Genomic DNA, 72089 nt, shown 5'->3' with positions numbered 1-72089 from the left:
GTGTTTATGCATTTTTCTCTGCTAAAATGCATGTATGTAGACATGAATCGGATTTACCATCTTATCATAGTCCACCGCCTTGTAATACAAATATTTAAAATTAATAATAACATACATGTGTTTTTTTTTATACTATAAGGGCGATAAACAAGCATACAGCCCGTCTGATGCTAAATGGTCACTTTAGTCTGTATTTGTATTGATCAGGGCATGTATTTAGAAGTTTAATTGTTCAGCATCCATAGTGCAAGCTTAGTTTCATTTGGCACTAGATGTCGTTTTATTGTTTTCCAGGGCTATTTATTTCTTAAATATATATAGGTGATAATTACCTCTTCTATTAGACAGGTCGTCATATTATTTGTCACATTCATGTATAGAAATATTTTTTTTTCACAAACTAGGCTAAAATGTTGCCGACTTACATATTTAAATTGCGTACGGGCCGTAAAAAGGCGCCTCTACTCCACAATAACAACGTTCTTACGAAATTGTATCAACAGAGAAATTGTTAGAGAGGGAAAATTGATTCGCCTGAAATTGCGCCATTGTGACACATCCACTCGGTATATACTTAATAAAGGTGCCAACGCATTCGACTGTAATAGAACATTTTTATTAATAATAAAATTTTAAATACGGTTTCATCTACAAAAGAAAAAGACAACAGATTTAAGATAAATTCACATTTGCCGTTAGGCTATTCGTAGTACCGTGAGTTACATCTTAAACCATATCATCATTTGCCATCAGGCGAGATCGTCTTTCGAATTCAAAGTACTGACTGTATCACACTCCAAGTTTTCTTTCTGGTTAATGTTTAGTTTGAGCATTAGAGTTGGTTTCCAAGAGCAGGGCACCATCCAGCCGTTGTCTTTATTAAAATTTGGTGGAGGGCAGAACTCGATGGCCTCACTTATTTTTTAAAGTCAATACAATATGCCTACTTACCCTAATTTCAACCGATGAATCGACCCAGGTATCAAATCCATTACCCGGCGATGATGTGAAAACAAATCTGCATAGTGCTGTTCAACTCCATTACCATTACCACCGCCACCAACTGTACACGCGCAGCGACAAATAGCGCACTAGTCACGTAGTGCTGCTCGCGATACAGTCGGAAACCGTTCTCATGATTAAAGGCTTCTATTGAGTTCGAAACTATTTAGGCATCTCTGAATTTAAAACGTAAGTAAAGCCAATATAAATATTTACAATATAGTACGGATTCCCTATAGTTATTACTCAGCGAAAATAAACAAATTTATAATATTAATACCTAAAGATATAATTAAAAGAAAAAGTCTTCTATAGCTTAAATAGTTTTGCAGAATATTTGACATTATTTTGAATGAAGTGTTAGTCATTTACTTTTGTTAATTGTAGATTTTTTCTTTTATTGTTTATTTTACTCAAATAAAAAGGTTACATTAAACTGTGTTACACTTAAAAAAGTGAGAACCCTAAAAACTTTAAAACTCTACTATAATAAAAAAGATAAAGCTTCCACTAACACCGTAACAGTTATTAGGTCTGTATAGTGAATGGCAATCTTTAAAATGTTTAGAGTGCATTTGAACATTTTAACCAACAGTATGCTCATTTGATATATACTATACTTGTTTATTTATACTACATTTGTTACTTGATGTGTCATCCTTTAATCCCATCAACCGTTAACTGTTCACTGCTGAATATAGACTTCCCTCAGAAGAGGGGGTTTGCCAGTAGCTGCCTTGCTTGGTAAGCAAGTTGGCAACCGCAGTTAGGCTTTGGTGTTTTTTTAAGAGGGACGCTGTTACCCATCCCTTGATGGGTAACAGCGCCAATAAGTTTACTTATGCCCTCTTACGACACCTATGGAAAAGAAAGGATAAGACCAATCTATGCCGGAACCACATTTGCATGGCTGTGTTTCAGTTTGAAGGGTGGGATATGGTGTGAATTTACTGGGTACAGAGGAATAACACCTGAGTCCTTAGGAATGGCAACGCATGGGGGATATCATGGGCGAAACAGTATACTCTGTTATGTCCATGGTACTGCTCATGTCTTAAGGCGACGGTTACCACTTTACATCAGGTGGGCCGTCAGCTTGTTTGTCATTCTAAGTTGTATAAAAAAAACATGGTATTGTTGTGACATAATGCAGCGAAATTTCACGGTAATCACATAATAAAACTGTAATTAGTCGATGTCTGTATACGGGAGATATTTAGAAAAAAATTAAATAGACGGGTTTGAAAATAGTCTAGAAAAAAATAAATGAGACCAATAGTTGCCAAAATAATAGTTTTCAGTAATTTTGTTTGTCTATCTGCCTATATGTATGTGTATGTATGTATGCGGTTTTTCACACTATTTATTTCTGGAGATCAAATTTAACTGGAAGTGGCCTATTTTATTGGTTTTACTACTTCTGAAATCTATGCGTACAAAACATGGTAATATGGCCCATGCGGGCAATAACGTAGTATTAAAAAAATATGAAACCTAACCAATAGAAAACTGATTACGAAATTAATTATCAATTTTGTAACCAGTTTGCTATTGTAATCAGTTAAGAAATGGCGAAGGTATCAAAGTATAAATTAGCTGGTATATATACTTTTTAATTTTGTTATGCTGTAAACTGATCCTGTAGGTTTGACCACGTAAAATAGAGTAAAAATATACTTTAGGTCTGTGTATAAATTTTCATTTGAATATGTATAAAGATAGAACTATATACTCCTAAATTAACATAATTTATATCACGGAAAAGAATTGGCTATTTCTTTCTTTCCCGTGGGTATCGTAAGAGGCGAAATGAACTTAATGTTCGAGGAATGGGCAGCAATATTACCCTTAAGACATCACCGAAGCCTAACTGCGGTTGTCAACCAGCCTGCCAAATGTGTTTACTTCTGACAAAACCCCTCAAGGGGGACTTTGTTCAGCAATGGACAGTTAACAACTGTATCATCATCATCATTATTTTATGAACACAAATCAGGAATTTATGTGTTTATATATATATATATATATATATATATATATATATATATATATATATATATAAATATTATAAATATATCAATATATTGATATATTTATAATAGTGTCAAATACATAAAAATCAATTTAGTAATTTAAGTATTAGTAAGTAAGTAGTAGTAGTAGTATTAATAAGTAAGTATTAGTAAGTCGTAGTAAGTAATTTTAGGTAGTAAATACGTATTAAATTTGAATTGAATTTTCAATTATTAAAACAATCTATGTGGTTGTTATGCAGTTGTGGAGTTATATTATTTTTATGCAAATAACTAATAACCTGCGGCCACTGTCTGGCTGGAGTGCTGTTACATTATTCATTTTTATATCTATATTAATATATATAAAGAAGAAAGATTTGATTGTTTGTTTGTTGTATCAGCCATTTACTGTCCACTGCTGAACATAGCCTCCCCATAAAGGAGGTTTTGCTAGTAATTTTCACTTTTGGCAAACGGGTTTGGTTTTTGGTGATATTTTAAGAGAAATGCTGCTGCCTATCTCTCCATCATAAGCTCCTTTAGTCGTCTTTTACGACACCCACGGGAAAGGAAGAGATAGCCTATTCTATGCCGGGATCTAAAGGTATTGTATAACATAAAAAATGACTTGACTGGTTTTAAAAATTCTTTTAACTATAGAATGTTACATTATCAGCGAGTTATTAATGAGTAATTTGGCAAAATGCGGTTGCCAATCCACTTGCCAAGCGTGGCAACTACTGGCGATACTTCGCGACATTGTTCCCATATTCAATATAATATAATATATAGCCTACATCCTTTTTTTATCCAACGTAGTACGTGTATACCAAATTTCATAATGATTAATTCAGTTAAGAAGTAACAAACAAACCAACAAATACACATTCATATTTATAATACTAGAAAGAATATCCGCAAGTTTACAAACAATATCACAACTTTTCATTTAAATTGTATTTCTGCATGAAAGCTTCCATATTGCATGTCGGATACACTAATAATAAAAGATTTCATTCTTTCGAAGTATTACTCGTGGGTATATCCATCCGTCCAGATTTACGATTCAAAACCTTCGCGTCTGTGCGACGGCATAGGAATTGAGGTAAAGGTTTTATTTCCTCTTTCTCAAACTAGTTTTATCCACTCCGGAGCTCGAGACGCGATAAAATAAAACTTAAGCCCCCTCTGATTAAGTCCAAGTCTTGTAAGTTGTATTTGGGGAAATATGTATATTTTTGACATCTATTATTGATTTTAAGGATTAATTTTAAAGATTTTATACATACGTATGTACCTTTTTTCTCCTAGATACTGAGCATTTTATTCTTTTAAAAGTTAATTAAAAATGCATACACAGTTCACGAGTTGTCCAATTCTTTGACCCAAATAAATGATTAGCAAACCAAGTGTAACAGCCGCTTAGTCATCCCCTTGTTTATACTGGACGAGTAACTCTGAAGGGCAAAAAAATAAAAAAGGATTTCTTGCAGAAGGACGTTTCCATCGAGCCGTGCTTAATCTTTGTTATTTGTTTGTTAAAACAAGATATTGTTGTATAAAAACTAGATTAATATTAAAAAAGTGGATGTGACGACGTTGTATTAAATTTAAATTAACATTTTTAAATAACTCCTTACGTTGATCTTTATAATCAACACATTTAATTGAAAGTTTCCGCACCAAGAGTTTTATTGATGAAAAAAATTCTAGAATCATACTGTGAGTACAGTACCATTTAGATTTATACAGCATCATCATATCGGCTGTTTACTGTCCCAATTATGTAAAATGATGACAAAATCCAGGAGAAGACTACAAAAGTCATCTACCTGCGTGGATATCTTCACCTACATATGTCTCTGTTATGAAGGCTCTGTGTTTCAGTTTAAAGAATGGTATATCAGTGAAATTATAGGATATGAAGGGATAACATCATGGTCTTCAGGAATGGCGGCATATGAGGGATACCGTGGTGAAGTTCATGTCTACGCTTTCTCAAGCTACGGTTTCTTTGTTCCTTCAGATGGGCCATCAGCTTGTTTGCTATTCTAAATCTTATAAAGAAAAATTGAAGATTATATTATTGTCGTGCCATTTCTTAGAATACAATTGTGAGTCAGTGTGAGGCATTAGTCGACTTAATAATTAAATTCTCCTTTATTAAATCGAAAATTATGGTCGCGTACGTAAATTGTTATTCCTCTCGTGCAAAAGTAACACTTTTCAATTTTCTCCGGGACGTATATAAAACCTTTCTATTGTTCAAGTTAACAAAGGCCATAACCGTTCGTCTCGGTACGACAAATGAGTCCAACTTGGGATTCTAACTTTGTCGATACAGTCGTCAAGAGAGGCATTCGTATCAAGGGCAAATGTCTTTAAGGGAGTATTTGATTCCAGATATTATTATTGTCAATTATAAATATGAAGTATTTATTTTTAAAGGTTGATAGTAAAGAATTGATAAAATTGAATCAAAACGTTTGCACAAATCAACTGCATTTGTTGTTTAAATAAATTGAATCAATATTGGATCAACCAATAACAAAATTAAGTTTTTGGAAATCGATAAATTTTAATACATTTTTATTTATTATTTTTTATTCATTTATATTCTTATTTTTTTATTTGTATCTTAAAATTTACTTAAAATTAGTTTCAATAACTTCAACGTATTTGATGGTTGATGATAATGAGGGAGACTTTGTACAAAAGTCGTTTGTTTGGGCACCTCTGTTCCATTGATGTTTCTACCATGAAGCAGTTGTGTTTTCATGGCTGTGTTTCAGTTTGAAGGATGGGATATGGCAATGAATTTATAGGGTACAGAGAAATAACACCTGAGTCCTCAGGAATGGCAACGTATGGGGATACCCTTAACGAAACAGTATACTCTGTTATGTCCATGGTACTGCTCGTGTCTATAGGCGACAATTACAACTTTTCATCAGGTGGGTCGTCAGCTTGTTTGCCGTTCTAAATTGTATAAAAAATGAACATTATTAAAACTGAATATTTACGTGGACCAATCATTGTTGTTGGGGGGAAAGGGATTGTTAGTAATGGAGACTGAGAATCCCATTGCTAGCAATATACCCAACCAGGTCGACCTCCTCGCGGTTCCCCCTGGAAACTATCATGGTTAATTCCTGATGAATTCATCATGATGGGCTAACTGGCCTGTTTTCATTCTCATCTATCACCCTTCACTGGTGCTCCGCCGGCGTATTCCGTTAGCGCGGGCGGGGTTACCACACCATTTTCACCCATAAAAAAAAAATCATTGTTGTTCACGTAAGTATTCAGTCATATTGGTCAAGTTGTTTAAAATCAATAATGGATCAACTAAACTGAATTAACCAGAGACAACATTTTAACTTCTGTTAGTAATAAAGCAAAGTAATAACCCCTTGTTTGGGTGAGTATTTGTCTATCAGCGTTTTGAGTTTTGAATTGATTGATTTAATTGTGCAACCCTCGGAATTAATTCTCACAGCATTGTTTTACGTAAATTAACAATTGATTCACAATTTAGCAAATAATTTATCGAATTAAAATTTTATGTTAAAAGAACAAGGAAAACATTATATTATCTCAACTTGTTCGCCACTGAAAAAATGTGGAAGGCAAAGAAAATAAGCGTCATGTAAGTGAGTCTCGTGGCCTCATTCACTTGAATTATGTACAAAAATTACAACGTTTTGTCTGTGCCCGATGCGAGCATCGGGTAACTTTGTCAGCAAAAATTGTCTACGTGTGTTGACTTGCAATGACACATGACTAAAGTAAAGCCTCCCTCAGAACACACACGTATACGAGTTGGGTTGCCATTTTTTCAGAGAGTTAAAATTACTACGTCATAATTGGTCAGTTAAGAATAATTTTTATATTTTTTTTTTACTGGTATAAAGGTAAATGAGCTGATAATTTTTTTTATGCAACTTAGAATGACAAACAAGCTGATGGCTCACCTGATGGAAAGTGGTAACCGTCGTCTATAGATATGAGTAGTACTATGAACACAAGAGAGTAACACTGTTTCGCCAATGATACCTCCAAAGCGTTGATATTCCTGAGGACTCAGGTGTTATACTTCTGTACCCTGTACTTTCATCGCCATATCCCATTCTTCAAACTGAAACACAGCCATGCAATCACAACTACTTTATGATAGAAACACGAATGGGACAGAGGTGCCCAAGCAAACGACTTTTGTATAAAGTCTCCCTCTGGTCTGAATTTGAACACTATGCATCTTGTAACAAAAGGGAGATACCTAATACTTTGCCGGCCTTTAAAATTATGCAGGCTCGTTTAAAATATATTCTGATCAAGTGGACGAAGTTGCAGCTAAAAATTTATCCTAAACTAATATTTTAAAGACAGAAGATTTGTTTTGTTTGCAATGGATATACTCAAAAAATATTTAATCGATTTTGAAAAATCTTTCACTTATCGAAAACTACATTAAGCTAAATTATTAATAAGTAACATGGGTAGTATTTAATTTAAAAAAAACTAAATCGTAGCCGGAGTAGGTCACTAGTATGGCGTAAAGATAAAAACACATGTTTTATTTCTTTTAAAATGAGAATTATGAGATTACTAATCTATATAAGTCAATATCAGTTTTATTATACGGAGTAACTTTTACATTTTTTTTGTAAAAAATCTCGAAATAAAATAAAACCATAAGAATTCTTATCATTCTTATGGGAAGAAGTCTGTTAATGTAGCGTATAAGCGCTTATAGGGGAAACGGTTCATTAGAGTCGTGACATTGCATGACATGCAAATGACATCAGAGTGTAAGTGACGGTTGTCGTGAATTAAAGGAACTCAACCACTTTTGTGTGATGTAGTAGATATATTTTTATGTTTATTATAACAATATGGTGTGAAATCTGAATCAACAGCATGTTTAGACACTTTTTTACTAATATAAATGATTATTAAAAAAATACGAATTGAAACATAACAAGAATTTTTGAGTCTCCCATATTAATATTTGTAGGTTTATACCTGTTATGATGATGATTATATATTATGATGATGATTATATGTTATGATGATGATGATGACGATGATTACTCATCATCATTATATCAGCTTTTAACTGTTCACTACTGAACATAAGCCTTCCCCTAAGAGGATCTTGCTAGTAGTTGCCACGCTTGACAGGTGGACTTACAGCCACAGTTAAGCTTTGGACATATTTTAAGAGAGACGCTGCTGTCCATCGCTCTCTCTCCTATTAGTCGCCTCTTACGACATCCACGGAAAACGAAAGGATGGCCTGTTCTATACCGGGACCACACGGGCATGCTGTAGTATGCTTTGGTAGTAGTAAGCAATTAAAGGTATGCTGACGAATAAATATTAACAAAACAAAAAAGAAATATATATATATATATATATATATATATATATATATATATATATATATATATATATATATATATATATATATATATATATATATATATATATATATATATATATAAATCGAAATATAAAACGAATTTTTAGTTTCCCCTATTAACACAGTGCATTTTGCTCTTATGTTAGTATGTAATCTTTAATTTTTTTTGCAGACTCTAAGTCTTATGAGTTTCGTGGTATTAGTTTTTAAAATGTTGTTAGACTTTTATTTATTTATTATAATGTAAGATTTAAGGACAAAAAACGAAAGATACACTTATATTAATTTAAAATACATGATATGGTTACATTTTATAGTGCTACATTAATTAAATGTTTCTTAGATATATCTATACTAATATTATAAAGAGAAGAGAGTTAATTTTTGTTATTTCTTTGTAATGGATAAATGCGAAATTAAACGATTATTATCGTTTAAGTACTTTAAATAGATTTTATAAATTCTTTCAATTATAGAAAATTTCCCGTGTTATCTCGGTATAGAATAGGCTATCCCTTCCATTCCTTTAGATGCCGTAAGAGGCAACTAAAGTAACTTGATGGTCGAGGAACGGACAGCAGTGTCTTTCTAAAACATCACCAAAGCCTAACTGCGGTTGCTACCCGCTTCCCAATCGTGGTGACTATTAGCAAACCCCTCCTTTTGGGGGAGGCCTATGTTTAACAGTGGACAGTTTACGGCTGATGATGACGATTATAGAAAAGCACGTTAACAGCGAATAACATAGGCTGTATTTTGTATTCAAACAAAACCATGCGAAGCCGGAGCAGTCCGCTAGTTATTCATAAATTTTATTCTTATAAACGTGTATTAATTGTACAAAATACATATAATGGTACGAAACAAAAATTAAAAGAGAAACCGCCTTGGGTATAATGGTAACGATTGTACGAAAATTTTCACAATAGCTTAACAATTAGTAAAGATATCGCGTCACAAAAAAAATAGAGATACATATGAGATGTATTCATTTCGGAATCACTTAAAAGTAAATGACAATAGAAGCAATATAATATATTTTTGGGCCAAACAGACTCATTTATTAAGATAGAAAAAGATATATATTAGAGACGGCAACTCTAAATGACTTCTCAAATATTGAATTTGTCTCTGTGCTACAATCGTTTATCATCAGGCGAGCTTGATGCTTAATTGCAAAAAAAAAAATATTTTTACATACACACACGCACACAAACGCGCGTTTGCGCGCTCATACGCACGCACACACACACACACACACACACACACACACACACACACACACACACACACACACACACACACACACACACACACACACACACACACACAAAGCAGGAATTGCTGTTAAATCCAAGTATGCAAAATGAATAAATGAATGAAAGAAATAAAAAAAAAAATATATTTAAGTAAACTTAGATTAAAGATTTTTTTTTTATTAATTAATAAATAATAGCTACCTATATACAAAAAAAAAAACACCAGATGAAAGTAAAAACTTACTGTATAGTGTACAGTACGTTTATGTGCTGCTATTCCTGACGACTAAGAATAAAAGACGGTAATATCCGATATCTATATATTGATTTCTTCTAAACAACTCTTTGCCATATCGCCGATACCAGTCGGATGTCGAGCGGGTTTTTTTTTCCCATATTATATATTTGATAACCGATATGTAATATATTTATTGTTGACCTAATATTGTAACTAAAATTGTATGGGCGAAAAACTAAAAGTCCAAGGGTCGGCAGAGAGGGCGGTTAACAATGACTTTCCTAGACCGGAATGCCATTCGCAACAACTTAAATTAATCGTACCTCTTTGATGTGCTTGTTCACCTGCCTCCTGGGTTTGCTGTCTTTCTCCACGGCGCAGCACACACACACACACACACACAAATGTTGTATTTGAATAGGGTGGCGTGATGTCGGGTACTTCACATGTCCATGACACACATATCAGTTTTTCCATTAATAGAAACTTAGTCTTATTATGAAATATAACAAGTTACACACAAAACCACGTCGTAGCAAACTATAAACTTCATATAAGTGAATATGTCCTTTATTATAAAATAAATACGCAAAACAGAGTGTATGCTGCTAACAACCCATCATTACTTTTCGCGCCAACGCACAGTGGGAACTTTGACTCCTTTTCATCTCATAAATCTATAACTTCCGTATTAATAAAGATATGTACATGATTTTTTTCCTGATAATCTTAAATATATATGCTTTTAAATTATGTATGCTTTGTGAGTAAAAATTTATTTCTAATAGTTATAAATAATATAGGAATACAAGAAATATAAAATTTGTAGACTTACATTTATGTCCTAAGAAATTTATACAGGAATAAGTAAAAGTATCTGTAAAAAACAAAAACTCTTATAAAGATAACTTAGAAGTCACTCAAGAGCTCCTTTACTTCATCAAAAAGTTCTAAATATTTTTTATTGGAAGGTTTTCTTAAACTTGTTATGTATGGGTCAATATATAAAAGTGCGTGTAGAATATCTTCGTTAGTGGCTACCCTCGAACATTGTATATGATTGAACTGTTTATAGTCTTTGTTCCGTGACTCTTGAGCATTTTCTGAAAGTTGCCCAAGAGGCAAGACAGAAAAGTAACGTATCACACTTTCACAATGAATCAACACCTTGTGATTTTGGCGTATAGCAAGATTCTGTAACTTCACGAATCAACTTGTATGATGGAAACAATAAGCAATTCTTTGCTATCAAACAACTCATCATATTTTCATACTGTGCCTTGTTCAGATCCAATTCTACAAAAATGCTAAGATCTTCATCTTTTGAATATGCTGTTTATTATATGTGTCGGTTCATTAAGAAAATTACTGCGTATTTCACTCTTTTTTTCTGACGGCCATGCTCGTAAAATATCAACGATGAATGCTTCATCTACTTCACCACGTGACCTTAAACCCTGTACATATGAGTTCAGTATGAAATTAAGTCCACAGGTATCAGAGTCCCATGTTTTTCCGTTTCTTTGTACTCTCTGAACTGTCATCGTATCTTTTAGAAGGTCTTCCTTTTTCTCTGTCGAAGTAGAAAGTTCAGGTTCGCATGTAGTTTTTTCTAGATTTACAGTGAAAATGACATTAAACCAATTGCTATTTTGATTTAAAAACTGTTCTTTCTTTCGACCACATTTCGTATAGCGTTGACGAAACTGAGTTATGAAGGACTTCTAAATACTTGCGATAATTTTTGCTATATTCGCATCTGAAGATTCGGTAATATTATTTTGTACATAGTTTGAGATAGAATCAATATTATTTGTATCACTTTCAACAATAAGAGACTTAAATCGCGTCCGATACACGAGACTTCACTCATTGCGGAGAGATAAGTAATTAACAATTGTTCAGAAATGACAAATGCTTATAAAGAACTGTAATTTTTCATATGTAAATGCACTATTTTATACTTAATAATGATCATAGACGTGTGCAAAATTACTTGATTTAAAAAAATCATCATTATGCGGTTATGCGGTAAAGAATAGGTCTGTATGGAAATGGGAACTAAATACTGTGTGAAATACTTGATAAAAGTAACGCAAAAAATAAAATATAAAGTATTAATTGAGACAAAAGTATTTTTTTGAGTGTCCAGACAGAGAATCTCAAATAAAGAAAAAAATCTTAATATACGTACTTAGAAAAAAACATTCTCACTATGATATTATACTAGATTTAAATATATTACGCAGTAAAACTGCAAAAAAAAATCTTTTGCAAATGACATTATATTTCCTAATAAATTAAACCAAAATCAGAACTTCGGCAAGCTTCGGCAACTGTCAAATCTCCAACTGAAAGTTTGAGAAAAGAAAATAATACATATAACGATATATGGATCTTTGGTTAAGTAATATTGTATTAAACTAAATATATTTTTATTTTATAGTAAAGTACACATTCTAAGCATTCTAAAATGGTATCACACTATATGACTTGTATTGTTTTGATACTATAAAATTATACCAAACGAAATTTAAGTTACATAATTATTTTTGTATTTTCTTCATTTCTTGACTTTAGATGCTCTGTTCTATGAAGTATGAATAGTGACAGATTTGAATCATATTTATAATGATAGAGTAACTCTTTAGCTACAATTTGAGGTATTATACATGCATATCCACGGAGTTTTGGAAAAAGTATTTATGAGATGGCTTTCTTAGGCGAGTTCCCACTGTGCAACGCCATATTACTTTTTTTTTTATCAACATGATCATAGTTGCGCTCAGGTGCGATGCAACAGCACTCTCTTGTGTGGTAAAACGACCTTCAAGCCGTGCGATGCAACCGGTATCGGATTATCACCATTAAATTAGCCCAAACAATAATATATTGATATTGCTATATATTAACCATCTTTAACTAAGATGTTAAAAAGACTACATATACTGTAAGTTTATTGTCATATTCAATACGAATTGTAGCGGAATTAAATCTATAGGTCTTTGGACGAAAAAAGAAATAATTTCTACTCGTCAAACCTTATCACAAACAATGCAGTGAACCCGTGATCCGCAGCAGATGTTGAAACAGTTATCATATCCCAAGGGACCACAATATAAGCGTCTATAAAACGCAATGTCCTAACACGTGAGCTCGTTACTACCGTCCATCGTACGTGATAATGTTTAACACAGTTCCTCCTTACGTGAGTGTTTTTATGAAAGAAAACATACCTATTATCTTGTTCGTAACGTAGTATTAAGTATATTTATATATGTATGTACATATAGTGTGCGAGTGCGTCTTGTTTTCTGGACGTGTTCAAATACTTATCCACATGTAGACACATGTTTTAACAGGCTGAACGTTTTATTGTTTGAGGATTGGGCGCACTTCACTTTTGACGGACTTCTTTACACTAGTACTGGCTTTTAACTGGGACTTCGTTCGCGTGACTACGGTTAAAAGTAGCCTACATCCTTCTTCATCTCATATTTATCAGTATATAAATAAGTAAATAATATAAATAAATAAGGAGATTTTGAAAGAAACTTAAATTATCTCACATGTACCAGAAGGAGACTGTACAAAAGTCGTTTTGCTTGGGTAACTCTGTCCCATTCGTGTTTCAACCGTGAAGCAGTTGTGTTTGCATGGCTGTGTTTCGGTTTGAGGGGTGGAATATGGCGTGAATTTACTGGGTACAGAGGAATAACACTTGACTCTTCAGGAATGGCAATGCATGGGGGGTTTCATGGGCGAAACAGTATAATCTGTTATGCCCATGGTACTGCTCATGTCTATAGGCAACGGTTATCACTTTCCATCAGATGGGCCGTCAGCTCGTTTGCCATTCTAAGTTGTATAAAAAAAAAAGTAGTTATTGAGAATAATTTACAATTTTATGTTTTCCCTCTTAATAAAAAACTACTTACTACATAATTGTGTACTGAACTATGTTGTTTCATTTGAGATTTCAAGAAATATGTAATTAGTAGATATATGTACTCACTAGTACATATATGTGTACATGGTGGACTTAATGCTAAAAGCATTCTCTCCCAGTCATAGGGAAGTGTCAGAATACTCGAATGCGGTACTAGTAATTATTGATATACATACATACTAAAATTACATATATAAATATATATAAATAACAAATATACTTACACATATATAAAATATACTATATTATACACGAAATTGATAATACTATAAAGTACTCACTGCTTGGATAAAGTAAAAAAGGAGAGCATGAGCGTTTTTTTTAAAGACGGTTTAGATTTTGAGGCTAGTGAAGTCGGCCATCCCCGCCGTATATGCCCTACCACCCGTGCAAAGCCGGGGTGGGTCGCTAGTTACGTATAAATTCATGCTTTATGAACGAGGTCGTGAGGTACTTTACACTTGAAAAGAGCCGCCGTTCTGAATATGTATAAAAGATGTTGAATAAAGATTCCATTTTCAATTCAGAGCTGTTCGTAAATTGAAATTAAGCATCACAAGTACGAGGTAAGTTTATTTTACATGACTGCTTGAAATTGATCGTAGTGGTGTAGGGGTTTAACACAGTGCCATTATGACATTAAGTCGATAAGATATAACAAACAAGCAAACAAACACATTTGGGGGAAAGGGATTGTTAGTAATGGAGACTGAGAATCCCATTGTTAGCAATATACCCAACCAGGTCGACCTCCTCGCGGTTCTCCCTGGAAACTATCATGGTTAATTCCTGATGAATTCATCATGATGGGCTAACTGGCCTGTTTTCATTATCATCTATCACCCTTCACTGGTGCTCCGCCAGTGTATCCCGTTAGCGCAGGCGGGGTTACCATACCATTTTCACCCATAAAAAAAAACACAGTGCCATGCTTACCTATAGTTGCGGGTTCGATGTAGTATAACACCGACATTTGTATTCATAAACTAGTTGTATGCAACTGTTCTGCCCGCGTGAATCAATACATAAAGTATTCTATGTGCTAAGTTGGTATTAACAATATATTAAAAATAAAAAAAAAAAAATCAGTCATCGTCATGTAATACTTTACTTGATGGTCGAGACATAGGCATCAGCATCGCACTGAAAATGTTACCAAAAGTCTAACTACGGTTGCCAATTCTCCTGCCAAACGTGGCAACTACTGGAAAAACCTCTTTATGGAGGAGGCCTATGTTCAGCAGTGGACAGTTAACGATGGATATGAAGATGATGACCATGATGATGTAATAATTTAAACTAATATTAAAATATTTTTAAATATATTCACTAGTTTATGACAATAATACTGGTACGTATAACGTACGTATAATAACCGTACTGGTTACGCTTCAAACTCTTTTCTCCTACATTCTTCACGACTCTGGGACGCGCTTCCTGATGCCATTAAGAGACTACCGACTAAACCGTCTTTAAAAAAAGCGTTCACGCTCACTTTTTATTTTTATCCGAGCAGTAAGTACTTTATATTATTCTCAATTTCGTGTATAATATAGTATATGTCATATATGTGTAAGTATATTTGTTATTCATATATATTTATTCGTTTATATATGTAATTTTAGTATGTATGTATATCAATAATTAGTAGTACCGCATTCGAGTATTCTGACACTTCCCTATGGTTGACTGTGAGAGAATGCTTTTAGCATTAAGTCCGCCATGTACACATATTTGTACTAATGAATAAATAAATAAATAAATAAATAATAGGCCAATTTATATTTTGTGGAAATATAATTTTTTCGTCTACTAAAAGAGGACAGTGAGATATCCAGTCCATTAAGAATTCTCGAAGTTCGTACGTGACCGTCTAGATAGTTGGAAGCAAGCGAGTTTCACTAATTTATTTTGTGTGTGTACATCAGTAATTTCATCAGTCCGTTTAAATTAAGTAAATACTCGTACATAACGTTAACAATATCTGTATTGCCGATGAATAAGGGCGGAAAATAAGAAGCATTATATTTTGAACAATATAAAGGACTGTGTTATATCATTGCTTTATATAATTAGATTTTTAAAAAGTAAGATTTCGATTAAATTTTGAGTTAGAGTCTACGTTTATTCTTTTAGTTACTTTACCAGAGGGAGACTTTGTACAAAAGTCGATTGCTTGGGTACCTCTGTCTTATTCGTGTTTCGACCGTGAAGCAGTTGTGTTTGCATGGCTGTGTTTCGGTTTGATGGGTGGGATATGGCGTGAATTTACTGGGTACAGAGGAATAATACTTGAGTCCTCAGGAATGGCAACGCATGGGGGGTATCATGGGCGAAACAGTATACTCTGTTATGTCCATGGTACTGCTCATGTCTATAGGCGACGATTACCACTTTCCATCAGGTGGGCCGTCAGCTTGTTTGCCATTCTAAGTTGTATATAAAAAAAATTCTCCTAAATTTAGAAATTATTTAGTTTTACTCTTACGGCATTAATCAAATCAGGTCTTTTTTTATTGATGGGTGAAAATGGTATGGTAACCCCGCCTGCGCTAACGGGATACGCTGGCGGAGCAACAGTGAAGGGTAATCGATGAAAATGAAAACAGGCCAGTTAGCCCATCATGATGAATTCATAAGGAATTAACCATGATAGTTTCCAGGGAGAACCGCCAGGAGGTCGACCTGGCTGGGTATATTGCTAGCAATAGGATTCTTAGTCTCCATTTCTAACAATCCCTTTTCCAAAAAAAAAATCAGGTTATCTCTGATAGCTAAGATGTTGTTACCTACATACTCTGTAAATTCTAAGGGCGTTTAAAGGAACTTAATAGCCGAGGGACGGGTAGAGTCCATTTTAAAACAAAACAAAAAGCCTAACTGCGGTTGCCAATCCGCTTGCCAAGTGTGGCGACTATTGGCAGAAAGGGAAGGCCTATATTCAGCAGTTAAAGGATGATATAATGATAATGAAAAATCTATATATCCATTATTATAATTTAAAAGATTCAAACCATAATAAAATCATACAAGCATTTTTGCACAGACTTGGTCATTAGTGTAAACTTTATTTCTTTATTAGTGTAAACATTGGTTTACTCTTAAAGTAAAGTAGAATAAACATTATATATTTAAAAGCGAATCTCGCTCATAAATCCTTGAATAATTGTTCACGCGGTTAATAATTCAAATGGCAAAATATACTAATTTATCAAATTTGATAAAGGATCATTTCAATTATGTAGGTTAAGCCACAAACCGAGATTCATGACAATATTTCTTGGAATCTAAAGCAATTTGTACATTGGGTGAAATACTTTAAAACATAATCAGCAAGTCTGGTGGATCTGTAAAGCTTTATAAATTTTCCTTAGACTTTATAGTTTCGATACCAAACGAGATTATGAAAGCTGTATACAATTGGACTTTGATTGCTTTGGAAATTCATAGGATACCTGGAGAATTGCCTTATAAATATACTATCAAAGTTTAAATATCTCTAAATTTCAAAGAAAATTAAGTTGTATATAGCTGGTAAAGACATAAATATTTATAAAGATAAGAGAAAAAAAAACACTATTTACAATACGCATGTCTTTTTTTTTCATTTTCTTTTCTTTAATTCACTTCTATTTTTGGTTATTTAATTAGAATGATTTGTTTAGTTCTGCTACTATTAGTACACGTCTGATTGGCAGCACTCAAAAAATGACCACCAATTGTTGGCAATAACACACGTAGTAGTAGAGTTAATGCAAAATAATTAAAATCAAATAACCAGTAATATGGCCCTTCGCAACACCTATTTCAGTAAAATATTTTAATTGTTGTTTCCGTGTCTTTTTTGAACTGTCAAAGCTTAAAATCATTTAACTAAATTTCTATTGTAGGTAGTATATTCATTTATTTTAACATTCATTGTATAAGTACGTGGGTATTATATTTATTTATAGTATATGTATTTATGTAATATTTTATATGTATCTTAATATTTTATTTAACTGTTTATTTGTTTATGTACTCTAAATATTAATAGTTGCAGCACTTCGCTTCCCGCTAACAAAATGTTTTCTAACTGCATTGGGTTGGCTGGAAGAGATCTCTGTCAGAGATAAGTCCACCCTTGCTCACAATATTTATAAATGCATTAACAATGTAATTTACAAGTGCAATAAAGAATATAATTGAAAAAAAAAAATGTGATATCCTACTGATATAAATTAGTCAGAAAAATTTATATAAACAATATGCTGGGCTCAAAATATAATTAATGATTTAGGTTATTAAAAACAAATTGTTAATAATTTTTAAATTGTTAAGATATAATTTCAACCATGCATTCTCTAATATAGGTGTCATGATATAAATCGTTAACTGTCCACTGAATTTGTCCTTTCAGGTGTTTTATTAGTAGTTGCCATACTTGGCAGGTAGATTGGCAACCGCAGTTAGGCTTTGGTGAAGTTTAAAGAGGGACGCTGCTGCCCATTCCTCGACCATTAACTCCCTTATTCACCTCTTATGAAACCTACGGGAAAAGAAGTGGTGGCCCATTTTACGCCGAGACCACCCAGCTATTATATTTGGATTCTCTATACATACTTATGAAGTATTTTTGATGAATAACGGTTTTTAAATAAAGGTATTGTTATTGTTAAATAATATTTATTTATTATTTAAAAAATGCTTTTATTAATTTACCAAATTTATGAACTTGAACACTCCGCTTTAATCCTTATAAAGGGTTCCCAATCCAAGTGATTTTGCCTAAGCACGGATTTGCTTAAACAAAAGATTTTTATTCAGTTTGTTCTCTCTCTGATATAATGTTAATAAATATTAATTAAGACTGTCTTATTAATGTTACTAATGTAGTAAAATTGTAAATACATGATCTCTGTACATCATATTACACATCACATTATATGAATCTTTAGATCGGAGATATTTAAAAAAATTAAAATAAAAAATTGAAATAAATAAAACTGAATATAGGTCTCCTGATGATGATGATTACTTTTGGATTTAAACATTGCAAATAAAAAACTAGTTCTGATAAAAGGACATTAAAAAGTATTATACTATAAAGTAGGGCATTCTGTTTTTCAACCGACTTTAAAAAGGAGGTTTGCTCTTGCGTCATATTTTTTTTATGTTTGTGACCTCATCACTCCGTCAGTTGTAAACAGATTTGGATTTTTCTTTTACCTAAAAGGATATACTTACAGATTAATCTGATCGAAATTTTAACAAAATTAGTCCAGTAGTTTAGTTTCGAAATAAAACTAATTAAAGTAGTTTTTTTATAGAACATAATTATAAAATTGTTAAAAAAATTAATTCAGATTTTTTTTAAACAGCTTAGTAACTGGAAAACATCGTCATGACACTGTCTTCCACTAGATTTATTATCTGTGAAATTGCTTGTAACAAAGAACAAACTAATTGGGGTAATAAATAAAAAAAAGTAGAGATCCGGCGTGAAAGGAAGTTAATTTAAAAGAGTATCCAATAAAAATGTGATTAATTTAACGACTTTTGCTTAGTTATTATGACATTTTATATATTTTATGCTGACACTGAATATAATTTAATATATTAATTATTACCCAGTTAAAGTTGATAATTAATATATATATTGTACAAATGTCGTTTGCTTGTGTATCTCTGTCCCATTCGTGTTTCTATCGTGAAGCAGTTGTGTTTGTATGGCTGTGTTTCGGTTTACAGGGTAGGATATGACAGTGAATTCACAGGGTACAGAGGACACCTGAGTCCTCAGGAATGGCAACGCATGGGGGGCACCACTTTCTATCAGGTGAGCCGTCAGCTTGCTTGCCATTCTAAGTTGCTTAAAAAAAATCGATAACGGAGAATAGCGCCCTATTTCGTTCCCTAGCCTTAGTTCGGTAGATCTTCTGGTGAATCTGGTTAATGACTGATGACATACGAAACCGAAATGTGGGTCTACACGGTTGCTCGCATGCAAAAGCTTTAAATTGCTTCACGAGCTATGGAGAGGGCTATGTTTGGTGTATCTTGTATGTTGCGGATATTCTCACTTCAGAGGGCCTACCATGAAATGTTTTCCGAAATTTCGGAGCCAAACGAAACAGAAATTTGATGTTAAAATTACATAATACATGCCGTTTGGAAATATTAAAAATGTTAAATTATTGTTCCTTTGGACTTTTATGATAGGATGTATGACGAACGAAATGTTAAACTCCATTTATTGGTCCGATTTTGGTATAAACAAAAACACGAAATTGAGTCCGAAATTTTGGAATTTCATTTCATGGTAGACCCGCAGAATCTATCTTGCGGGATATCTATATTCAGGAGTGGACAAATAACGGCCGAGATGATGATGATGATGATTAAAATAAGAGTACAATATAATGTTTATAATACATTTTGTAACAACTTTCTTGATAACCACACTGAGGGTAGAGTAACATAGTTTCATTATTAAAAATTCTATCTACGTGTACGAAGCCAGGGTGTATCGTTAGTTTTGCCATAAATTGCACCCGTGTAAGGTGGGAGTGGGTCATTAAGATTAATTTTCAATCCTATTTCATATATAAGGTTTACGTATAGTATATTACCATATGTACACATATTTAACGAAGAGAACGTGTTAATAGTGCGGCTAACAGAGCAAACACGGGGTTTTCGGTCACAAAATTTGCGGTGAGGGCTTGGTTTAATTAAAACCCAGTACGCTCTCTACATACTCATAATTTACGTGTAGGTGCTGAATACTAAATAGGTACCGTATTCTTGGACAACGATTGGATTGGTTTCTTGAAAATTCATTTTATGTTATCTATAAATAAAATAGATGACTAATATTCTTTATTTATTTATTTTACAGTTTATTGCACTATTTATAAAAATAATATATATACGAGTATATAGTAAATTTTAATTTTAATTGATACAAAGGGATATATAGATATTTAGGTTGTGTTGTGTAGTCCCGGCATAGAATAGGTCATCTCTTCCTTTCCCGTGGGTATTGTAAGAGTCCACCAATCCGCCTGCCAAGCGTGGCACATACTGGCAACCTCCCCCCCAAGGGGGAGGCTTATTTATTTATTTATAGCAAGGGAACAGATTACAAATTAATACATTAATAAAATAAATATTATATAAAACAGCATTAAATTTGCACTCCAATAACTGCTCTGCATAATATTCGATATTAGAAACATTAAAAGAATGACGGCTGTAAATTTAAAGTAACAAATTGGCAGCCTTAATGTAACATTGCAAGGATTGTTGAAAAATATCAATGTCCTCGCATACATTGTTATATTTTCTGCACATACGGATAATTGGATTGTGATACGATACATTATTATTACAAATCGGTATATAAAATATTTTTTTGTATTCTTTTATTACCTGTACGAAATGAAACAAGGCTCAACAATGTGCTACTGTCTCATTTATAATTTATTTTTTTATAGTGAGTAATGAAATCAGACATAGATCTTCTATTTATCTTCTATTATTTATGCTCAGCAGTAGACAGTTAAGGAATGATATGATGGTACGATATTTAGGTAAGTTTATAAGAAAACTTTTTATTTTTTAAAATGACAATCAAGCTTACGATCAAATGTCTATATTCATTTTAAGTTGTCTATTAATAAAAGAACTATTTTGTTCAAAATAAAACCTTAATACCTTTGTAATTAAACACAGATTGTTTACAATATAAGGTGTCCGTCATTATTATTTTTCTAACACCTTAGTTTAACGAATAAAATAGTACTGACTGAATGGAGGCGTGTGCGCGGACCCTTGCTCCTGTAAAATAAACTCAGTTTGTGTGTTTTAAACTGTATGTGCCCTGAAGAACCTGTAAGAATTTGTGTGTGTGTGCATATGGGAGTTGAGGAAGAATTGCCGTTCACCTACAGCAGAAAGACTCACGAAGCCGATGCCAGGTTTTATGATGGGTGAAAATGGTATGGTAACCCCGCCTGCGCTAACGGGATACGCTGGCGGAGCACCGGTGAAGGGTGATCGATGAGAATGAAAACAGGCCAGTTAGCCCATCATGATGAATTCATCAGGAATTAACCATGATATTTTCCAGGAGGAACCGCGAGGAGGTCGACCTGGTTGGATATATTGCTAGCAATGGGATTATCAGTCTCCATTACTAACAACCCCCCCCCCCCCCCCCCTAACCGATGCCAGGTTAGTCCTCCTCGACAGACAGAATCTTTCCCTTATAAAACGCTTCCACTGCTGTGTTTTACCTTAAACATATTTATTTATTTCAAGTAAATAGTTACATAATGAATACATATTATTAGTGCCGTGAAACTAGTTTGCAGTCTGTTTGTAGCTATTAGGCATAATAATAAATGACATTTTATTTTTATGATACTTTAAATGATAAACAAGCTGACAGCCTATCACACGAGAAATGGCAAGTTACCTAAACACATGAATATCACAGTATACACTGTGATGACCAAATCTTTTAATTATTTATATGCTTTTCTACATTCGCTTTTATTCACTTTTTTATAACACAAAGGTGGCAAATAAGCATACAGCTCGACTGATGATAAACGGTTACAGTAGCCTAGTGACGCTTACAACACTAATATTTCAGACGTCCCTAGCCTACAGTGACCATTTACCATCCGATGAGTCGTATGTTCGTTGTTTTTGTGGTGTTAAATTTTACCATAAAAATGTATAAAAATAAATTTATGATTCGCCAATCTAAAGTGACGCCTTATTAACAGCTCTGGTCCTTATGACTCCTTAAATTACTTTTGGAGTAATAAAGAGCTAATATGGGCTTCTTCAAAAAGAGCGTCTTAAGGTTCTTTCAGGGTCAGGTAACGCGCACGCGATATTTTTGGTGTTACAGACGTTCACAGGCTACAGTGACCGTCAACCTTCAGATGAGCTTATTACCTCATGCTTGTTACCTTTGCTGTATAAAAAAAAAATCTACTGCAAAACTGTATAAAAATAAATCTTCGATTCGCCCATCTAAAGTGAATATCCATGACGCCTTATTAGCCGCTCTGCTCTTTATGGCTCCTTAAATTGCTCTTGGGGTAATAAAGAGCTAATACAGTGGGGGTAATAACGGGCATTATTTATTTGTATTTAAGCTAAACGTTATGTATTTACATAATTTAATATTGTTTTTGTTCTTCTATTTATTTGCTCATCACGTGGCACCGTCTATTGTTTTTTTGTTATTCCCATTGTTGTTACTACGGCTGGTTGGTAGATAACACTGGTGTTAAGTCCGCCATTTACACTATATAAGTGTATTAAAGTTTAAGTATTAATAAATTAATAATTCTATATTAATTTATCTAACAGTTTACTATTTTTTTTTGTAATAATTATTAATATGTACTTTTAATATTATTTGTTTTTTACCCAATAATTAAAGATTGTGTCCCACAAAAATAACCGACTTCATTTGTGTGAAAACAAAACCAGTTATTTTGATCTTTTTTTTATACAACTTAGAATGGCAAATAAGCTGACGGCCCACCTGATGGAAAATGGTAACCGTCGCCTATAGACATGAGCAAAGCCATGGACATAACAGAGTATACTGTTTCGCCCATGATACCCCCCATGCGTTGCCATTCCTGAGGACTTAGGTGTTATTCCTCTGTAGCCTGTAAATTCACGCCATATCCCAGATCTAAAAACTAAACTACTGAATCGATTTTAATATAAATGTCTATGGGACCGATCTACAAGTATATCATTTTAGATAGAAAGAGAATTTTACATATCGGTTTAGAACTGACAGAGCCATGACATATCATGGCCATGACCAGAGCCATGACATAACGGACATAAAAAGAATACAACCGAATCGAGAACCTCTTTTTTAATGCAATTTATTAAGCTTATTAATAGTATAGATTATGTCTTCATTATTTGTATAATTGTTACGTTAGTATAAATTAACACTTATCTGTGAGTAATTATGTGAAAATATTGTTGGTATCTTATATATAAAATTCTCGTGTCGCGGTGTTTGTTACCAAACTCCTCCGAAACGGCTTTACCGATTTTTATGAAATTTTGTGTGCATATTGGGTAGGTTTGAGAATCGGCCAACATCTATTTTTCATACTCCTCAATGATAAGGATGACCCTCCCCAAAAAAAAAATTTTTATTTTTTTGACAAATTTTTCCATTTTTTTTTAATTATGATTCAGCATTGAAAAATACATACAACCTCAAATTTTCACCGTTTTACGATCAACTCCTGTTTTTTAATCGCGATTTTTATATGCTGCAATAGGGTTGCAAGATGGCAATCCAATATAATAATTGTAGTAGGATAAATTTTCATGTATAGTTCTAAAAATAATGTATATGGTAAAACAACGTTTGCCGAGTCAGCTAGTATCTTATATAAATAAATAAAAATGTTTTATCTAAACTAGAATTTATTTTTTATTGGCCAGTTAATTTACAATTCACATGACATTATTGTACGATAAAACTGTTTCTTATACAAAGTGCACGGTCACAATGAGATCAACTGGGGTGGTCACACGTTCATTATGGAAACAATCCCGGGCAGTCCCGCGGGAAATCAGTCGCTGGCACTTTACGCGTGTTTAATCACAAGAAAACAATATCAATTTCTTTAAATATAAAAGAATGATAGTAAAGTTACCCGTACTATAATTCTATTCTATTTCCGTATTCTAATTACGCCCATTGTTTTCTCATTGTGATTATTTCTTGTAATTATTTATATTTATAATAAGTTTACTATTGTAATCTTTTGGAGGAAACAATAAAGAGTATCTATCTATCTAACTATCTATCTATCTACTTTTAAGTTGAGACTTCATTAGTGTGATATATATATAATTAAAGTATGTATCCCACAAAAAAGCATACTTCAAAAAAATTGTATATAGACAAAACTATATTATATCGAAATAGTGCAGGAGTTTAATTTTTTAAAATTAAAATAACATTTTTGATACAATTAAAGAGTTTTTTTTTGTGAATCGCAATCTTATTGATTTTTTTTTATTTATGAATTTTCGTGCTTCGCTACGTATAAAGTGAAATAATAAAAAAAACTAAATTAACATCAAATTCAAAGAAAAAATATTTTATTAATCGCTAGATATTTTAATGGTACTGTCAACACTGAAAAAAAAAATTCAAATTAGTGCAGGAGTTTAATTTTAAAAAAAAGAAAAAAATATATATGTTTATTGATAGCATTATTAAAATAAGAATACAGTATAATGTTAACATTATAATTTGTAATAAGTTTCTTCATAAGCAGCCGGAGGGTAAGGAAGTGGAGTCAAGTTTGAACCCCGGTGGGTAATATTACTAAAAGTTTACGCAGCAAACTTATGTTTCCTTACATCTCGTGAGGCGAGAAAGTATGAATGTAGTCCTAACAGATAGGTGAATAACCTTTTACAAGTAATTTTGCGGGTACGAAATATTAGGGACGGAGATCAGATGAGCTCAATTTTCTGAATCGTTTATAAGATGTTTTAAGGTATATTTGTTACTAGCTTTTGCCCGCAACTTTATTCGCGTGGATTTTAGAAGTAAACGATGTTTTAAAATGATATCACTTCTATAGTTTCACTATTGTTTTTTATATTTATTTACATATTAAATTTATAATCATTAAACATTACATCAAGAGATACAAGAATGGCATGGAAAAATTCAAATTATTTTCTTTCTTTTTTCAAATATACTATATGGCTTCATTCCAGCCATTACTAATAAGTAACCACTTATAAATGACGTATTAACATAAGATAAAACATACACAAACTTTTAAGTAACACCTTGAAGGTCTTACTTAAAAGTTAGTTAAGTTAAGTAAAAAACATAACTGTGAATACAGAATTAAATAGCGTGCAATAGTTTTTCTATGACGCCGGAACACATATACAAATACATAGAAATTAAAAAATGTTGCAAAATATCTTTTTGACTTATGTCCTTATAAAAATCATTGTGACTAGTAAGAGTAACCAATTAAAAAACATATTGCTATTTCGAAAAAGCCTTTTAAAAAAATAGTGGACTTATTGAATTTCGATATTCCTCCTAAGGTTTCCATTTGTATGGTAATTCTGATTGGTACTGTGTTACACAAAGGTTTCGACCTTCGGGTATTGAGGTTAATAATAAGAACAAAGGTGGATTTATATCTATCGTTTTATACAGTAGTTTTTTTTTATAATAAAATAATAGAGTAAAATATTTTTTTTTTATTTAAAATATTTTTTTTATACAACGGTTATGGAAAAAGCAACGACTATATACAATATAAAAAAAAAAATAAGAAAATTGAACATTACAATAAAAAGTTTAAATTAATTATGCAATTTTACAATATTTCTAACACCTAAAAAAAAGAGACTAAATAAATAAATAAATTACATAAAAATGACTTTTTCTTAAGTCTTAATTATTAATTTTTTTTTATACAACTTAGAATGGCAAACAAGCTGACGGCCCACCTGATGGAAAGTGGTAACCGTTGCCTATACACATGAGCAGTACCATGGACATAACAGAGTAATTGTATGAAAATGATAAAATATAACTACATTAGTTTTAAAGATAGTTTTAATTTTTTATTATAGAATTATATTTATTATATTCACTAATATAAATAAAATAAATGTATCCGTGTGAAAAAATGTATTCTCACAAAAGTGAAATATGACAAATGCACGGAAGTTTAACTAAATGCCAGCTGTTGCTGTTCCTGTTACGAATATCTTCCACGCTTTATCTTTCTGTCTGACGCATTCAAGTATTCTAGATTTTTAGTTTAAAACTAGATCTGTATAATTTAACATATAATTTAAGATTTTATATTATCACTGAGTTTTTAATTTCGTATAAAAAACTCAGTGATAATATAAATCTCAATAAATAAAAGATTTAATTATACGCTGCTGCATTTGAAACTGTACGTGGATATCAAATTTCATGGTAATTGGTTTAGCCTTTAAGGTCAAAAAGAAACAAGCAAACAAACTTATTTTCTCATTTATAATATTAAGGGTTAGTTTTTATTTACAATTATATCCAATTGGATTTTTTTTGTCGGGTATAAAAAGTCCTATCTCTTTTTCATCTCTAACACTTCTAACGCCATAAACAAACAAACAACTTTGTCTTTTTATTTTTTTATGAAAGTGGTCATCACTTTTATATTTTATTTATTATATCAGAAGTTTACTGCCAGTGCTGAATATAGGCCTCTTCACAAGGTTTTGCCAATGATTGGCAGTTTGGCAAGCGCTGTTATGCTTTGGTGATGTTTTAAGTGGGACGCTGCATGTCCATCCCTCGACCATTTAGTTCCCGTAGCGTCTCTTACGACACCTGCGGGAAATGGAGGGGTGGCTCATTCTATGCCAGGAGACAATTGAAAGATAAAGTGGCATGTTAAGCCTTTATATCAATACAGTTTTCAAACATTAGTAAGAATTTACTATTTTTTTGTATACAACTTAGAATGGCAAACAAGCTGACGGTCCACCTGATGGAAAGTAGTAACCGTCGCCTATAGACATGAGCAATACTATGGATATAACAGAGTATACTGTTTCGCCCATGATACCCCCCATGCGTTGCCATTCCTGAGGACTCTTTAGTTGTTAAGTCCCCTTATGGGGGAGATTTATATTAAGTAGTAAAGAGTTAACGTCTAATATAAAAATAACAATAAAATAATAAATAATTATGTTATAATAATTAAATTTCTGTGATTCTGTTTCGTAGGTTCATAATTAATTACTTACGTACGTAATTTGAGTACGCATAGCGAGCGCCATCAGTTTAAAGTTACTTCGAAAAAAATTTAAATATTGCACGTACAGAATTTCTAAGTCTGTATGACTTTTGCCAAAGCAGTAGTCAAAATGCCCGTGCACATACATACTGTCCGTTTTAACATTTTGGATGTCAGGCACCGTTCAAATTGGCTCTTTTCCAAAAGGTCGGCCAGCACAGCAGTTTTGTCCAGATTAATTGTAACTACTTTTGCCAAATGCAGTCTAAAGCTTAGATTTACGATGCGAATTTTGAATAGTCTAGCAAATATTGTAGTAATTTGTCTTCTTAAAGCTCATAATGTTGCAGTGGTGTGTAGTCGTTTAAAAAATATCTGCTTCAGACAAATGTTTACGGTTTTATTTTTAGAATATTGTACTTCGAAGTAGCGACATATGGAGGGTATTATGGGCGAAGCAGTATACTCTGTTGTGTCCACGGTACTCTTCAGGTCTATAGGCGACGATCACCATTTTCCATCAGGTAGGCCGTCAGCTAGTCTGCCATTCTAGGTTGCATAAAAACAAACTTAGGTTTGCGTATAAATAGTGTAAAAGCAGTATAAATGGAGTATTTATATGTAACTTGCTAAACACCCAGGGCCGGATTAACGGTTAATGCCTAGGCGGGTAATATATATCTCGCAACAAAACTACTATTATATTGTTTTGGGTAACTTGAAGTATGTTGCGGGTTGTCAATATTTTAATTGATAGATATACATTTTCAAACGTAACTATGACTTAAAGAAAGCTTCTCAAAAAAAAAAAAACAATTTGTCTGGTTTCGGGACTCTTAGCCGATGGGGGGCTACTAATCAGTTGCCTACACTGGAAAATCTGGCCCTGTATATTCCACGGATTCATCGGCATGGATCAGTACATAAAGTATAGTAAATAAATTTAATTCAAATCCGTTTAGTAGTTTTTGCGTGAAAGAGTAACAAACATCCACCCATTCATCGTTACAAACTTTCGCATTTATAAATTTATAGGATTATTACTACTCTGCGTATGAGAGTAGCTATTATCCTCTAGTTTGAGAGTTTTAAATTGTTTAACACAGAGTTTTCTGACGAGTTTACGAAACGACGGCTTTACGTGCCTGCCTAAGTCATAAAGCAAGTGACAATAATTTTTAAATGATCTAAACACTTTTAAGCTGGGGGGAAGGGATTGTCAGGTCAATCTCCAAGTGGTCCCCTTGGAAACCATCATGGTGAATTCCAGGTGAATTCATAACGGTGAGCTAACTGATCAACCTTTTCTTTCTTACTTATCATCCTTCACTGGTGCTCCACCAGCGTATACCGTTAGCGCAGGCGGTGCTACCATTACATTATCATCTGTTAAATAACATTTTTAAGCTGTGATTATATCGTGGGATCTTTAGACTGCAGTTAAATAATTTTAGATTTAACTATCATCTCTTTTGTGTAATATTTAAAATATTATCAATTCTTAAATTTCGATCAACAATACTAATACAGAATTCTATTATTTACGGACTTTAACATACATAGATGTAATTATTCAGCAATTTATTGTTTTTATATATGTTATTGTAGATGCCCTTGCATAGGCAAATCTTAACTTTTACCAGTAAATCTCGAAAATTCTTAAAAAATGGCATGTTTAATGACATATTTATTCGTTTTAGGTGAAAAAAATTATCGCTCTTCTTTTTTCTTTTATTTTTTACTACCGGTAATGGTAGTAAAAAATTTAAAAGAATGAAAATAAATAATGAAAAACAATTTTTATTTATTTAATAATTTATTGTATATACTAATTATACATAAAAAAATAACAGGGGTGATCAAATGTACAAAGGCGAGTTTAACTCTAAAAGGGTTCTCTTCCAGCAAATCCAAAGTGGAAAGGAGCATAAATGTCAGCGGTTAAAGCGGTGTACAATACTGTGATCGTAAGTGGACTGCGAAATGCTACGGTTTCAACGATCTATTTTATTACCTCTACGTTCATTCATCTATTCATACAATCTCGCAGTTCACGAGAACTTATTACTTGGTCCTTTTTCAGCATGTCGCCTATTTGCTCGACATAATGTCGAACTAGGACGGCCCATTCAGACATCTTCACTCATTCTCGATTCTTTCTCAACGTGACATCCTTTTTTCTTTTAATCTTCGTCACATTTCTCTCTAATTCCGCTATTTTTCACTATGTTAAACCATATTCAGCTCAGCTCTCGTTTGCTACGTTAATGCTGCTTTTAACTTTTCTTTTGCTAACTGATGATTTTTTATCTGTGCATTGTTTATCATTGACATTAAAATTATTTATATTTTTGACTGATTTAATTAATAAAATGTTAGCATAAAAAAGCAAAAATAATAAAAGATGCGACTTCGTTTAAGTAATTAAGTCGCATCTTTTATGTTTGCTGACCGGAATTAAAAGTAGTTCTTCTCCATCCCATATATTACGTATATACTAAATTTTATTGCTTAGGTTGTTAATGCTCAATAAGGTAAGAAACACACTTTATTGTCTATACATTAGTAAGAATAAATGAATTGAATCAGTTATTCATTTATTATCAGACTTTGTACAAAAGTCGTTTGCTTGCTGTTCTATTCGTGTTTCAACCGTGAAGCAGTTGTGTTTGCATGACTGTGTTTCGGTTTGAAGGGTTGGATATGGGAGTGAATTTACAGGGCACAGAGAAATAACACCTAAGTTCTCAGGAATACCAACGCATGGGGGGTATTGTGGGCGAAACAGTATTCTTTATCATGTCCATGGTAATGCTCATGTCTATAGGCGACGGTTACCACTTTCCTTCAGCTGGTAAACATTGTCGTGATTACATCGTTAAGTTTCTTTAATTGCCTCTTACGACACCCACGGAGAGGAAGTGGTAGCCTATTCTATACTGGGACCACATGATAATTTATAATAGTGTAATATATTTATAAAATGAATTAAATAGTAAAAAGTACATTACTATTTTTTATATTAGAAGTTTTTTTTTTTAATTTTGTCAAATATTGAAATAATGTTCATTCTTAAGAACTTATTTTAAAAGTAACATCAACTAACGGAGACGTGTTCGTATTATAAGTTGTCCACGAAGATTTTCTTCAAAATTATTCACTTAATTTGCATATTGTCGACTCTAAGTTAATATTTTACAGTTTTTGACACTTCTCTAGCAAGAATATTCTTTAAGTTTTCTCTTTATCCAACTTATTCGTCGTTAAGATGTAATATGAACTTTATGGTCCTTGCTATAGAAGCTTCTTTGAATTCTTTTTACATTTAATAGAATGTGACATGCAATGAAAATTGAAATAACGAAGTGTCTTATAAGAAAATTAAAAACTTTATAAGCTCATTAGGCTTAATGGAAAGGATGCCGTAGAGATTTTTTTTATTTATTCATTAAAAATAATTACAACATTTTAACAGCAAAAGCCAAATCAAATTTAGACCCTCTTAAAACATCTCTAAAAGCCCAAATGTGGTTGCCAACCCGCCTGCCAAGTGTGGCAACTACTAACAAAACTCCTCTTATGGGGTAGGCTTATGTCCAGCAGTAGACAGTTAACGGCTGAAATAATAATAATAAAAATAAAAAAAATATATCTGAAAATTAAAAATGGTTTTTTTTATCTTTAATATCTAGAGATAATAATCTTTAATATCAGAGGAGAGGAGAGACGATCTAATTACAGTTTATATATATATGTGTTATACATACAAATGTTTTGGTTTTTGGTTTGAAGTAGTCATATACTTGTTATTGATGATTGCTATTGACTTTTCCATATTTACCGTCAGTTGTTTAAAAAATAAAAAATAAACTACTGACCTCTAATTTTTTTTTATAATACATTTGAAAATGGCGTCGTACGATCATTATATTGATATTTAAAAAAAATGATTTTTATATTATTACCGATATTTTTACCTGTGAGTGTCGTAAGAGGCGACTAATGGAATGTAATGGTCGATAGATGGGCCTTAGTGACTCTCTTTAAACATCACCTAAGTATAAATGGGTGTACCAATCCGCCTACTAAGCTGGACGACTGCTGTAAAAGACCCTCTAATGGGAGAGGCCTACGTTCAGCAGTGGACAGGTAACGGCTGACAATAATGATGTCATTTAAAATGACAAAGCACTTCTTTGACTTACTGTTGGAAAGTGGTAACCGTTGCCTATGCCGTATATGTGAATACCACTATGGACATAGTAGAATATACTATGACACTTATGAGTTCATGCAATTCACTCGAGCAAAGTCGCGATTTACAGTTAGTATTGAATATTTAAGAGATTAAATGTTGAAATGACTCGTTACCAAAATTCCTTAATTTGAATATCAAAGGACTGTAATTTATGGAGTCGCCGGTCTCCAAAAGTTTTTAATGCAATCAAAATAGTTTAGCTACTTTGCGTAAGAAACATGTAAATACACATCATCATCATCATCATCATCATCATCATTTCAGTACTTATCTAACCATTACTGAACGTAAGACATCTCATGGGGGGTTTGCCAGTAGCTGCCAGGCTTGTCTGGCGAATTGGCAACCGCAGTTAGGTTTCAAAGATCTTTTAGGAGGGACGCTGGGGGGAAAGGAATTGTTAATAATGAGGTCAAATAGCCCCATTACTAGCAATATACCCTGTCAGGTCGATCTCCAGTCGGTTCCCCCTGGAAACCATCGTGGTTAATTCTAGTTGAATTCGTCAGCATGGGCTAACTGACCCGATTTCATCCTCATCTATCATCTCCCAATGGTGGCCCACCAGTATATACCGATAGCGCAGGCCTTTAGGCAGGGGTTACCATACAATTATTATCCATTAAAAAAAGGTGGACACTGCTGTCTATCTCTCGCCCTCCCTTAGTCGCCTCTTAGGACAACCACGGAAAAGGAAGGGGTTGCATATTCTATGCTGGGACCATACAGGATATCAATATAAATCTGCACAGTAACACTGATAAGCTGTACCACTATTTCTTTCTTTTATTTTTTTTTTATACAACTTAGATTGGCAAACAAGCTAACGGCCCACTTGATGGAAAGTGGTAACCGTCACCTATAGACATGAGCAGAACCATGGACATAACAGAGTATACTGTTTCGCCCATGATACCCTCCATGCGTTGCCATCCCTGAGGACTCAGGTGTTATTCCTCTGTACCCAGTAAATTTACGTCATATCCCACCTTTCAAACCGAAACACAGCCATGCAAACACAACTGCTTCACGGTTGAAACACGAATGGGACAGAGGTACCCAAGCAATCGACTTTTGTACAAAGTCTCCCTCTGGTGTAATTTTTTTCTAATCATTCGAATCATATTCATATATCATACACTCTATTAGAAAGTCATCAAATAATACATACAGGAAGGATATGATGACATTTTAGTTCCAAATTCATCGCTTAAACGTTTTTGTTTTTCAATTTAGCCTTTACGTTCGAGAAAAAAGTCAAATAGGTGCCAAAAAATTCCCTCACAGCGTATGTAGTGTCACTGTAACATTCTCTCTTCAATTTTCCCGTTCACTCCTTAATTTGTCAAAGGAATTGTAAATGTAATAAGAAATTGTGATAAAAGTTGCTCACAAAGCGTCCGCCTTATTTGTATTTTTAAAAGTATTCGTTCCTGCAATACGAAAATTTAATAAAACAAAGAGATTTGTTTGATATTATTTCTTTATTATTTGTCCGGGATATATTGGTTGGTTGGGATGAAAATAAGCCTGTGTGTTGCATCATTTCCAATCATCGTCATCATTTCAGGTATTATCCGTTCACTGCTGGACATAGGCCTCCTCCATAGACCGCCATAAGGAACGGTCCTGAGCCACTTGCATCCATTGACTCCTTACAATGCATTTGTGGTCGTCACTTCATCTAATGGGGATCGTTCTACACTGCATTTGTCCGTAAGAGGTCGCCATTCAAGAACCTTTTTTCTCCTTCGATTGTCGGTTCTTCGAGCTATGTGACCAGCCCATTGAAACTTCAGCTTGTTTATTCTCCAAACTATGTCAGTTACTTTAATTCTTTTGCGGATATTTTCGTTTCAGACTTTATCACGCAGAGAAACTCCGAGCTTAGTACTCTCCATTCCACTCACTATACAAATTTAGGCGTAAACCAAATTATAAGACTTAATGTGTAAACAAACTCACTTTCACATTTACAATACTAGTAAATATCATTAATAATATATATCTCTGTCTATTACATCAGAAATAATAATTTTGATTATATTTTTTTTATACCACAAAGGTAGCAAATAAGCATATAGCCCGTCTGATGGTAAACGGTCACTGTAGCCTATGGACGCCTGCAATACTAGGGGTATCACTTGCTTGACCGACCATGAAGAAATCTTAATATACCTTTTTTAAAGAGCCCCAAACTTATTATTATTTATTTTATATTAATAGTTAAATAATAAAAACCTAAATAATTAATGTCGGTACAGGAATACCAAATATTTAAGATCAAAGGAAATCAGCTTTGTACTTGTTAAGCGTTAAATATGTATTTATTACATTCATTTTTTATGAATGGCAGCAATTTTTTACAGAATATTACTTTTATTGTGAATCTACATAATTTAAATGATTGAGGATTCCACACAGTTGTATAGAAATCGAGTCAATTGCTACTGATTTTTAATATTTCACAACTTCAAAAATTTTTATTCATCATTGTCACCATATCAGCCGTTAACTGTTCATTGCTGAACATAAACCTCCTTCTATTGGGAGGTTTTGAGTTTTGAGGGTCTATCCCTCGTCCTTCCTAGGTCGCCTCTTACGACACCTACGGGAAAGGAAGGGATGGACTATCATCTACCGGGACCACACGGCCCAATATGGTATATATATAATAATATTACGAACCAGGGGGAAAAGGATTGTAAGTAATGGGGTCTAATAGCCCCGTTACCAGCAATATACCCTCTCAGGTCGATCTCCACGCGGTTCCCCCTGGAAATCATCATGTTTAATTCTTGTCGAATTCATCAAGGTGGGCCAACTGACTTGCATTCTTTCTCACCTATCATCTTGCACTGGTGTCCCGTCGGTGTATACCGATAGCGCGGGCAGGGTTACCATACCATTTACACCCATTAATAAATATTACGGACCTAATCAATTCAATAAAATAACTTTATTATTTTAGTATACTAGCAAACCACCCTGGCTTCGCATGGGTGGGCATTCTTTACATTGATATAACTTTTTTATTTATGAACCGATTGAAATGAGATAAATACTAAATATTAAGTGGAGCAAACGGCAACACACTAGTGAAAAGTGCATTTAAATCAGTTAAGCCATTTCTGAGATTCGCATGCACATACGTATAAACAAACAGACAGACAAACAGACAAAAAATTTTAAAAATCATTACTTTGGGTTTTATTGCGTTCATACTGCCATTCCATAATAGTTTTTCTTATATATCTTCCATGTACAGACAGCGACCAGTTACGATTTTATTATATGTATTGATAAAATTCTTTATATTAATCTATAAAAAATATTTACATTTTACGGTATCTAGATATATGCGTTCTAAATGCGGCAGATTCATTTTTACACCCACTTTAAAATGGTTTTTACAACCAACGAAGATCTGATATGTTTTTATGTTTGAACAAAATTGCGAGTAAACTCGTAAATAAGGAGTTAAATATAAAAGCGATTGTCCTGTTTATTACGACATTTGGCGTAAACCATGTTCTATGTGTGGTTAAATCGGGTAATAGTATCGTAAAATGCCGGCTTTTTCCCTATAATTACCGGAGCTAACCTGGGTATTCTTGATAATTTTGGATTTTTTGCTAAAATAAAAATATTCAGCTAATTGAGTGTTCCTATTATATTTCAGGTTAGCAACCTGCTCCGGCTTTATATTTTTTTTTCTTATTTAAATAATATGCAGCTCGTGTTAATTGCTTTTACCAGAGACTTCATACAAAAGTCGTTTGCTTGGGCACCTCTGTCCCATACGTGTTCCTATCATACTGCCTACATAGTCCGCTGGTTTGTCTGCCTGGGGCCCTGAACCCTGGCCGATAGTGCTTCTGCTGAGGGTTAGTTCGCCATCTCTCCTTAAGTGGAGAGATGTGAATTTTATATAAAAAAAAATAGTAAATGTCGCAAAATCGCATTAATTGCCTGATCTTTAAACCAGGATACCTTGTGTTATTAAGATCCAAATAACCAACATCTAGAGGCTTAATCCAGAACAGAATATCCAGACTCGAACCAAAATTCGATTCACTTAATAACCTGACCGGGAATCCAACCTGGGATCTCGTAAAAGCAAAGCAACGCTCCTGCTTTTGCACCACAAAAGTCGTTAAATACATATAAAATATATTTGTATTAATATTGTTAAGAGGAAAGATTATTTTCTTTGTAATAGGTAAACTCAAAAGCTACTTAACCGATTTTCAAAATTCTTTCACCTATAGAAAGCTCTTTTATCAGCGAGCAATATATATTATTTTCGAAAATTCTATCGAGTCGTGCGAAGCCAAGCCAAATCGATAGTATACCTATAAATTCATTGTCTTATCTTGCAGTATGCAAGCGAACTGCTTGGCGTCGTAAGTACACAGGCAGATAACATCCTACAAAGACTCCCTCTGGTATATTTTTACTGTTACCTACAATCTTTAGGTTATTATTACCTTCAGAGCACGCTCTGTTGAAGCCTAGAAAATCCAGTAGGTTATGTGGTATGACTTTCCATACAATAAATCGTGCGAATTGCTCGTTTTATAATTCAGTTATAAACATCACAGTCCTCTTAATGGAAATTCGTACGCTACTGAAAAGTGACATCAATGACAAACAAACAAATATCGGGGAAAGGTTTATGTCTTAAATATTTCATTTAAATATTCAGTGTGACAGTTTAAAGACATTCCTGGAAACCGTCGTGCTGAATTTCTGGGGTATTCATCACGATGGGCTAACTGGTCTGCCTTTTTATCTCACTCGCTTATCATCTCTCACTGGTGCCTCGCCAGTGTATATCGTTAGCACAGGCGGGGTTAACATTTCATTGCCATCCATTAAAAAAATCGCTTGTAAAAGACTTTTACATTATGTAATTTTTATGTTACCAATTAAATGGCACGAGAAATACAAAAATACAAAAGGTTCACCTGAACTTTATTAAATAAATAAAATATATCATAGTACTGCAGTACTAAAAGGACATTACATTAGTGTATATGAAACATACATATAAGATGTAACATTTTCGTGATCGGATCTGATGTTATACGACGTAGGAAAAGTGGAGTGACATTGTTACGACCTATCTATGATATTGACCACAAATCTATATTATATTTTTCTATTAAGGCGAAGAACATGCAGCATTTTTTTTATGTGAAATTAACTGATTCATAGAAAATCTAGCAACGATAGGTACTAGTACGGAGCACCTGGATACCAGTTTGGTCCTCTTGACTCGTTACAAAGACGGGCTATAAGAATTGTCGACGATCCCAAGCTCACAGGCGTTATCAAGCCTTTAACTCTTAGGCGAGACTTTTCCTGTGTGTGTTCTACCGTTTATATAAGAGATTGTATCCTGAAAAATTGTTTGAAATGATGCCATTATGCCATCTTTTTTCTTTGCTTTTTCTCCTGCTAAAGCTTAGGCTGTGGAATGAGCTTCCTGCCGAGGTTTTTCCTAAAGACTACATACAGAATGGAGTTCTTTAAAAAGGGTATACGAGTATTAAGATTTCTTCAATCACGGGGTGTCACGGTCGACAACGTATACATGCCTGAAACAATAGGGGTGTCTCCTATTGTTTCAGGCGTCCATAGGTACTGTATAACGTCATTGTTAACCATCAGACGGGCTGTATGCTTGTTACTTTGAGGTATAAAAAAGCTATTATGAATATAATAAGTCGAAAATTTTGTTTGTCTGAATGCCTTAATTTTTAGATCTATATAATATCAATTGGATTTAAAAAGATTTTTTTTTTTATTTAATAGTTCATTTCTTGAGGAAGATTATATAAGCATTCAATATGACTCGGAATACATACATAGATAGATAGATAAATAGGTACATTTATATGCTTGACAATGGTGTATTTACAAAAAGGAGCTTACGAAAACGTTATGTAAACTTTTAGACTTTTACGTTGCATGATTCGTTATGTTTTATTCTCCGCTATCTGGAACCCAGTAATCCGAAAATAAAACCTAGTTAAAACGTTAAGACAATACAGGTCAAGTTACGTTAAGACACGTTTTACTGCCTCTTATAAACTTTAATGTCTAACTATCTACATATATGTAGGAATATATATATATATATATATATATATATATATATATATATATATATATATATATAATTAAATATAATTAGGTATATAAATAAAAAGAAGGAGAAAAGCACTGGTGTTAAATATCTGAATTTCCAAAAACTGGCAGAGTTTATCTAAATCAGGGATTCCAAGAAAACCTTACGCGTTTTGCTATCTAGACAATAGGTATTTGTCTGGATAACCTACGAGGGAGGAGAGTAATGTCATGAAATAAATGAATTTTCCAGTTTAAGAATGATAAGGAATCCCTTGTTTAGATAACGCAGGTCTTCTACTATTATTTGTTTCTAACCTAACCTAAATATTTTTTTTAATAGTATTCAGATTACGAGAATTTAATGTATTTTGCCATCTTATATATTGTATTTAGTGATTCATAGAATAATAAGGATCACTAGATTGAAGAGGAGTAGTAATATAGTATAATTAGATCTTCAGCAGATTTTTAAATTCTCTTAACTCTCATTGTCCAATATTCAATATTCTCAAAATGGCACGTGATTCTCTACAAGACCTCTTTAAAAGACCTTTCTGAGAGTCCTATTTTTATGAAATTTCAAAATTATGATAAGAATTAAAACAAAAATCTAAAATACCGTGCCAGAATCTTGTAGAGAAATCATTCTAGTTTCTCAAACTCGCCATTGATTTTCTATGCAGCCATTGGTTTCTGAGATATCGATGAACAAAGAAAAAATGATTCATTTTCATTTAAAGTTAGCTCAGCGAGAAATAGTCGTATCGAGACCAGGAAGAAAACGAAATTGAAGCTAAGTGAACAGCCTATCGAACGCACAAGGTGGTTAAGTTGGAAAAAAATGTTTAAGTCCGTACACCAAAAATAAGATGGATTTTTTTTAATTCGGATTTTTTTTTATGATATTTATGCGATTGCGAGATACGTGCTACTTGGATTTTTTTTTATAAATTTGTTACTTCCAAACTCCAAACACCGCCGCCACATGCAAGTACAGCGTTTTCGATTGGGACAGAGGTGATATAGACGACTTTTGTACAAACTTCCCCTGGTAAATTTGACAGATATTTAAGTGAACACTTCACCTTAACTCTTTATATGTTGCCATAAAAGATTGCAAGCTATTGTTATGAGCCACAAATGTGTCGCGAATCGTGATAGCGCGTCAAGTGATAAAATCAAACCATCGTTGTAATAGGTTACTATTTATAAGCCGGGCAGGTTACATCTGCTTTTATTAGAAGCTATACGGTTTTGGTTTGTGACTATTTTTATAGCATTGAAAATACGATACGTTTATGAGGTACTCGCAGTTTAATATATAGGTGGGGAATAGTGTATGACGCTGACCGCAGTTGGGAAGCAATAAACATGGATTCTATGTGATGTAAGTGTTGTCATGTATAGTTAGTTTGAAGGTAGTTGAATAATATGATTAAAACAGTTGTTGTCTGACATTGGGCTGGTTTCATTAAAACATTACATGGTGACAGCGGTATATCATAAATACGTGTATAAATTTGATAAAAGTGTTATAAATAACGTATTTAAATAAAGATTAAACTTAACAAATATAAATTTGCATAAAAAACTAGTCGTGAGTGGATATTTTGTTATACGGCATAATGGAGCACGCGCGACCACCGCCCGAATTAAATATGGAGGGAGGCCCTGTGAGTCGTGCCGATGCATGGAGGCGTTGGCGACAACAATTCCTGCTGTTTATCAAGGCTTCGGGTGTAGATTCCGAGAATTCAGCAGTACAAGCCAGTTTACTAATAAATTTGATCGGTCCGGAGGGGTTTGACGTGTATCAAACTTTCACTTTTACTAAAGATACAGATAAAGATGACGTGAATGAAGTACTAAAAAATTTTGATAGTTATTTTGGAACTAAAGAAAATATTACATTACTTAGATATAAATTCTTCACGAGAAATCAGGAAGAAGGTGAAAGCATTCAACAGTACGTGACGGCGTTACGTCTTATTAGCAAGAAGTGTGCATTCTTATCGCTAGAAGAGGATTTGATTAAAGATCGTATAGTATGTGGGACGCAGTGCGACTGTCAGGGATAGGCTATTACGACACGAAGATTTGACCTTGGAAAAAGCTATGAATTTGTGCATCGCCGAGGAAACATCACAGGAGAGCGGTCGGCAGCTGAATTGTTTCACTGTCAGTGGTAGTGAGTGTGCACAAGTGAATAGTGTTGAGCAGTGCCGGGGAAGCGGCGGGCGCCGCGGGCGGCGCGCCGGCGGGCCGAGCAGCCGCGCGCCGGCGCCACGCCGCGCCGACGGTCGGTTCACGCCTGTGCACGCCGCGCCCTGCTCTGGCTGCGGTGCCAGGGTGCGCTGCCAGCAGAAGCAGTGTCCGGCTCAGAATGCCACTTGTTTTGTATGCGGTAAACGAGGACACTTCGCTCGAGCATGTAAGTCTGGTTACAATACTAATTTCAACAGTGGCAGAGTTAGGCACGTATACGAAATCGGCGAAGAAGAAGCGAATACTGAGTCAGACGAGGAAGAATCGTTTCACATATCAGTAATTACTGATAACAAAAGTGAATCAGGAAAGTGGTTTGAAATTTTGACTTGTGCGAACGGGGAAGAAAATTTTAAATTGGACACGGGGGCGGACATAAATGTAATATCATACAGGAGATTCATAGAACTAGGTTATAATGAATGTGATATTAAAAATACTAATATAAAGCTAGAAGCATACAGTGGGGATAAAATACCTATTAAAGGTACATGCTGCATAAAGTGGGTGTATAAAAATACTATATATAATTTGAGATTTGCGATAGCAGACAATGATTGTCAAAGCGTGCTGGGCCGAAAATCATGTGAATTAATGAAATTAGTAAAACGAATTTATGGAATAAATTTAACAGATTATAGTGACTTATTTCAAGGAGTAGGATGTCTGCCCGGAAAGTATCACATTGTAGTCGATAATTCCATACGCCCTGTCGTATGTGCTTCCAGAAAAATACCGTTAGGGATACGGGATAGATTATTACTAGAGTTACAAAAAATGGAAAAATTAGGTATCATTAGGAAAGTATATCATCCTACCCCGTGGGTTCATCCATTAGTTATAGTTGCTAAAAAAAATAATGGCATTCGCATATGCCTAGACCCGCGCGATCTAAACCGCGCGGTACAGCGCGCACACTTCCAGCTGCCCACAGTAACGGAGTTAGCGACACGTTTACATGGCGCCTGTTATTTCTCGGTACTTGATGCCAACTCAGGCTTTTGGGCTGTGCAACTCGATGAGGAAAGCGTAGATCTTTGTACTTTCGCAACTCCCTTTGGCCGTTATCAGTTTCTTCGGTTACCGTTTGGAATTAATTGTTCCTCAGAGGTATTCCATGCGAAAATGCGTCAACTCTTAGAAGACTTGGAAGGGGTGGATAGTTTCGTCGATGATATTATTGTTTGGGGAAAGACGAAAAGAGAACATGACGATAGGCTGGTTGCACTATTAAATCGAGCACGAAATATAAATTTAAAATTTAACAGAGATAAATGCAAAGTGGGTGTAGAAGAAGTTGTATATTTAGGGCACGTATTTGATAAAAACGGTATGCGACCAGACTATAACAAAATAAAAGCCATAAAGGAGATGCCAGAACCGAATGATAAGAAAAGTTTACAGCGATTTTTGGGAGCGGTAAATTATTTGTCAAAATTTATACCGAATCATTCTGAGAGCGCGTTACCGTTAACCAATTTATTAAAAAAGGAAAATGAATGGCGTTGGGAAGATACGGAACAAAAATCTTTTTTTGCATTAAAAGAAAGCGTGTGTCGCGCGCCGGTGTTGGCATTGTACGACGTATCGCGGCCGCTAGTGCTGTCAGTGGACGCATCGCGCGACGCGCTCGGAGCCGTGCTGCTGCAGGCCGGCCGACCCGTCGAATACGCTTCGCGCATACTCACCGACACCCAACGGCGTTACGCGCAAATCGAAAAAGAGATGCTGGCCATAGTTTTTGCATGCGAACGATTCCACCAATATATTTATGGTAAGGTTAAAATATTGGTGGAAACGGATCATAAACCCTTAGAAAGTATTTTTAAAAAACCACTGATGTCGGTCCCAGCTCGCTTACAACGCATGTTGTTAAGAATACAAAGTTATGATCTATTAGTTAATTATAAGCCAGGAAAGTATATGTATGTTCCTGATGCACTGTCTCGAGCGCCGCTTCCTGAGCTATATAGTGTGGAAGTGGAACAGAATGTACTGTACCAAGTTCAAATGGTGGTGGGCAATATACCGATATCTAATTCAAAATTGGCATTAATTAAAAAGGAAACTAAACAGGACAAGATTCTATGCGCACTGATCGAGTATATAAAAACGGGATGGCCAGACCATAAATATAACTTACCAAAAGAATTACAAGTGTTTTGGGCGATAAAGGACGAGTTATATGTCGTCGATTCTGTAGTATTTAAAGATAGTATAATACTGATACCTTCGAGTTTGCGAGCTGAGATGCTGCGGCTCGTGCACGAGGGCCACCTCGGTATAGATCGGTGCAAGTGGCGAGCGAGACAGGTTATGTATTGGCCGAATATGTCACGCGACATTGAGTCTTATGGAAAGCGTTGTACTACTTGTCAGGAGAGTTTAAATGCACAAACAAAGGAACCTATGATTCCAGTAGAGATACCCCCTTTGCCGTGGACGAAAGTAGGTACTGATATTTTTGAGTACAGAAGAAAATATTATTTGATTGTCGTAGATTATTATTCTAGTTATGTTGAAGTATGTAATTTACAAAATATTACCTCACATACAGTCATACAAAATATAAAGGAAGTATTTTCTCGTCATGGCATACCTGAAATATTAATAAGTGACAACGGCACTCAATTTAGTAGTCGCGAGTTCAAATTATTTGCTAGTGACTGGAGTTTTCATCACGTGACTTCTTCACCCAACTATCCTCAGTCAAATGGAAAGAGTGAGCGTGCTGTACAAACAGTTAAGTCACTTTTGAGTAAAGCAATTAAGACAGGAGGAGATTTTCAATTAGCGTTATTGAATTACAGAAATACTCCTAGAGAAGGTTTAAGCTCTCCTGCACAGATGTTAATGAGTCGCAGATTAAGATGTAAACTTCCGGCCAGCGTACAAATATTAAAACCAAAACTTGTAAATGAAACAGAATATCATACTTTGGTCTATAAGCAAAAGTCCAATAAGGGATACTATGATCGGCATTGTAAAACGCTATGCAAGTTAGAAAAAGGTGACCAAGTAATATGTAATGATGGTAAAAATCGTACTAGGGCCACTGTAGTAAGCACGGCTGATACGCCTCGTTCTTATATTATAGAAAATAAAATAGGAACCAAATATCGACGTAATCGTCGTCATTTAATCAAATGTGAACCACCGGAAGTAAAGTTTGAAATAAACAAAGCTGAACCAGCCGTGGTTACTAAGGCTTTAAACCAAAAGACATCTGAGACAAGGTCGGACATATGTATCGGTGGCACGGTGGATGCACCGTACCGCACTGCTGAAACACCGCCGGGTTCGAACCCGCAACCAAATAGCAGCAGTGATAGTATGTTTCTTAAACCACCGCTTACGCGCAAGCGTGCCAAAACAGTCAAATAAATTAGATAGAATGCATTCTCAGTGAACACACTCATATCTCTTTTTGTATAAAACATACTACATCTACTATATTTCATTATATTGATTTCTTTAGCAATAAGGTGTTATAAATTAGTATATAAGAAGTACATATAAAGCATTACAAACTCGGACTGTTATTGCATTTACATGTTTATTTTTTGATAAGGTTTTTTTTCATCTATAGATTTAATAAAAATATATATTCCTATTTACTGTTTATAGACTTGTATTGTAGTAGATAAGTAACTATGTATTTAAAGTGTATATATTTAAGCAAATAAGTAATAAGTACTCAATTATATATTTTATTTAGGGATATAAGTTCTTATGTCTTGTTCTTTTTTTTTTTATATATAGGGAAAGATGTCATGTATAGTTAGTTTGAAGGTAGTTGAATAATATGATTAAAACAGTTGTTGTCTGACATTGGGCTGGTTTCATTAAAACATTACAAGTGTATTATTTATTTCTGACGATTCTTATAATATTATATACTCGTAGATAGCTGTGTTTTTGACTTCATTCGAGAGTAGATAATTTTGGGTTTAGTTTTTTTAATGGAAAATGTTGAAATTTTCTTAATCATTTTCTAAACCCTGAAGATACCTCTTTACCCCCCCCTTTGAAGAATCCCACGCTGTATAGAATGTATAGTATGCTGGCGGGCAATAGTAAGAGATGATGATAGGTGCGTCCTGTGATCCGTGCGTCGTAACGAATTCAACAAAAAATAACCGTGATATTAGTTATTAGATTAGATTTATTTTGATTAATTGTTCTACAATGATCTTCTAAATTAATTGACATGAAATTGTAATTGACATATTGTTTTGTTATAAGAATTGTTATTTTTAAAATATTTAAGTATTTAAAATTTTGCATGCCTAATTGTGGCGAAATATGTGGACTTAATATTATTTTATCTATCTCTATATTTACCATATTTCTTGCAAATAAATGTTCTATCTATCTATACAATTAGTATGTGTATGACTGCCAACACTCGAAGACTGACTACCACTATTACAACAAAACGTTTTACAACCTTCCATATTAGCCATCGATCTCTGACTAATTAAAATAAATAAAAAATTATAAAATAAATGAATACTAATGCATTAATGCATATCGAGAGACTCACTTGCACATTTATAACATTAATAAGGACTAGTAAATGATGACTAGTAAGGTCTACGAATAGAAAGGACATTAAGAGTATCTTTAAGGGAATAACGATAAATTGTAACAGTGTGAAACAAACGTAAGTAGGTACTATTTGAAGTTTTCTACTAACGGTCTACCGATAACAGGAAAAGTTGCACTTATTGACTGTGTACACTAAGATCTTAGTGCTGCCAACTTACCGACACTTCGAAGTAAAAGAGGAGGCGACTATTTTCAAACGACTTTCAAAAATAGGTACCTACTAAATTCAGTTATATTTTTCTGTTTACGTATAGTTATATATGTTACAGATTGGTATACTTTAGAAATTTCATTAAAGTTAAACGAAAATATCTGGTTTTAGTACAATTACCGTTGTTTTTTTAGAGATAATACAATCTTAATTATTAAAACATTTTATTTATTTATTTATTTATTTATATGTTTTTGTACATTCACTTACTTTGTAATAACATAAATGTACACATCGAAATAACTACCAGAGGGAGACTTTGCACAAAACTCGATTGCTTGGGTTCCTCTGTCCCATTGGTGTTTCAACCGTTAAGCAGTTGTGTTTGCATGGCTGTGTTTCGGTTTGAAGGGTGGAATATGGCGTGAATTTACAGGGTACAGAGGAATAACACCTGAGTCCTCAGGAATGGCAACGCATGGGTATCATGGGCGAAACAGTACACTCTATTATGTCCATGGTACTGCTCATGTCTATTGGCGACGGTTACCACTTTCCATCAGGTGGACCGTCAGCTGTATTAGTTGTGTAAAAAAAAAACTGGTTTTGTCACAACTGAAGTTGGTTTTTTTATGGAAAAAATTTATATTAGAAGTGTAGGTACGGTAAATTTTATACAATTTAAGATTTAGTTTTATAAAAAAAGTATAGTAATTTGAATAATGATTTATTTATTATTAGATTATGGGCTCGCACTTTACATGAAATAGACTAACTCTCTCATTTATAAAAACGTCACACTTCTGATAAACTTGTTTTAGCTGTTGAACTGTTTGGTCTCTTTGAGTTAAATTCCCACTTTGAATGAAAGAAATAAAATAGTGATAGACAGTGATAGTTAAAATATATTTTTTATGAGGTAAACGAGCATGCGGATCGCCTGATGGTAAGTGACTACCGCCGGCCGTGATCACCCATAACACCAACGGCATTGCAGGTGTGCTGCTGGCTTTTTAAAAAGGAATATGCTCTTTTCTTGAAGGTTAAAAGATTTGTAGGTTTAAGTTTTTATGAATAAGAGGGTTAATATATTTCTAGGATTTTTTTTATAATTTTTCTCTTCATAAAAATCTTCTCTCGAATTTCATTGAATATTTGATAACAAAAATATTGCCATTCTTGAGTTATTTTTTTTTATACAACTTGGAATGACAAACAAGCTGACGGCCCACTTTATGGAAAGTGGTAACCGTTGCCTATAGACATGAGCAGTACCATGGACATAACAGAGTATACTGTTTCGCCCATGATACCCCCCATGCGTTGCCATCCCTGAGGACTCAGATGTTATTCCTCTGTACCCAGTAAATTCACGCCATATCCCATCCTTCAAACCGAAACACAGCTATGCAAACACAATTGCTTCACGGTTGAAACACGAATGGGACAGAGGTACCCAAGCACTCGTCTTTTGTACAAAGTATTAGTATAGTCGATATTTATTCATATATTGACTAATATCTATGCACGTACATAACTATTCAACATTATTACAACCACAATTCTTCCATCTACGTAACACCGGGCAGTTTGGATGTAAGCCAAGCCCGCTGATAGAACTAAGCCAGGAATAATAGCTAATCCAAGCTTATTGCATCTGTAGAGTAGTTGCAAGTATTATCTCGAACGAGGTCTTTACGAGTGCTGTTAGAGATAAAAACCAGAAGTTCGCGTGCTTCGAATTAGGAACGAGAAAATCGTGGTCTTCCTTTGTTGCGCTTCAAATTGCAGCTGGATTTTCTTTTATGGATGTACTGTAGCTGTTGCTAATTCTAAATGTTTGCGTCGGTCGATTCAATTGCATAGTTCTTATTTAAAATGAGGAAAACACAATATTATTTTTTTAATGGATGATAATGGAATGGTAACACCACCTGCGCTAACGGTATACGCTAGCGGGGCACCAGTAAGGGATGATAGGTGAGGATGAAAAGACAGGCCAGTTAGCCCATCGTGATAAATACACTTAGAATTCAGCACGATGGTTTCCAGGGGGGATCACGGGGAAGTCGACCTGTAAGGGTATATTGCTAGCAATGGGACTGGTAGTCCGCATTACTAACAATCCCTTCCCCTCAAACGCAATATTATTACGCTTAAAAATAAATCAGAAGTTTCTATTTAATTAAATAAATTTTGACCTGTAACCTTACTATTCTTATTTTTAACTGGCTTTAGAAAAGGAGATTCTCAATTTGATTGTAATTATTTTTTTTTATATTTGTTATATTTGTCATTTGTAAGCTGATTTGGTAAATTATTATTTTTTTTATCCGAAAGGAAATACTGTTAGATTGGTCTAATTGGATTTGTTTCGTGGAACATAATCTATTGTCAAATGCTCGGATATATATATGTATATATAATATGTAGCGATTAGTTTAACAACTTGTTAGCATTGGTGGAGTAATCTCTAAAAGAGATCTCTTCCAGCCAATATTATTCCACCTGAGACCTCAGGGATGGCAACGCATGCTCGCATACCTCTGTTCTATTCGTGTTTCAACCGTAAAGCAGTTGTGTTCGCATGGCTGTGTTTTGGTTTGAACGGTGGGATATGGCGTGAATTTACAGGGTACAGAGGAATAGCATCCGAGTCCTCACAATATATATATACATATATATATATATATATATATATATATATATATATATATATATATATATATATATATATATATATATATATACAATGAAAAGTGGCAATATATATATATATATATATATATATATATATATAGTTGTTGTTTTCTTAAACAAAATAATAACTGGATGGTAAGGAGTAGAATAAATAGTAATACAATTAATTTACCTACGCGTATTTTTATCAGGAATGCTCGACTACCTTTAAATAAAATTTGCCTACTACTTCTAATATCTAAATCTGGAACTAAATTATCTATGTGAATTTTAAACGAGCCAACTTATCATTATATCAGAAGATTGCTTTTATCAATTTATTACCAAATAGATATTCATGTACCCAATATTATAATTTAGTACAATAACACACGTTATGACATTAATAATTTAGTTTTAGAATTTAGTGTATTTTTTTAATAGTGAATATATAAAATGTTAGGAATATTTATTTTTGGTACTTTACTGTTTTTTGTGAGGGCGGAAGAGGATTTGTTTGGCTTGAACATACTTCATTATAATGATTTTCATGCAAGGTACATTTGATTTCCTTATTTCGTAGTCTTGGAATTTTGAGGCGGAAGTGTCGTGGATCAGGTGGATAAGGTTATGAATGAATACAGCTTCAAAGAAAGAGAGAAACAGACTTCAGATATATTCAAACTAGTTATTTTTATCTAAAAATTCAAGTACTGAACTTATTTGGATAGAACTTCTATGGGACCAATCTGTAAATTATACTTACCTTTCAGATAAAAAAAGAATTTTCCAAATCGGTTTAGAAGTTACGGAGTAATGAGGTAATAAATATAAAACCAGAGGGAGACTTTGTACAAAAGTCGATTGCTTGGGTATCTCTATCCCATTCGTTTCTCAACCGTGAAGCAGCTGTGTTTCGGTTTGAAGGGTGGGATGTGGCGTGAATTTACTGGGTACAGAGGAATAATATCTGAGTCCTCAGGAATGGCAACGCATGGGGGGTATCATGGGCGAAACAGTATACTCTGTTATGTCCATGGTACTGCTCATGTTTATAGGCGACAGTTTCCACTTTCCACTTTGTATAAAAAAAATACATCTAGAAGTTGGTTGAAAATTAATAAGTAGTTGTTATTAATGGGTCATGGGTACCTCCATATCTACGGTGTCTATCTATTTACAAATCATGGTATTGCAAATAGCTATGATATTATTTTTAAATGTACTCGTATTTGATAACAATTTTGTAAATTAATTTATTTGCGATTCTGTTATACTAAAAAGTGATATCTACCTACAATTAACTTATACATTTACACATATTATTTTTTACATATGCAATTGTGAGCTTGAACGTTTAATTTGTTGGTTAATTAATAAATAATTATATGAAAATATAGTAAAATTTCTTAGAGAAAATGACATGAAACTATTATTAATGAAATGTAGCAACATTGATTTCATTTTTTAAATTTATTTATTTAAGGCAAACAAACAGCTAAAATAATAAATAATTATATACTTAAATAGTAATTTGGTAGCCACTAGAATATGCATAAAATAAAATACAAGTAAACGAAACACAAAATTAGGCAATACTAAAATTAAAAAAAATTAAACACATATAAACAAAATTAAACATACAAATACTATTGAAAACCACAGCAACATTTATAGATTAATCAACCGACTTCATGGACACTTATTTTTATTTTCACATACACCCACTTTAACTTAGACTACCCACTTAACATAGATTTAAAATTTACATTTATATAATTAAATTCCGTTATTGATTGTATTCATAAGAGATTTAGCATATAAATTACATTTTAAGAGAGCTGTAAATTTTTGTATTAAATAAAAATAAAATAGATCATTGTCACTTATAAAGGTTCATGGAAATCAGTCCAGTTGGATCGATTTGTAATCCTGAAGCAGCCCCATGCGTAGGTGGTTTTGCTCGACTGACAACTCTAGTGCGGAACAGACTGAAAGAAGAACCCAATTCTTTACTCTTAAATGGCGGAGACAGCTTTCAAGGAACAATATGGTATAACATTTTACGATGGAACGTAACTCAAGATTTTATGAACATATTACCACATGATGCCCATGTAAGTACTATATTTTCAGATTAATAGCTTAATATTGATAAAAATATTAAATAAAAATATATGTGGCACATGATATGTAGGTACCTATAAAATTTAAGGGTTGCCCTCGATTTTTCTGGAATTCCACGATCAGATTTTGATTTGGTGACAACGGGAGTACAATAAATTAGAAAAAAAAATTAAATCGATTTACAATTGATAAAAAAATTGGTAAGCGTGCATTAAAAATATAAACATTAAAATATTAAAAAAAAATAAAGTGAAACGTAGAACCTCCTCCATTTCTGAAGTCGGTCAAAAGTAGTCATTCCTTTTTAAATTAACAGTTATTCCTTATAATATATTGTAATTTCTTTTTATATTAATATTCGTGATTGTTAACACTTGGTGGAATTATGTATACATATTGATATTTTTATATAAAAAAAAAAACACGTGTACTCTTTCACAAAAAAGGTGTTAAATAAATATATTTCTTTTTTTTTTTAATTTAATAACTATCGATTTAACTTACGTCTAATTAGATCGAAAAAGCTCCACTAGTTCCAGAATCATTTCGTGATCCTTAGTCATGAGCACTGTGACGCGAACACGAACCTCTTTGTCGTGTTATTGCCACTAGTAGTGTTGTTAAGCCGTTGTGTACATACAGTGCTCACAGTGTCGCCCTTCAACTTGACATCTTAAGAATTTGCATCCACGATCAATTCTGAAGATATCGAATTGTAAGGCAAATTAGAGATCCTAATTAGTTAAATTACCTAACATTTTTCTTTATTAAATAACTTTCAGGTCCTTGGCAATCATGAGTTTGATAATGGCATTGATGGCGTAGTTCCTTACTTGAAGAATTTAGATGCACCCGTGGTTACGGCCAACATGATTGATGATGATGAAGAGACGATACAAGGATTATACAAACCAAGCATTGTTGTAGAAAAAGATGGTCGCAAAATTGGTATTATTGGTGTCATAATCGCTAGCACACCTGTACGTAAAAGATTTGTTAATATATATTTTTAATGAAAGAAATATTGACTTTTCTATTCTATCGTTTGCCAAATTTTTCAATGACATAAATCAGTATGACTGTTTGATGAAGAAAAGACAATATAAAGGTCATACAAAATACAAATTTAACATTCGTGTTTCTACCGCGAAGCAGTTGTGTTTGCATGGCTGTGTTTCGGTTTGAAGGGTGGGATATGGCAATGAATTTACAAGGTATAGAGGAATAACACTTGAGTCCTCAGGAATGCATGGGGGTATCATGGGCGAAACAGTATACTCTGTTATGTCCATGGTACTGCTCATGTCTATGGGCGACAGTTACCATTTTCCATCAGATGGCCAATCTGCTTCATGCATCAGCTTGTTTGCCTTTTTAAGTTGCATAGAAAAATATATTAGAATTATATTTGAAAATTAAGAACTAAAAATTATTATTATTGGTGATATTACTGCTAGAACCTCTTTAGAAAAATCTTATACGTATGATATAAGTATTTATAAGATGTTTTAATTGTAGATTATAAAGTATATAGATTAGTAATGTAAAAGAGAGAAAACATAATAAAATATACTTATGTTAGAGCGAGAGAGGTACATAGGAACCTCTCCTACACAATATAAGCTCAAAGTTGATTTGACAAATCACTTTACAACTTTTTTACGTCTTGAAAAGGGATTAAGTGTGCTGTTTCTGGATATAACACATATAAGAAAAAAGAACTACGTAATTGCATATTTTTTATTTAATTACGCTTCAAACATTTATTTTGAAACGCAGCATTATAGAATAATCAGAAATGTATAAGAATTAGTAGAAAAAATATCAAATTAAAATAAAATTTTTACTATTTTTACAACTTCATATATATTTAGAACTGTCATGTTCACACATTTATAAAATACACACACTAGTGTAACAATTTTATTGTCTCGTTTTTGTGTTTGTATTGCTATTACGTAGTACATTGTGCTGCGTTTATTATTCTAATAATTATTTATGATTTTTTCAGTTTTTTATAGTCATTAAGTTCCTTTCAAGTAGTGACATTACATGATTTTTTTTTATTGGATGAAAATGGAATGGTAACCCCGCCTGCGCTAACGGGATACGCTGGCGGGGCACCAGTGAAGGGTGATCGATGAGAATGAAAACAGGCCAGTTAGTCCATCATGATGAATTCATCTGGAATTATTCATGATAGTTTCCAGGGGGAACCGCGAGGAGGTCGACCTGGTTGGGTATATTGCTTGCAATGGGATTCTTAGTCTCCATTACTAACAATTCCTTTCCTCCCAACATAACATGATTATGACAGTTATTTTACAGGAATTAGCGTCAACGGGAAAATTAGTATTTACCGATGAAGTGGAAGCTGTGAAACGTGAAGCACAGAAACTACATGACGAAGGAATAAATATCATTGTTGTATTGTCACATAGTGGATTCGATACAGATAGGTTCCTATTTAAATTTTTTTAATAATTTAAAGTAAAGAAGTATACTCACTCAGTATTTATACTTATACTAATATTATAAAGAGGAAATATTTGATTTTTTTTTATAGAACTTAGAATGGCAAGCAAGCTGACGGTCCACCTTATGGAAAGTGGTAACTGTCGCCTATAGACATGAGCAGTACCATGGACATAACAGAGTATATTGTTTCGCCCATGATACCCCCCATGCTTTACCATTCCAGAGGACTCAGGTGTTATTCCTCCGTACTCAGTAAATTCACGCCATATCTCACCCTTTAAACTGAAACACAGCCGTTAAAACACAACTGCTTTACGGTTGAAACACGAATGGGACAGAGGTACCCAAGCAATCGACTTTTGTACAAAGTCTTCAACTGGTATTTTTTGTTTGTTTGTTTGAATGAATTGAATGGAAAAACTCAAAAACTACTCAACCGATTTTGAAAAATAATTTCACCTTCATTATGAACGAGGCTATATATTATTTTCGAAAATTCTGTCTACTCGTACGAAATCAGATGGTCTACCATGAAATGAAATTCCGAATTTTCGGACTCAATTTCGTGTTCTCGTTTATACCGAAATCGATCCAGTAAATGGAGCTTAACATTTTGTTCATCATAAATCCTATCCTAATAGTCTAGAGGAAATACATTTTAACATTTGAAATAATTTTAAACGGCATATATTATGTAATTTTAACATCAAATTTCTGATTCGTTCGTCCCCGAAATTTCGGAAATCATTTCATGGTAGGCCTACTGATCATTAGTAAATAAGAAATCTTTATAGGATAACTAGTTTTTACCCGCGACTGCATCCGAGTGTCTGGATTACTGACCAATACAAAAATTGCCTGTATTCTCCTCCATCCCATATACTCGTTTAACCATTTGGTTGTATACATTTTTAGAAGTGCACTATAAAGTTATCAAGTCCTGCAAAGCTCGTTTAGTTAGTATGTTTCTATCAATTTTCTGATTAAAAAATAGTAATATTAAAAACAATTCCAGTTATGACATATTTAATATTTTATCCTCTGAAAGATTTTAAATTAAGATTTGCTTCTTGTGGTATATTTGTTCACAGAGAGATAGCAGCTCATGGCGGTCCTCACATAGATATCATAGTTGGAGGTCATAGTCATACATTATTGTATGATGGTGAACCGCCAGACACATCGGCTTTTACCCCAGAAGGGCCTTATCCTGTTATCGTAGAAAATAATGGCAAACCGGTAATAGATGATAATGAGTTTCTTTTTCAACCGACATCAAAAAGAACGAGGGTCTCTAAATGTATAAAATAAAAATTGATTTTTTTTTTATCTGAAAGAACATATTTACAGATTATTCTTATAGAAGTTTTATAAAAATCGGATCAGTAGTTTAGATCAAAATAACAATTTATTAATAATAAGTTTTGGCACAATTGAAGTAAAAAAATACTTCAATTGTGTAAGGGACAATCTTTAATTATTATTTTAAGTTTTGTTATTATATCTGTATTAGATATAATTCGAAAAAGATACAGAAAAGATGTTAGAGCAGAAACTGCAGCTAAAATGTATATAAATAAAAATAACGCTAAACGTTTATCTAATCACAAAACTCGGGAATGGCTAGTCTATTTTTTTTCAAATATATGTGAAGTCCGAGGCTGGTTCTTATAAAGAGAAAAATTATTTGCGAATACTTTCGATCAACTAAACAATGCTTTTAGAATGTTATTAGGCATATTTTAGTACCCATACAGTGTTTGTTCACCATTTGTGGTGTACGAAAAGAATGAGGATTTGCTCGCTTGATGTTAAGACCTTCCTAGCGGGATTTATGAATTAGAATACTAGTATTGGAGTAGATTTAACATGTAATAAAAATTATACTAATTAAACTAATTATACTAACTGAACTAACCAAATTAAATTAACTAAGAGAACTAATCGAACTGAACTAACTATGTAATCTATTTGGTCTGAACTTTTTCTTAAACCAACTGTCTGTAGTAACTGAAGTTAACCAAAACATTCGAATCTTTAGTTGTTTTCTTTTTGTTTCTTAACTTTTCTCCTAATATTATATGTATTTTCTTTTAATTTTTAGGTTTTAATAGTGCAGGCTGCAGCACACACTCTATATTTAGGTGAAATTAAATTGTTTTTTGACGACGATGGGAACCTTGTACGATGGGATGGTAATCCGCATTATATTGGAAATGAAATTGAACAAGGTAGATATATATATGTACTTACAGTACATATAGTAAATCTTTTAGTCCACAACCCCTGAAATATGGGAAATATTTAGTAATTAGTAGCATCTCTGCTTGCAACATACTCTATCAAGTAGTCTTTTATGTCCCCCCCTTCCCCCTTTGAAATCATCGTGGTTAATTCCCGGTGAATTCATCGCAATGAGCTAACTTATCTGTTTCATTCTCACCTGATATTCTCACTGATGTTCTTCCAGCGTATATCGTTAACACAGGCAGGGTTAGTACTTCATTGTCTTCCATTGAAAAGCTCCAAAAATATTCCAGAATAGACATAATAATGTGTACTTTTGTATTAAACTACATTAAGAGATTAGAGAATTCTCAGAAAATTCGATATTTCATGATTACGGATACCGAGATCTGTTTTGCTGTTTTGATTTTTAATGTTACGTACATCTTCTGTTTTTTTTTTAAATTATCTTTGTGGCAATAAATATTTAATATAATTAATTAAATGACAGATTTATTATTTAATTTCTAATTTATCTAAATATTTATAATAATTATTGTTATTTTCACAGCCGAAGATGTTCTAGAAAAGATAAACTATTACCTTCCTGTAATTGCGGAACAGGCTAATCAAGAAATTGGCTCGTCATTGGTCCACATGTCGTCCCGTTGCTCATGCAGTGAATGCAACCTTGGAAATTTAATTTGCGATGCATTTATGGATGCTGTGAGTATTAAATTTTAATAATATAATAAAATTGTATGAACATAGAAGATATATAAGAAAAATTGATGTTTAAAATTTTTTGGTCTTAAAAAAGCAATAGGAGCAGAAACAATAATTTCTAGAATTTTTGTCACAGCGATTGTTTGTGTGCTTGTTCCGGCACAACACAAAAACTACTGAGGGTCTAACTTGAAAAAGGTGTAAGTTTTATCTCAATATGCCATCGAGAAGCGATTACCTACTTCCAAAATCCGTATTTTTAATGTATATGATTCGAAATTAGGAAAATCCTTTCTAAAAACGAAGGGGAGAGACAGTCACTTTTATATTTTTTACCTAGTCATATCTTTGAATACAGGCACGTATGGTTTATTACAAAATGATTAAATAAATGAATTAGTCATTAAATGAGGTAAAAAAAAGAAAAACAAATAAAAGTCTTTTCAGGATATTATGTTTGTAAAATGTACCGTAATTAGTATAGGCGGCGCATAGACCTATTGATAAAAATTTATTGATAATCAATCGGAATTATTAAAAAAAACAGTTGTTTTTAAAATTTGATAGATAATTTCAGTAAGATTAGATATAAGCCCAATTATACTTATTTCATAACTTATTTTATGATACAGGTGATGGACAGAGCAAAGGGCAATAACTGGCATTATGCACATTTCTGCATCATCAACCAAGGAGGTATCAGGGTGGACATGGAAGCTGGTAGTATGTACATATTGTTTTAATTTAATCTACTATGACATTCAAATACAAATTTTTGTTTATGAATAAATAAAATAAAAAAAATTAAATAAAAAAATTACTTTAGTATGAAGAACGTAAACCCCTTTATGAAGGAGAATAGAATGAGTTAAGATCTATTATTAGTTGTTTTATGCCTGTATTGTTATGTCTAAATGCTGAGTTTACTTATTTTCTTACAACCCTTAGTTCCAGTACTATCTGGAGACCAATCTTCTGTCTTAGACAGGACAGAAAAAAAAGATAAACGTCTTAGTAAAATCAATGAAAAATAAAAGACAGTATAATTCATTTTTACGGTAAAAACTGCTCCTAAAATACATATAATAAATCATATTACCTTTATTTTAAAAAATAGACTTATTTTGCTTATAGTAGTAAAACTATAATCAAACAGTGAAAATCTGGGTTTTACGACCATTAGATTATTATTCATAGATACAAATCGACATGTAATAATTTAAACTGAAATATAGAGAAAATGAGTTATAAAATTGACACTTGACTTTATTCAAGCCCGCGGACTTTATTCGATTCCGTTTACGTGAATCATATATTAAGTATCCTATGTGTTAAGTTAGGATTTAATTTACCTGTGCACCAAATTAATTAATTTAAATCCGTTTAGCAGTTTTTGCGTGAAAGAGTAACAAACAACTAGCCATCCACTCATCCATCCATCTGTAATCCATCAGCCAAATGTATAAAAATGTATCCATTGTTACAAACATTTGCGTACATAATATAAATAAGGATGCAATTTGCAATTTTACAGATATTACATATGAATCAGTAATATTAACAACGCCTTTCGAGAACAATGTCGAAGTGTTTGATTTAAGAGGTGATCACATACTAGAAATGCTGGAATATTCGGTGGCAAACGTACCCTACCCAGGAGCCAGAATGTTGCAAGTGTCAGGTAAAAAAAAATATTGTTCGATTACTAATATGAATTTATTGTAATTTAAATAGACTATCTCGCCATGTAGGCTCCGGTATAGGATAACCCACTTCCTTTCCCATAGGTGTCGTAGGAGGCGACTAAGGTAACTTAATATTGGGGGGGATGGGTAGCAGCGTCTTTCTTAAAACATCACTAAAAGCTAACTATAGTTTTTAATCCGCAAATTATTACTTAGTATAACATGGCCATATTTTTTAATATACGTAACTTGTACAAGGCGAACATTAGCTAGAAACATTCTCTCCAAATCAACCTGAGGGAATACTTGAATACTCGAATGCGGTAGTAGTATTAAGTAATTGATGTTTATACCTATCTATATTAAAATATTTTTTATTTATTTATTCTATACATAGATGTATTAAAGATTTTGTTGTTTACTATTTAATATCTAATGATTTACTAGACATATGTATATAATTTACGTATAATTTCTTTGTACCTTATTTTGTTATAATATAGTTAAAATATTTTCTTAATTACAATAAGGTCAATAATTAATGCTCCTTTCCACTCATTTGCAAGAGAACTGAGTTAAGCTGTTTGTAATCTTTATTTTATATATATTATATGTTGTAATTTTTTGTGTACAATAAAGAATAAATAAATAAAAATAAATAAATAAGGTTCAAATCATGATACGAGTATAGTGTTAATATAAAAATCACATGTCATGATGTTACGATGTTCATTCACGCTGATCTTCAAATTTCGAAAATCTTCAATTTAAGAGATATGTCAGTTTTTTATCCTAATAAGAAATAAATGGGAACCAAACCAATGTTTGCCGTATCAACTTGTATCCTTATTTAAACTTATCTGGCGACGGTAGTCACTTACTATGAGGAGAGCCGTATACAAGTTTGTTCCATATATTATAAAAAAATAAACGAATAAAGACCTCTCTCTCTCACTTATAAATCTATTAGCTATTGACATGTTTTGTCCTTTTCTATTGCTCCAAATATTTAATTTGAAGGATAGTAATAAAATACTGTAGTAGTTAAAGTTGGTTAAATAAGAGGATTAGTCCTGATTTGAACCCATTAAATTATGCATAGCATTGTTGAATTTAGGACTTCAACCGGTGTTCGATGGCTCTCGACCGGTTAACAACAGGGTTGTCGACGTCAGTGTCAGGTGTATCGAGTGTGACATCCCTAGATACGAGACTCTACAGCCCGACAAATATTACAAAGTCGTCTCGCAGAGTTTTCTTGCTGAAGGAGGCGACGGATTTCATGTGAGTGACAACCCTTAGAGCAGCTCGATTCAAGCACGTAGGTTCTAGTGTAACCTAAAGAAGGTTCGTAGTTCGTCCAGCAGCTTGAATCAAGCACATGAATTTTTGCTTGAGTGCGTGTTTGATTTTTTATGAAGTTTGCTTGATGCTTCAATCAAGTTTGTTTTTTTTTATCCACGCTTACAATTTGCATGTTATTGATTTTAAAATGCAATATAATCGGTCATATTATAATGTTATGTTACCGACTAATTGAGACTGACACGTGTGCCATACATTATAGCGTTTGCTATTATCATATATTTTTTTTAAAGGTTTTTAACTTTTTTTTATATATCGCACTAAGGTGATAGGATACATGGCGAATGAGCTAACGGTCCACCTGATGGAAAGTGGTAACCGTAGCCTATAGACATGAGCAGTACCATGAACATAACAGAGTATACTGTTTCGCCCATTATACCCCCCATGCGTTGCCATTCCTGAGGACTCAGATGTTATTCCTCTGTACCCAGTAAATTCACTCCATTCCCTTCAAACCAAAACACAGCCATGCAAACACAACTGCTTTACGGTAGAAACACGAATAGGACAGAGGCGCCCAAGCAATCGACTTTTGTACAAAGTCTTCCTCTGGTTTGCTTATAGCTGTAATACTTATAACAACTAATGAAATAAAATGTCTTCAGGGATTGGTCTTCTTGTATATATTACCTTAGTATTTATATGTCAGTACAGGTGAACAATATTGTGATATTGCTCACCCATGCTGATAGAATGTGTCTATTTGAGCAATATCACATAACGTACACACATACGATTCTTGAATTGAATAAATTTAAATTGAAGTGCCATTGTGACAGATATAAATATTATTATAATTTTAGTTTTCTATGTTTATATTTATTATTATTCATATGCTATTTGTTCTTAATTATTGGTATCACATACGACATCCCCTCAAACTACATATCATTAATTACGATGAATTAGGTAAATAATTGAGTAATTTAAGAAGAGAGCATTTAAATTATTCCATTTTTATTTTACGGCCCGTCAATATCACCACCGCCTCTACCAGAGGGAGACTTTGTACAAAAGTCGATTGCTTGCGTACCTCTGTCCCATTCGTGTTTCAACCGTGAAGCAGTTGTGTTTGTATGGCTGTGTTTCGGTTTGAAGGGTGGGATATGGCGTGAATTTACTGGGTACAGAGGAATAACACCTGAGTCCTCAGGAATGGCAACGCATGGGGGGTATCATGGGAGAAACAGTATACTCTGTTATTTCCATGGTACTGCTCATGTCTATAGCCGACGGTTACCACTTTCCATCAGGTGGGCCGTCAGCTTGTTTGCCATTCTAAGTTGTATAAAAAAAATTACGATTGCTATATTTTCACTACAAAGATATATTTAATTTAATTTAATTTTGTTTATGTATAATATAGTAAAAATTTTTTAGTTGCTTTATTATTTATTTTTATTTATAAATATGCTTATTCTCTATTTGTCATTATTTTCCTTTTAGATTGGGAATATTTTTTTGTTATATGTTAATACATAGAAACAATTGCGTTCCATATTCAAATTGTTTTACGGTTTTGTACGTCAGTTTTTATATTTATGACTCTTTGTGCTTGTGATGTCACTCACGTGGTGAATTTTTGTGTGATCCCACGGGATTGGGATATTTTACAGTACTAAAAAAGATTCTGTATTACTCAGTAAAACAATAGTAGTATATCAGCCATAATTGTTCATTTCTGAACATAAGTCTGTCTTATAAAGGAAGGGTTGCGCCAGCAGTTACCACGCTTGGCAGGCGGATTGGCAAACGCAGGTAGGTTGAGGGATGCTGCTGTCAATTTCACGACCATTAAGTTCCTTTAGTCGCCTCTTACGACTCTTGTTTATTATTTATAGATGGTGGCAAATAACCGAATGAATATAGAAGTCATAGGAGTGGACTACGTTGTACTCATGGACTATATCGCCCGCCATACGCCGGTCTACAGCGAAGTGGATGGCCGAATACAAATTGATAATCCTTGTATGGATTAATTTAAGAATAACAAGATAAATAAAGAACTTGTTTTATTATTATAATAAAAGAAAGAAAGTTAGAAATATATTTATTTTTATTTGAATAAACTTTTAAGCTGATTTTAATAGTATTTTTTTTTTTATTCTACCGCCTATTCGTAATGTAATTTCAGCTAAGAACAACGGGTAAGACATTCAGCTGTTGCTTTTTCTAAAAATTACATATTTAATTTTTTTTTTATTTATTGACCACATTACAAGAAATGTTTAGAACAAAAATATATTAATCTTGAAATATTTTAGTCGAAGCATATTTTCTTTCAAAAAAAAAAAAAAAAACAGCGGTGTAACCGCTACTTTTTTTTTCATCATAAAATCTTCATTTCAACATTATATATTTAATAATTGCTATTTAATATATCCGTTATTGGATAGTGAGTCGATTGGATGTATTCAACAAAAATATATGAATGCAATTCAAAACAAGATGTACCTATATTATTTTTGGTATATATTAACCATTTCACTTCATTTGCCTATTTATTATAAATCATTGTATTATCTGTTTTTCTTTCCTAAGTAATATTTACTAGAAAACACAATTCTGCGTTCTAAATCCAAATATTTTAAATTTGATATCAATAAAATGGTATGTCAAACCAAAAGTAGAAAAAAAAAAACAATGATAATGATTACATCGGTGTGTTTAATTTATTTTTTAAAATTAGAATAGTGAAGTTACGGTTGAAGTCGATGTTTTTCCAAAGTCAAATCCACTTGTAACATAAGCACTTCACTAATTAAAATTATCTACGAAAGTCACACGTCTTCATTCGGAGCCATTTATAACTTTAGAAACGTTTAAATTAAATGGTCTCAGTGGATCCACGCTGCAAATCTGTGAAAATCCTGCATATTTCCGCAGTATTAAATCCGAGTAAGCCCGGTTCAGTTACCGAATGATAGTCGTTGTTGGTAACATCATTATCACTTTCCGCTGAAAAGGCTTTTGTGGGAATTTCGAGGTTTTATTGTTACTTTTTATTCGATCTAACGTTTTTTAGATTTCTTTTCTTTACATAATTTTAGACTTTAAAATGATCAGTGTGTGTTGTTCATGCATGGTCAGAAAGGTAGTTTAGGTTAGGTTTAGTTTGGTAATGAAAAGGCCTCTGAGTTGGGGAACGTGCTCTTGTTTCGGCACGTCTTCTTTAGAGATGGACTGGGAGTTAGGCTTCTAGAGGCGGGCTCCCCTCCTTGGAATAGGTTTTTTTTTTTATGGGTGAAAATGGTATAGTAACTCCGCCTGCGCTAACGGGATATGCTGGCGGAGCACCAGTAAAGGGTGATCGATGAGAATGAAAACAGGCCAGTTAGCCCATCATGATGAATTCATCAGGAATTAACCACGATAGTTTCCAGAGAGAACCGCGACGAGGTCGACCTGGTTGAGTACGAGTATATTGCTAGCAATAGGATTCTCAGTCTCCATTACTAACAATCCCTTTCCCCCTCCTTTGGAATGAGGTTGAGCAACGACGTTGGCGTTATTGCGGAGTAGTAATAAATCGGAACCGCAGCAACGCTACCGTTCGTGGTTAGGGAACACGTGGTGGTTTTAGTCGGTAAGAGTCCGGCAGTATCCACATGCCTCCCCCGGGGTGTGTGGGTCTCTATGAGGATTTACCCACGTAAAAAAAAGTTTAGTTTGGTAAAAGATACAAAAATGATCTTGTTTGTATAAAGTCCTCACAACCAACCAACTTATATTGGTAAATCCTAAGATTTACTGTTAAATTAATATTTACCAATGTACGGGCTTTTACATTAACATTTATAATACATTTACTACTGTAATGATTTGGAGAAAACAACAAAAAGTCTTTTTGAAGCCAGTTGAAAAGTGCGTACATTAGAACATATGGACCACTTCTCTCGCTAAACACCGGCCTTTTTATGATGAATTAAACGCTGACAAAACGGTTGCATTTTTCACGGCGCAAGGGTTAATTTTCCCGGGGGTCACTAGACCGTGGACGACGGGCGTAATTTTTCATTTAACTGCTTTGCCGCATTTTTACCGTTTTACTGCGCAGTTAACGTGGAGATGGCAACACTTAATAATTCATTTTAAATAAAAACACTGTTACATATATACACATATACTAATTAACTGTACATCTGTATTTGGATAGATGGAAATTTACTGTGCCTTTGAGTTAGGTATAAGATTAGTGTAGGCGACGCATATATTTGTTTTGATAAATTTTTAGGGTTCCGTATCGTAATAGTATAAAGAAACCATTGTAATGCGACTGTGGTTGTCTATCCGTCCGTCCGTTTGTCACAGTACTATATTTTAGCAACTATTATAGTTATCCATTTGAAATTTGTAATTGTTTTACATTTCATTAGCCCGTATATATTTTAATATAAATATTTCAAAATTGTTTTTAGGGAGTTCGAAATGGATACTCAAAATTTTAAAATTGTCTTGCTAGTCCAAATGAGATGTTGTATGAAAGAGCTTCATTGGTACATTTTTAAATTGATTTTTATTTATTTTTATGATGCATAGTTTATCAGTTATAATCAAAATTGTAAGAATCTTTTTGATGACGAAGAATCTTTTGAAAAATCATAAAAAATCCACCAAAAACAAACTTAGTTATGCGGATCAATTTTTAATCATAATTATGGTCCATAACAAAATAAGAAATTATAAATTGTAGTATCAATAATATAAGGTATATATGTACGTATGGAAATGCAATAAACATTATTTTGTATTGTGAAAATCTTTATTGTACATAATTTATATTGGATACATTAAAAGATTTAATATACAATGGCGGACTTATCCCATAAAGGGATCTCTTACAGTCAACCTTTGAGAAGCTGAAAGAAAACTGTAGAATGTACAAGGGTAAGAACCGTACAGTTAAAGATAAAATTAATAAAAATAAAATTATAGATATAAATAATATTCAGTAAAAATTAAATATATAATATAATATTATTTTATATCATATTTATATATTTATGTACGGAACGGTTTTATCGAATGCTGTTACGTTAATCACTAAGCTTGGGACTAAAGAAAAGAAAAAGATTGTAGAAAAATTTTGACATTAAAATATGGAATATTTTTAAAATTAATTTAAAAATTAAATCTAGAGTAAGATTTTGAATTTATCAGTGGTACAGTATAATAATAATATCGCCGTGTGGTCCCGGCATAGAATAGGCCACCCCTTCCTTTCCCGTGGGTGTCGTAAGTGTCGAATAAGAAAGGGCGAGGGATGGCCAGCGACGTCCCTTTAGAAACATCTAAAATGCCTAAGCGCGGTTGCCAATCCGTCTGCCAAGCGTGCCTACTACTGACAACCACCCTCCCCCCCCCCCTCTAAGGAGGAGGTTTAGCAGTGGCAGTTAAAACGTGTTCGTTTTAAAATTAAATTTAAATAATAAATTTCTTTTTCTACACTAGTTTAGCCCGTTTTCTTAATATAAGTGTATGACCACCGCAAATCCCCGAGTTAGTAGATATAAACTTTTTATGGACTTTAATATGTAGTTTAACTCAACATTAGATTTTTTTCACATTATGGAGGAATAATTCGCTTTTCTTTTCACTCGACTGGCGAATAAAGGAGGATGATGTTTCACGTATGATTTTTTTATACAACTATTTTATTTATTTATTTATAGAAACATTAACAGCATATTGCATTATAACATGTATAACAAACATTAAATACAATATTAATGCATATGACTTTTAAAGGTATTCACAGCATTTGCTTTAACATAATTATACAGTATGAAATGAAGTAAACAATCTTAAGGAGTTAAATAATACTAGACTACAAAATGATAATCTTCTGATGGACCGTCATCTATTGATTCAACAGAATAATGAATATAAAAGATTTTCTATTGCTTACAATACACTATGTTGTTATGCCTCGATACTCTATCATAAAACGTTGTTTATTGCAACTTAGTACAGCTAACACGCTGACGGTCCACCTGATGGACAATAATAGTCCTCTATAGACTTGGGCGAATATCACAGAATATCCTGTAATGCCCATGTTACCATTCATGGATATCCATTTCTGAGAATTATGGCATATGCCTTTAACTCTTGTAATTTCACTATTAAAAATAAAAATAAATAAATTTAATATCCTATTAATATTATAAATGTGAAAGTTTGTAACAATGTAGGTATGCATGTATGTTTGTTACTTTTTCACGCAAAAACTATCAAATGGATTTGAATTACATTTAGTACATATGTATACTATATCCCAACTCACCTACTCATGATACTTCACATACTAATATACACAATCGGGACTTAAACGCGATGTAAAAGCCTTTACAGGTTAATAGTACCTTATATACCGGAGGGAAACGGATTGTTAGTAATAGGGTTAAATAGCCACATTACTAGCAATATACTCTATCAGGTCGACCTCCAAGTGGTTTCCCTTGGAAATCATCGTGTTTAATTCAAGTTGATTTCGTCAAGATGGGCTAACTGACTTAGTTTCATCCTCATCTGTCATCTATCACTGGTGCCCTGCCAGTGTATACCGATAGCGCAGGCGGAGTCTCCATACCATTATCACTCATAAAAAATAAGTACCTATATACCTGCTTCTTTATAGCCGACGTTTCTACGTGGATTGCACCACGTCGTGGTCACGACAGGACTGAAGTGAGCGGCGTCTTTGTCTAACAGCTCGCGCAGTTTCTTCGACTACCCTCACACTGTCACCATTACTATCTAGAGCCACTCTACACACTGCGCTCTCGGCCCTTTACATACTAATTAAGACAGGTAACGCTGCGGGATGCAACTAGTAGAAACAAAATTTAAGTCTCTAATTATTGTGAAGCAGCACGTACCCACAACAAGATCAACGAAGCGAGACGCTATATACAAGTATAATTACTTATACAAATACAGCACTGTAATCTCTCTCGCCCTTTGGGACGACTCACGCTTGCCTACACATCGTGACAAACATAAGCTCCCTAAGGTCTCTGTGTAATTATAACACAGAGAAATCGAGTTTTATTAGTCAAACGGAGTCGAGTTTATTTCCATTATTAGTCAAAGAGTAACCGTGTTTAAAAGTGATCAGAGGGCCTACCATGAAATGTTTTCCGAAATTTCGATGCCGAACGAAAAACAAATTTGATGTTAAAATTACATAATATTTACCGTTTAAAAACGTTAAAAATATGAAAATATTATTCCTTTGGACTTTTATGGCAGGATTTATGACGAACGAAATGTTAAGCTCCATTTACTGGCTCGATTTAGGTATGAACGAAAACACGAAATTGAGTCCGAAATTTCGGAATTTCATTTCATGGTAGGCCCCCTGCTTATGTATCTTAGTCCCGTTCGTGTTTCTGCCGTGAAGCAGTTGTTTGCATGGTCGTGTTGCGGTTTGAATGGCGGGACGTAATAATGAAATTACACCTATCATGAGCGACGTAGTACTGTTATGTCCATGGTATCATTCTTGTATATAGGCAACAGTTACTATTTTCCATCAAATAGGTCATCAGCTTGATTGATAGATAGATATATAATTTATTTGCATCATTTATAGCACACAAATAACATTAGATCATCATCATCTTCCTACCCTTATCCCAATTATTATTTGGGGTCGGCGTAATATGGTTTTATCCATATTACAAAAGGATTTAGCTTATAGTTTTACGACCGGCCGCCTGCCTGACGTCAACCCTCTTTTATTATGTACAAATAACATTAGATATTGGTACATAATAAAAAAACACATGTACAAAAAAAACAAAAAGAAAGTATATAAAAGAGGTAACTGATAAGAGATCACACTTCTCTGGTTTGTTGGAAGAAGCAGCTCGAGGAGGCCACTGACCCTTTTGTTAGTGGACTCGACGGTGACGTGGGCGGAAGTAGAAAGGCATCTGTTTTCAGGCAGTTGCCGGTTTTGTTATTAGATTTTATGAACAAGGAGACTTCTGTTTCCATATTTATTAAATCATTAAATAAAAACTAGTAACAAAATTCATAGGTTTCGTAATTTTCTATAGGATCTTACGAGTATTCCATAATTTTCCAATTCATTGTGAAAATATTCTATTTGAATACTGAAATACAGTTGTATGAAATAGTTCTATAAATAACATTCTAAAATCTACACGAGTAGTTTATTAATAGGAATGGAAATACTGTTTAGTGTAATTACTTGTATTTTTCATAATCACAGTTATTTTGCTTGTGAAATTTCACAGTCAACTATTTTCATTCACAACGGTTCAAATTCATATTATTTTTTTTTTCGTTATTGAAAAAGACAATCTAATCAACTAGCCATTGAAAAAGATTTTTATGATTTGTATTTTAAAGTATTTATTCGCTAAATCGTTATTATTACGTTGGCCGTCAGGAACTCTATTTTCATAACAATAATTTCACAGTTATATTAGTTAGTTCTAATCGAACTCCGCGACTTTTTGAAATTTTTCACACAGTGATATTTGTAACAGTATATATAAAGAGTACCCCCTTAAAAGAAAGGTCTATGTTCAACAGTGAATAGTTAATGTCTGATATAATTCTGATATGAAAAGTAGCCACAGGTGGAATGTGATTTAGTATTACATGCAAATTTCACCTGCTACTTTTGAAATATCCCATATCTAGTGCTAATAGAGTTTAATTCAAAACGTAAAGGGTCATACGGACGACCGCTTTGCCCTTTCAGGTGTCATTTATAAGATCTAATTTAGTATTAAACTCTCTGTGTGATAACGATAATCAAACATTTCGGTTCATGATACCGCAAACATACCTTTACTGAACAAACTATTCACGGTTCCGTGAGCACTTTATATTACAAGCAACTTTTAACTTGTTCAGTGTGGATTAGGATGGCAGGCTTGTTTGTTTGTCTGTAAATCTTTATTGTAAAAATACAATGTACTGTTTAACCTTCGAATCATTAAGTTCCCATAATCACTTCTTACGACACCTACGGGAAAGGATTGGGTAGCTTATTCTAATTTGGGATCACATGATAATAGATAGATATTCTTTTTTGTTTCCTCCAAAAGATTACATTAACTAAACATATTACAAATACAAACAATTACAAGAGAAGATCTTTCAGCCGACCTTTGGATGTACAGGAGTATAAACAGTTTTTTTTTATTCAACTTAGAATGGCAAACAAGCTGACGGTCCATCTGATGGAAAGTGGTAACCGTTGCCTATTGACATGAGCAGTAGCATGGACATAATAGAGTATACTGTTTCGCCCATGATACCCCTCAGTAGTAGTTTACTGTATTTTTTTTTTTGTGAAAAAATATTAAATTATGTAAATCCTTCGAGTATTAATTAGTGTGAAAGTTTGCGAGGATATTTGCATGGATTGGTCGGGCTATTTCTCATCCCATCAAGGGCAACAACTTACAAGCAACTCCTCTCGTGATGCAGATGTTCACGGACAACAGAAGCCATTGTCCATCACGTGAAAAAAAAAAACAAATTCCAGTTACGCAGAGCGAAATCGCGTGTAAAAAGTAGTTCAACTATAAAATCCGAAGTACTAATGTTAGTGTTTCACCGAAATCCGTTCTTATAAATAAAATTAGAAGCACGAGAAGGACCGAACAAATTTGTTGAATTTTCTACATTATTGAAATTGTGTTTGTTTGTGAATTTATTAGAGACGCTGTCAAGTTTATTGGGGTCGGTGTATACCGTATTATCTGCTTAGACTTTAGTGCTTTAGTTTAGTGTTATAGATTTATTGACATCGGATATAATTAATTATGTTGGTTGATAAATTAATTCTGTTCTTAGCGGATTTTAAAAAAGAGAAGGTTTTAAATTGGATTATATTTTTTAATATAAGAGATGTTTTCGCTAATTCTGAAACAGTTTTGATTATTATTTTTTAATTGGAAGGATTATTAATATTAAATTATTATTTATAATATACAATGATACGTCACAAATTTTATTATGATGGATTTTTTTAATTATAATAATTAATTATATAATATTAACTCTATTTATGTTTTGCCTTTATTACACAATATATGTACAAGTATGTATACACACACACACGCATATATATACCATATGGATATATATTAACTCACGCAGTACGGTTATTAAATAATATTATAAACATCATTGATATATTTAGTAGTAGCCTGCCAAAGATATTAGAAGCGGCTCAGACATATCTCGAGTCGGGTTAAATACATTTATTTTAACTTTGTATGTTGGCACACTAGATTTATAATATTGATTTGGCTTTTGCTGTTATAATGTTATAATTATTTTTAATGAATAAATAAATATTTATTCCAGATTTAACTACCTCTATTTAAATTAAAATATTTTCTCGTCATTAATTGATGTGTTCTCGATTTAATTCACGTCGTATATCTTTGTTTTACATACAGTTTAGAGGATTTATTTTGAAATGTTAATTTTACCCATATTTTGTTCCTAAGTACTCAGAAGTTTTGCATAGGTTTCTACGAAATTTGATATGTAATAACTATAATTTTCTTCAAACTATAACGTTACTATGATGATAGCTTCTTTGGCTTCTATGTCGACCTACATGAGTAGTACACGTCAAGTAATTCGCTAGGTATTCGTTTATTAAATGCGGCGCCAATTCATCGATATACAAATATCCAAGATGCACAGTCAATTATTAAACTAACACCATTGGGAGTATAACGCATTTAACCAAATCACACAGGTATTTTTAATCGCGTAGCCAAGATATTCTTATAAATTTTGTAAAAAAATTATGATGTCTATATATATATATAAAACTACATACGACCTGTATAAATTTATAAAGATTATATACAATGTTATTTGATAATGTTTTTTCAAATGAAAGAATTTCAAAATTTTGAGTTACTTTTAACAAAAAACAAACACGTTATCAAATTTGTCTTCTTATAGTAAATAATTAATTTCGTTCATGTTAATTCACATACGTTCTTTGGTATGCAATTGTTTCTTTGAATTCTTGTACTCGTAATGCGGGAGACTTTTAGATATATAAATTTTGAATGGAAAGGTGCGTATAGGTCTGTTTTATCTAAAAAAATCATTTGATGACATAGAATGTATTTAATTAATTATTTTTTAAAAGTTAACATCCAATGTTAGAAATAAAAGTATAGGTAAAGTATCCCTATTAACATACGAGTATGTATTCAGAAATAAAAAACAAAAACTTTATTACACTTATTTTTAATCAACATTTGTAATCAATAGCGCCTATTAAAAAACTAAAGCTATAAAAATATAGCCAATTTACAGCAAAAACACGAGTGAGACAGAGGTACCCAAACAGATGTTTTTTTATACAAAATTCTCCTCTAATACTATAATAATAAATAACAATTATAATCACCAGTTTAATTGTAGTCATCATTATCATCACTTCAGCCATTAACTGTCCACTGCAGAACAAAAGCCTGCCTTCCTCATAAGGAGAGTTTTGCCAGTAGTTGCCACGCTTGGCAGATGGGTTGGCAACCGCAGACTTCTAGTGATGTTTTAAAAAGGACGCTGCTGTCTATCCCTCTATCATTAAGTTCCCTTAATCACCTCTTACGACACCCACGGGAAAGGAAGGGGTGGCCTATTTTATGTCAGGAACACACAGCCAAATTATTACGGTTATTTTAAATGTTAAATGTTTATGACATATTATTATTGTTTTGTCACAACCACAGATATGCGATTACCGCAAAATATATTTGCGTATTTAATTAAATATATTTAGTAAATAGTTTATAGTGGTTTGAAATTTTAGTATAAAATTAATATAGACAAGTATTACCGCGTAATATCACGTTTAGAATACGTTAATTCATTGAATGAATGAACGAACGAATGAATGAATGAATGAATGAACGAATGAACGAATGAAAACTCTTTATTGTTCCCTTCAAAGAATGATACAGGTCATAAATGTTAACAATATGTACACAAACAAAATTAATACTTAGTTACATAGAAACAAGATACAGAGACAACAATGGGCGGCCTTATCGTTAAATAAATAAATATATTCAAATTTATATGTAAATAGGTAGCCTAGATACCGGGATTGATATTGAGGTACCATCCCCTAAACTTATATATCTCTAAAATTATATACTTGTTATGATATGGACCATCAAGGATTAAATGTTAAACTGTTTTAACGCAATTTCATTAAAATTTTAGTTTGTACTGTTTTTAAAATAATTATTACTCTGTACATAATATTACTCAATAATATAATTAATAAGAGAACTTAATGACAGAGGAATGGATGGCAGCGTTCCTCTTAAAACATCTCTAAAAGCCTTTATTTCGGTTGCCAACCCACCTGCCAAGTGTGGCAACTACTAGCAAAACTCACCTTATGAGGAATGACTTATGTTCAGCAGTGGACAATTAGCGTCTGAAATTATGATGATGATTATTACATAATAGTACCTACATTGAAACATCTGTAAAGCCTAACTGCGGTTGGCAATCCACTTGCCAAGCTTGGCAACTACTGGCAAAACCTGATATGTTATGGTATGATGTGGTATGTACATAATAGTAATTGGGCTATAGATAGAGGATGGTTCACCGGAATCGACTCCATTATCTGTCTTTATTACGTTGGTCGACGATTTTAGTTATGAATGAAGAAATAGTCTAGTTCATAAATTTTATTTAATATAACAAAATATGTAAAATATGAATAAATGAGTAAGCGAAAGAGTGAGCGAGTAAATGGTCGTATAGGTGAGTGAGTGAGTATATTAACACAGGAGTGAAGTACAGTATTAGTGAAAGGGTTATTTTTTGGGCGCTGACTGTAATTTCGATAACAAAATTAAATTTATATAACTAATTATTAATATTTATAATTTATATCATTTTTTGAAGGAAACAATAAAGAGTGTACATTCATTCGAAATTTACAGTTGTTTAAATCACTAATTGCACGACAATTATAAATTTATGAAGAATAAAATGAAACGAATGTGATATTTATGCGGTAAGAATTCGAAATAAATCATTCAGGTAAGTAATTAACGATTCGAATTTCGAACACACACTTTAATTCTGATCCTGAATTTACAAGCTACGTACGTATAAGATATAAACTGAAAATTTAAATTTCGAACGATATAATAAAAAAGTGTGTCATCAGCCAGCGTTTGTATTAATATTTAAATTTTATTTTCGTTACGTTTGGCAATAAATTCAGATTTATGGTTATATTCTGACCTGGATTATCAACAAAGCTATAAAAATAGTGCTTAATATATGAACAGAAAGAAGTGGAATAAAAATAACATAGTACAAAGAATTTTTATGTATTAATCTGTATGGTATTGCCATGGCAAATATAAAAAAAGATAATATTTCAACGCAACTGAACTCCTAATTATTGGGATTGTGGAAATTTCTGAACATGTTTAGATGATTATAATTAAATCGCGTATTCAATAATCTACTCACGGCCACATATTCTGTTATGTATATGAAGCGTCGGATAATTAATTATAATATAATTACGTAAAATCTTAATTTAAACGCGAGCAAAACTCTTTATGATCTTAATTATGTAATATGTAGTTAATAAGATACATTTTAT

At 33.0% G+C, this 72089-nt stretch overlaps 1 protein-coding gene across 2 annotated transcripts; it reads left to right on the top strand.

Moving 5' to 3' along the window:
* Positions 1–39352: 39352 nt before the first annotated feature.
* Positions 39353–60528, top strand: LOC113515003 (apyrase). 2 transcript variants are annotated; one of them, XM_052900898.1, is made up of 11 exons: positions 39353–39494; positions 49708–49930; positions 50723–50920; positions 52269–52399; positions 53510–53657; positions 54523–54649; positions 55216–55370; positions 56003–56093; positions 56905–57051; positions 58173–58339; positions 60265–60528. In XM_052900898.1, coding segments are annotated over exons 1-11 (1527 nt in total). In that variant the 5' UTR covers positions 39353–39492; the 3' UTR covers positions 60403–60528. The 2 variants fall into 2 exon arrangements, with proteins under 2 accessions (XP_052756858.1, XP_052756853.1); XM_052900893.1 differs by lacking the exon at positions 39353–39494 and adding an exon at positions 48215–48370.
* The last annotated feature ends 11561 nt before the right edge of the window (positions 60529–72089 follow it).

The sequence above is a fragment of the Galleria mellonella genome, unplaced genomic scaffold (genome assembly GCF_026898425.1).
Source record: "Galleria mellonella isolate WM207_F2 unplaced genomic scaffold, CSIRO_AGI_GalMel_v1 utg1267, whole genome shotgun sequence".
Taxonomy (NCBI): Eukaryota; Metazoa; Arthropoda; class Insecta; order Lepidoptera; family Pyralidae; genus Galleria; species Galleria mellonella.
This window is presented reverse-complemented; position numbering and strand designations above follow the sequence as displayed.

What these genes read in the sequence shown, in the direction of transcription:
- LOC113515003 (XM_052900893.1), top strand. Translation starts at nt 48,270, where the DNA reads ATGTTAGGAATATTTATTTTTGGTACTTTACTGTTTTTTGTGAGGGCG. An exon ending in AGTGGATTCGATACAGATAG is followed by an intron (nt 52,400 to 53,509) that starts GTTCCTATTTAA and finishes ATTTGTTCACAG; the next exon opens with AGAGATAGCAGCTCATGGCG. An exon ending in AAGGAGGCGACGGATTTCAT is followed by an intron (nt 58,340 to 60,264) that starts GTGAGTGACAAC and finishes TATTATTTATAG; the next exon opens with ATGGTGGCAAATAACCGAAT.